The 72,089-nt window shown below is 38.3% G+C and overlaps 1 protein-coding gene and 3 long non-coding RNA genes across 5 annotated transcripts; 3 read left to right on the top strand and 1 right to left on the bottom strand.

Moving 5' to 3' along the window:
* Positions 1-36,652: 36,652 nt before the first annotated feature.
* Positions 36,653-38,197, top strand: LOC110935294. 2 transcript variants are annotated; one of them, XR_002589033.2, is made up of 6 exons: positions 36,653-36,769; positions 36,870-37,072; positions 37,230-37,395; positions 37,494-37,578; positions 37,758-37,811; positions 37,909-38,197. It is a non-coding gene; the product is annotated as an uncharacterized LOC110935294 (long non-coding RNA). The 2 variants fall into 2 exon arrangements; XR_004893115.1 differs by having other exon boundaries at positions 36,870-37,395.
* Positions 38,198-38,492: 295 nt separating this feature from the next.
* LOC110935308 lies at positions 38,493-40,926 on the top strand. Its single transcript, XR_002589039.2, has 4 exons — positions 38,493-39,473; positions 39,575-39,699; positions 39,972-40,330; positions 40,574-40,926. It is a non-coding gene; the product is annotated as an uncharacterized LOC110935308 (long non-coding RNA).
* Positions 40,927-49,116: 8,190 nt separating this feature from the next.
* On the top strand, positions 49,117-49,597 carry LOC110935318. Its single transcript, XR_002589045.1, has 2 exons — positions 49,117-49,214; positions 49,516-49,597. It is a non-coding gene; the product is annotated as an uncharacterized LOC110935318 (long non-coding RNA).
* A 17,240-nt stretch (positions 49,598-66,837) lies between these two features.
* Positions 66,838-67,623, bottom strand: LOC110933837. The gene has a single exon (XM_022177067.1). The coding sequence runs from the start codon at positions 67,621-67,623 to the stop codon at positions 66,838-66,840; it is 786 nt and encodes a 261-aa protein (XP_022032759.1).
* Positions 67,624-72,089: the final 4,466 nt, after the last annotated feature.

The raw sequence follows: 72,089 nt of genomic DNA, 5'->3' as shown, positions 1-72,089 counted from the left end.
AATCACAGACATGATCTGCACAAAGCTTTGATCGTCTGATTCCCAATGTCGGTTGTCGAAAATAAAATGAGAAACTAAAATCTTTTTGGATTTTTAACAGGATAAACTGAAAAACTGTACACACAATCTTTTTGTGAGCGTGTTAGGGGATCATATCAGCTGCCGACTAGACACAAGCACCGTTAAGCTATAATTTCATACGAAGCTTTTAAACAATTCGCGTAGATTGCCGATATACTGATCCTCTTAAATTCTTACAAAACTTTCAATCTGTTCGGGATACTGATTTAGTGTTTTAAGACTTAAACCTCTACATGTGTCCCAACTCAGTATATACTCCCGTATCCGGATCCCAGTATTCAGTCTTACAAGTGAGTATACCTAGATGATATCTGTAATGGGGTGAATTGCGAAGGCCGTGAGAGCTCAGGTCGATACTTCCGTATACGCAGAGAGATGACGGCTTCGACTTTACGGTGGGTCCCCTTTAGAGGATCTTTTGATTACAACAACACATGATTAACATTTTTCAATGTGTCATCATTTTTTACGCTGAGGGGAGGCTTTACAAGTAAAGCAATGCGTAAAGCATTATCCGGGGACTAGGTCAGTATTTCCATACAGCAAAAGTCCCGAGATAATATCCCAGATATCACTAAGTATAAAGACCTAGTATCTCAGAATACGGGACCTTTCAAACAGGATTTCGGGGGTTACCCATATATCCTGGAGGTGTTCCCCACGTAGACGCAAATAAATTTTATGTTTATATCCCAAACTGATCTACTGATTTTGTGAAAACCTACCGGCACATCTTTAGCGAGACTGCTTAATTGCATTTTAAACATTACAATTCTTTAGCGTACTGTGTCCGTCTAGCTGATGTACTACCATTTCCCCTATTCTACACAAGCTCTTTTTGAAATTTTTCTAATGTTTTTGGATTTTTGGATTTTATCATGTTTTTGTATTTTTCTGCGAATTTCTCCCCCTAAAAAGAAAAACATATTTTTGTGTTTTTGTTTTTATCGAAAAGCAGAAAATAAACTGTACAAACAAAATTGACAACACAACATGGTTCACGTCAGATCGCCGCCCAACTCAGCTTCACATTCAATTACCCTCCCAGATTGCAGATTTTTCATCCCGTTTAATTTCAAAAGATAATAAAATCTCTTTTTGTCAAATGGTTTAGTATAAAAATCCGCTTTCTGATCATCGGTGTGTGACACCTGTGTCACTTCAACCAACAAAAAAATGCCAAATCAATGAAATATTGTATCTCATACTTGGGATTTGTAAAAATATGTGCATCGTTCGCACATATCAATTCCTGTCCGATTTCAAGCCTTAAATCGCTTTCTGGAAGGTTATACGCAAACTGATGCGTAAATATAACCAGTTAAATGCAACAAACACTCCGGAACAGTGAAATAGGCTTAACATACCTTAAATAACCTTTACATAACTTAGAAACAAGTTTTGGAGGGTTTGGTGTGTTGAAATCAAGTTTGTTCGATCACAGGGACTAATTGTGTCAAACTGCGAAACTATACCGATTTGTATAGTAACGAACCTTCCGGAACTTGATCATAAGTTAAATATGCCCTAAATATCCCTTACATAGCTTAGAAATAGGCTTTGAGGTGTTTGGTGCGCAAAAATAAACTTTTGGTCATTCAGGGACTAAAAGCGTCAAAAAGTGCACAAGTTTGCATTTTCGCTTATATCTTACGTTCTGAATACATCCGGACATCCAAAAATTTATGTAATCTTTAAAATACTTTATTTTAGTGATTGGCATGATAAAATTCCATTCGTCGCTTAATTTGGATTGTTTTTGCGTTCGTTACGACTTCCGTCGTAATTTACCGAACAACGCAACCGTACGACCAAACGAGCCAACATCCGGGATATTTTTGAGCACATTTCAAGTTCCCTATACTTTAACTTCATTTTAGAGCCTTGAAATGAGGTTAACGGGGCTTAAACGTGTCAAAAATGAGCCGAAATGCAAGATTCTGAAGTTCAGGGACCAAAATTGACATTCTGCCATAGTTATCTTAGGAAGGGACCAAAATGAAAATTCTAAATTCCAGCTTTTTCCAGCTGTTCCCCTTCATTTGCACATGTGTACGGATGAGATCGAAGCTCGTTTTACGATGAACGATCCTAATGGTTCTAGATTTCCTATAAATACCCACCATGTTTTCATTCATTCCTCACATTTGAATCTGATTCAAGCTCTCAAAGTGGAAGTATATGCTTCCTACCTGAGAGAGAATCGGGTTCAAATCTTGCGGGGACCTTCTGTAAGTATTCTTTCGCGTTTTTCATTCGTTTTTATCGTTAAAGTCAAACTGCGTTTGACTTTCTGCATTGACCAGTTTATGGTCAATGCGAAGTTCGTTTGAACTTCATAACGTGAGCGTAATCACGATGGTTATAGTCCCTAGTGACTATACCTACTGATTACCACGTTATCTAGGCTCAGTGACGAGTCGTAGTTTCGGCCAAAATGCGTTTTCTCGCGTATTTTGTAACCAAACTACTCTAGGGTATTAAAACCGTTTGTTTTAATACCAAACCTCTTTTCTAACTTAACTAAACATGTTCTAGCATGTTTAGCTCGTCACTTTTTAGATTAGTGCTTATGTAGGGTCGTAAGGTAAGCGATCTAAACAATCGCTTATACTTTCGAACCCGACCCGTTTGGTCGATCATTAGGATCCGACCAAACATGTTTAGTGACCATAGTTGTATTGGGAATAACCTTCTGAGGTTATACCTTATGGTCACTTCGTTTAAGTAGTTGTATGATAAGTAGTTTATATGCCTTAGGTAAATTACCAAAATGCCCTTTTCATACATAATTGGTAATTAAGCATATGTAACCTAAATTTTTCTCACATAACTGATTATGTAACATATTTAAACATGTTTTGGCATATAATACTTGTCATAGGGCTAGTTAGACGTCTCGAACGCGTTTTACGCAAACGACGCGTTAAAGTAGCGCAAGCTACCTAAACGGGTCGTGATGGGTCGTAAGCACTTAGGATAGGTTTCATTTTAGTATGTAGGCCTTGTTAAACCATATCATATGAGTTCCCACACTCATTTGGTTTACGAGACCTCATACTATCCAATCTCCCGATTTAGGTCCGGTTTATTTACGTAGTTATCTATACTAGGTGTCGTTTGATTCCGGGACTCCTCTAGCTTGCTTGGTAGTTGCTCAAGCCTTCTAAGCACTCTCAAGTGAGTACATAGTTCCCTCTTTTACTGTTTTCAACTGTTTTGGGGTGAAGCATGTGTACCTATCTGTTATTTTCATGATTTCAAAGTATAATTGATTATACATGTTAGTACTTATCTTTTGATAAACTAAATAACTATCTATGGTTTAAACACTGATTTTTCAAAGATTATGAAATTAATTGTTGGAATAGTACTTATTTTTGTTCACCAGACCGGTTGGTAGTATGATATAGCGCTATAGGATTTGACACCCCATTCCTGTTGTCATGGAATGTCTGAAACCAATTTGTTGCTCCATCCAAATAGGGATTGCCTTTGTGGTATTTCTATAGTCTCAAAGGTGTATTTTGATACACTAGGTCTGAATGAATTCTTAAATCACATTATTTTTGTATATTAAGTTATACTCCCAAAAGTATAGTTTGATATGCTCTCATATGGGATATTGTACAAAAACCAACATATATTTTGTTAATCATTAAAACATAGTTTGATATGTTATCTTCATAATCCAAAACATAGTTTTAATATGTTATTTTCAAACCAAAACATAGTTTAATATGTTATTTATAAATCCAAAGTATACTTTTGATATACTACTGAAAACTTATTTATGTTACCAACTAAAGTATGGTTAATATACTATTTACTTAATGACTGGTTTTTGGTTAGTGTTTAGATAACGGGACGGGTGTAATATGATGAAAACATGGTAGATACGCCGCTGGTACTTCTTATATATAAGTGTTTTCATCGCATTACACACCGTGGCGTTATTTAGTACACTTGGGTTAATGGTTTTGGAACTAAAATATATTTTAATATATAACTTATTCAACTTTCTTAAAACCGAAGTATATTTTTATATATACTATGAAACTTTTTATCAAAATATTGTTTTTCAAAACATTATATTTTTATACAAACTTATTCTATTTACTCATTTAATTTCCTATGTATTATTATTCTATATCATCTGATTTCTTATAAATGATTTATAAAAGAAAACCTTTTTCAAGGATCATGACTATTTTTGTTAAAACCTTTTCTTTAAACTTATAAGTCATGAACCCTAAATCAATAAAACCTATGTATCTCACAGGCATTTTTATGCTGACGTACCTATTTTTACACATGTTTCAGGTGCTGCTTTGTGATGACTGATGATATATGCTACACTTAGGATGGACTCGTGCCTTAGCGACTTTAAACTTGAAAGATAATAGTTGTACTTATTTGATTGTATTTAAACAATGAGTTCATTTATTCAATAAAACAAAATTATTTATTCCATGGTTGTGAAACATTGATTCTGTTACAACACTCCCCGACGTTTCCGCCACGTTTTGTTGTTTTACGTGGTCGGGGTGTGACACAGTGTGCAAGTGTTCAATCCGAATTAACTTTTACTCGTGACAATCACGGATAAAGTGGTGACGGATTTCAATATGTTTCGTTTTTTAATGGTGAACCGGATTTTTAGTGATATTAATAGCTGCTTCATTGTCCACATAGATCGGAGTATCTAAGAACTGCAAACCGAAGTCGCGCATCTGCTGTTGGATCCAAAGGATCTGCGAGCAACAGCTGGAGGCTGAAACGTATTCAGCCTCGCATGTAGAGAGCGCTACTACGGTTTGTTTCTTGCACTGCCAGGTGACGAGTCGAGTTCCGAAGAACTGACACCTTGCAGTGGTGGACTTTGCGTTTTGCTTGCAGCTCCCAAAATCAGAATCAGCGAAACCAGATAAAGTAAAGTCACCCGATCGAGGATACCACAAGCCGATGCTTGGGCAGCCTTTCAAATACCGTAAGATACGTTTCACAATGGTCAGATGTGATTGCTTTGGATTCGACTGATACCTGGCACAGAGACACATCGGGTACATGATGTCTGGACGGGAAGCCGTGAGATACATCAGAGATCCAATGATTGATCGGTACAATGTCTCGTCCATTTTTACTCCATTCTCGTCTGGACAAATTCCATAATTCTGTGCAAGGGGGTGGATGCAAGACTGCAATCTGTCATGTCGAACTTATCAAGCACGTCCTTCACATACTTCGTTTGGTGAATGAAGATTCCATCGGGCATTTGCTCCACCTGCAGCCCTAGGAAGAACTTCATCTCCCCCATTGAACTTATCTCAAACTTTTTCTTCATCACTTTCTCAAATTCTTTACACAGGTCGTCGTTGGTGGAACCGAAGATGATATCGTCAACATAAATATGCACGATCAACAAGTGTCCTGCCTCTTCCTTCGTGAACAAAGTGCTGTCTACTGTCCCTCTTGTGAACCCGTTGGCCAACAAGTATTGGGAAAGCGTTTCGTACCAGGCTCTCGGGGCCTGGTGGAGTCCGTAAAGCGCTTTGTCCAGTAGATACACCTTGTTTTTGTGCAGTGGATCTGTGAACCCCGGCGGTTGTCCCACATACACTTCTTCTCTAATTTTTCCGTAAAGGAAGGCAGATTTGACGTCCAGCTGGTACACTTTAAAATCTTACCATGACGCGAAGGCTAGAAATATCCGAATTGCCTCGAGTCTGGCAACCGGCGCGTAGACTTCATCGTAGTCTATGCCTTCTTGTTGACTAAATCCTTGTACCACTAGTCACGCTTTGTTTCTCACCATGACACCTCTATCATCTCGTTTGCACTTAAAAACCCACTTTGTTTTGATTAACTTCTGATTCTGTGGCAGATCAACGAGTCTCCAGACACCTAGTTTTTCAAATTGTTGCAGCTCCTCCTGCATCGCATTTACCCAGCAATCCTCTGTCAATGCCTCTTTGTAGGTTCTGGGCTCGATCTGCGAAATAAAACACTTTAATGAGACTTATTTTTGCACATCAGCAATAGAAGAATAGAAACATGTAAGAGCTCGGTTTATTTGTTGTCGGGTTTTGACACCACTTTGCAGGTCACCAATAATCTGCTCTGACGGATGGTAAGACAACATCCGAGGCATAACATTGTCAGGCACATTCACTTCCGATTCCAAGCTCGATATGTCAAGATCAACGGTATGATCCTCAGCTTCCGTTGGATCCTCGTCAAAAGTCGGAGCGGGTTCCGCTTCTGAGTCATCAGATTCGTCAAAAGATGGAGCTGGTTCCTATGGTGGTTCGTGAGCTGTTCCACTCGGTCCTGCTTCATCATCGTGAGTACCCACGGTGGGTTGAGGAACTACTGGTGGTGTAGGCACTTGCTCCTGTGACATATTTTGTTGATACTGGTACAAAAGTGCTTGTTCCACGTCACTTGGCTGAACCGGCAGTTGAAACGACTCCCAGAGTTTATCGTAATCGAACAGGAATCTTTGTCCGGGAAGTTGTGGTGACGGAGTACGCTTCTGACAATCCACATGTTGGACTTGAATCACCTTCCCCAGGCATGGTACGAACACTCTCTACAGCGGGCTTGCGTAACCTACAAAGAAACCCTCATTAGATTTAGCGCCAAATTTACCATTTTCATCAATAAACGTGCAAGGAGACCCAAATGGCTCCAAAAATTCAAGATTCGGCTTATAACGGTGCAGCAGCTCAAAGCATGTCTTTTTGTATTTCTTGACAGTTAGAACTCGATTCAACGTGTAGCAGGCTGCAGATACTGCCTCGCTCCAGAAAAAGATTGGTAGCTTGGAATCGGCTAACATTGTACGGGCTGTCTCTATCAGGGTCCGATTCTTTCGTTCAGCAACGCCGTTCTGCTGTGGGGTGTACAGCGCACTGAATTCATGAAGAATTCCCTTCTCATTGCAGAACTCGTACATCTTGTTGTTTTTTAATTCCGTTCCGTTGTCACTACGAATCCTCCGGATCGGCAGCTTATACACCGTTTCCATTTTCTTGAATAGCACCATCAACGACTCAAAAGTTTGATCTTTTCTTTCTAAGCACACAACCCACGAGAATCGTGTAAAGTCATCAGTCACCACCAGGCAATATAAGTATCCGCTGATGCTCTTTACGTTGACAGGCCCGAAGAGATCCATGTGTAATCTCTCAAGAGGTAACCTGATTGTGTTGAGGATCTTCAGTGGGTGTGACTTCCAAGTCTGCTTCCCTTTCTTACATGCTACACAATCATCATTCAAGTGAAAATTCTTTAGATTTACACCATCAACCAAATCATTGTGTACTAAAAAGTTCATTTTATGCACATGAATGTGGCCCATCTTACGATGCGACATTATCGAATCTTTTTCTGTCGCTTTAGTCTGTGACACAAAACATTGTTTCTGATGAGTTGTTGGCGTTGCGACGCTCATATCCAGAATATAAAGATCATTCTCCCGCGGAGCTCGCAACAACACCATCTCATCAGGGATTTTAAACCCTGGTTTCAAAACCACACATTCTTTGTTTGTAAAATGTACACTAAAAGCTTTGTCACAGATTTGTGAAATACTGAGTAAATTGTTTTGTAACTCTACTATATAGTTCACTTTGTCGAACGACATCATGCCATTTGTCAACGTTCCTTGACCAACGATTCTCCCGCCTTGATTCCCCGCAAATCCCACATAGCTTCCATTGATGGATTTGACATCGTAGAGAAGAGCTAGCGTCCCAGTCATATGCCTTGAAGCACCTGTGACACCTGTGTCACCGCGACCATCAAACAAATACCAAGCCAATGAAATATTGTATTTCATACTTGGGATCTTGTACAAATATGTGTATCTTTTGCACATATCAATTCTTGTTCAATTTCAAACTTTATATCGCTTTCTGGAGAATTATACGCAAACTGGTGCGTAAATGTACTCGGTTTAATGCGACAAATACTCCGGAACATCAACATATACTCAACATACCTTAAATAACCTTTACATAACTTAGAAATAAGTTTTGAAGGCTTTGGTATAGCAAAAACAAGTTAATTCGCTTACAGGGACTAAACTTGACAAACTGCAAAAGTATGCCAATTTGACCTGTAACGAACATTCCGGAACATGTCCATAAGTTAAACATACCTTAAATATCCTTTACATAGCTTAAAAATAGGCTTTGAGGTGTTTGGCATGCTAAAACAAACTTTTGGATCATTCAGGGACTAAAAGTGTCAAAAAGTGCACAAGTTTGCACTTTCGCGCATAACTTACGTTCTGAATTCATCCGGACATCCAAAAATTTATGTAAGCATCCTTATATTATGCCTTAGTGTTTAGCATGAGAAAAATCCGTTCGTCACGTCATTTGGATCGTTTTTCGCGCTTATGCGCATTCCGTCGTAATTAAGCGAACATCGCGTTCGTACGACCAAACGAACCAACATCCGACATATTTTTGGGCATGTTTCATATCCACAATGTTTAGACATCATTTTAGGGCCTTAAAGTTGGCTTTACAGGCCTTGGAAGGCTTAAAATGGCATAAATACGCAACAGGGACCAAAAGTGTAAATTCTGCAAGTGGTGCAGATCAGAGGACTTCAGGCGGCCCGCGTAAAGATTTCCCAAATCCTTACGCGGGGCGCGTGAGACTGTCAGACAGAAAATATATTGCATTTAATGCAGTTTGGCCTTTCGTTCGATCAAGGGGCAATGCCCTTTCACCCAATCAGGAGCCAAGAGCCAATATCTGACTTACCACAATATTTTGACAAGTGTACGCTCGAGATCGCGGCACGATATTCGATAAACGATCCTAACGGTTCCACTTTTCCTATAAATACCCCCCCTTTGTTCCAAAAACCCACAAGAATCAGATCTAAAGCTCTAAGTTGGAACCATTGTTTCATACCTGAGCTATTTGATCTAGATTAGCACTCAGGGACCCTCCGTAAGTCTTCTTTCGCTCTTTTATTCGCTTTTCGAGTCCGAAAGTCAACGTTTTGTTGACTTTCTGCATTGACCAGCTTATGGTCGATGCGAAGTTCATGGAACTTCATAACGTGAGCGTGATCACGATGGTTATGGTCCGTAGTGACCATACCTACTGATTACCCCATTATCTAGGCTCAGTGACGAGTCGTAGTTTCGGCCAAAATGCGCATTCTTGCGTATTTTGTGACCAAACTACTCGTGAGCATCAAAGCTGTTTGTTTTGATGCCAAACCTGTTTTCTAAACTTAGTTAAGCATGTTCTAACATGCTTAGCTCGTCACGTTTAGTATAGTGCTTATATAGGGTCGTAAGGTAAGCGATCTAAACCATCGCTTATACTTTCGAACCCGACCCATTTGGTCGATCCTTAGGATCCGACCAAACATATTAGGTGACCATAGCTATAACCTTCCGAGGTTATACCTTGTGGTCGCAATGTTAGGCGTTCCATACGCGTTCTACGCGAATGACGCGTTAGGGTGGCATAAGCTACCTCAACGGGTCGTGATGGACCGTAAGCACTTAGGTTAAGTTTCATTTTAGTATGTAGGCTTTGTTAAACCATATTACACGAGTCTCCATACTCGTTTGGTTTTCGAACCCACGTACTGTCCGATCCTTCCGATTTGGTCCGGTATATTAACATAAGCTACCTATTAGGTGCCGTTGGTATTCCGTGATCTTTAGCATTATCTGGTTATTATACAAGGAACTCAAAGCAATCTCAGGTGAGTACATCGAACCCTTCTTTTACTGTTTTCCAAACTGTTTTGGGGTGAAACACATGTGCCTATCTGTTACTTTCATGCTTTCCTGTTTTCACATCATATACTTGCTATGCTCGATAGTACATATATAGTACATGATTTCATTGTGATTATGCTATGTATGCCCATTGTGTGCGTACTTAGTACATTGCTTTACATTTCATGCTACGTACGCCCATTGTGTGCATACGTAGTACATTGTTTCACATTGCATTACTGTTGCATATGCTCATCCAGCATATGAACACATTACACTACATTTTGAACCGTTGTACTCTACAATACATTTCATGCTACGTACGCCCATTGTGTGCATACGTAGTACATTGTTTCACATTGCATTACTGTTGCATATGCTCATCCAGCATATGAACACATTACACTACATTTTGAACCGTTGTACTCTACAATACATTTCATGCTACGTACGCCCATTGTGTGCATACGTAGTACATTGTTTCACATTGCATTTCTGTTGCATATGCTCATCCAGCATATGAACACATTATACTACATTTTGAACCGTTGTAACCATTTGACTATGTGAACCGTCTTAACCCTTTAATTATATGAACCGTTTGTATCCATTGAACCGTGTAAACCAGTTGTATCCGTTGACATGACTTACAATTGACAATAGACATTTGACTATACATAAACATTTCTACCGTTGTTAAACATTTCATCTTGATGGTTTGGTTGGAGTAAGTGATTAAGTAACGAGGCGTGTGTAATATGATACAAGCATGGTGGATACGCCGCTGGTACTTCCTATATATAAGTGTTTGTATGGTATTGCATATCGTAGCGTTATTTAAATCATTTCAGTTTGAGACATATGACATTTTATACAAATAACACACTTTTCACGAGACATTGTTTTACAAACGACTTATCTTATACAAACTCATTTTACATGGTTATCCGTTTAACCATACAGTGTTCTCTTATTTATACATATCATTTGATCTTACCGTTTTTCAAACGATTTACAAGACAAAGCAAATTACAAGGTTCATGACTGACTATTACTAAACATTTTCTCAAACATAAGTCATGAATTCCGTTTTCACAAAACCAATGTATCTCACAGGCATTTTTATGCTGACGTACCTATTTTCACATGTGTTTTCAGGAGATGATGCATAGGACTTATCAAGACATACTTAGGCGGACCTGTGCCTTAGTGACTTAAAACGAGACAAGAACTAGTTAATTTATGTTATGTACACTTTGATTCTTGTTTAGACAATGTAAACCTTCATGTTTGATTTATAAAACGAAACTTCATTTGCCATGGGTTTGAAGCAATTGATTCTGTTACAACACTCCCCGACGTTTCCGCCACGTTTGGTATGTTCTACGTGGTCGGGGTGTGACAGAAAAGATGGTATCAGAGCCAATGGTTATAGGGAATTAGGTTATTAGTAATGCTTTGACCTAGTCTATAACCTTCCTAGGACCCTAACGCGAGTTCACTTGCGTTTAGTCACAAAACAATACCGTCACCTATCCTTAGGCGACGACCACAACAAGAACATAAATTTCAAAACCGCTTCGAAAACTAATCATCTGTTCTAGGATGACTGATTACTAGGTTTTGAACCCTCTATTGTAAGGTTTTGAACCCTCTGTTATATGGTTTTGAACCCCTTTGAGTTTTCAAAACTCTCGTCAAATTTTGGGTCCTAAATAGTGTGAACACGTGCAAACTGGAAGAGTGGATGCCTGTACCCTGGGTTTTCTGTCTAAGGTTAGAGTGTTCGTACAAATCCACATAATCGGACCAGTCACTCTTACCTGGGAACTCTTGGGGTGAGTGTCCACTTATAGGTGAGCATGTCTTCGCGATACACTATGAGGATCTATTTGCTTTGATTCAGCCTTGGTGTTGTTTGTTTGCTTCATGATTCAAACAAATGACCATCAACCGTGATTATGGTCGGTGATTGTAACATCCTATTCTTACCCAATACCATTTTATTTGTTTCCTTTCATGTTTTCCTCTTTTAGAATGCCTCCTCGACGCGAACACCAGATAGCAACTGTCGAGCTGGCAGAAATTATTGCGCAGCAGATGGCTACTCAATTCCCAAATCTCTTTGCTCAATGGAACCAAGCCAACAACAACAACAATGGTACATGCAATTTCAAGAACTTTAACTCAGCTAAACCACTCAAGTTTAGTGGTTCTGAGGGAGCAACTGGGCTTCTCCAATGGTTCGAGAGCATCGAGAATACCTTTCGCCACGTGCAGTGTCCGGAAAATCGCAAGGTCGAGTTTTCTTCGAGTGTGTTTCAGAAGAGGGCTCTTACATGGTGGAATGGGGTAATGAGAGACCGTGGTGGAGATGTTGCTCTGGCACAAACATGGGCTAAACTGAGAGCTCTTATGATGAGAGAGTTTTGTCCTCGTCATGAACAACCAGCGTTGGAGAAGGAGTTTGATGATTTGAAACAAGATAGTGGCGAACACAGGGCATATACTGATAGGTTTGAGGAGTTGAGTCTACTTTGCCCGACTATGGTCGCCCCACTCGACAAGGCTATCGAAAGGTACATCGACGGCCTGCCTGACTCGGTACAAGACATTGTCACTGGTAGCAACCCTACCGCACTCCGTCAGGCCATTGAGCTATCTGCAACCTTGACTGAATCGCAGATCAGAAAGCATAAACTTTTTCGAAAGGGTGACAAGAAGCCAATCGAGGAATCAAAGACCATGGATGAACAGACTGAATCTCCTAAGAAGTCAAAGAAGCGAAAGGCTTCTCAGAACTTCGCCGTGGTCGCTCACAATGGTCAAGCCGTCCCCAACCAACCAGCTCAACCCCCTGCTAGAAAACCATACAATGGAACTGCACCTTTGTGCAACCAATGTAGCCTCCATCATCACGCCAATGTACAGTGCCGCAAATGCCAAACTTGTGGACTCATAGGCCACATAGCAAGAGTCTGCCCAGCTGCAGCTGCGCCAAACCAAGCTGGCAACAATCCTGCTCAAGGTCGTTTTCTACCAGGCTCTTGTTTCAACTGTGGCGAGATGGGTCATTTCCGAAGAAATTGCCCAAAGCTTGCTAATGCAAATCCAGCACAGGGATGAGCATCTGACTAACTAGAAGACAACATCGTTTAGAAATAATCATGTCTTATGTATTAGTTTCTTTTTTTTGTCAAGATCCAAGGAACAGTTGATATCGTTGTTTATAAATAAATCTTTCATTTACATTGCAATGTATTGTTGTGGTTACATGTATAAACGACATATCCCTTACAATACCGACAATCAAGGAACCGTATTCCTTGAAGAACAAACTACCCCCAAAATTCTCCCATCTTATGATCTCTTGCGTCTTCCACGAAATTCCTAAGTACCCGTTTATTCTAAGGAAACGAAGTACAAGGCGCAGGTTACAACACATGACGAAGGGTACCTAAGGATTTCCCGTAAGTCCTTAATTGTTGTATACCTTAATTCGAATGTGGTGATTCCTTGTAATCAAAAATCAAATTTTGGGAGATCTTCCTATCTTCTCAGATAGATTCCAGTGAACATTGAGACCCGTCGATTGGTTTCCATATCCGTATTCAATCAATAACAAGTTAAAAACAAATTATGATCAAGTTAAACAAGTATGTGACTTCGTGCTTATGTGTTCCCTTATGTGTTGTTGTGTGATCCAAATTATGCTATCCAAATCCTCGTAGAATCTTACATATCCTTGTACAAGAGATTCATCATAGGATACCCAGGGGTATTACTTAAAATCCTCAATGGACTTCTATGTTATAGTTAAGTCCCTCGGATTATAAAGTACTACTTCATAATTAGACCCTTGAGTGGTCTAGTTAAACAGATTCATCCAAAAATATGGATAAGGATATCATGTGATGATATAGCTGAAAGGACTCTTTGGTGGCCTAACTAAGAAGATCCCCTGTCGATCTAATTAAAAGGAACCGATGAAAGTCTAGTCACCCTCGTCACAAGTTTGAGATATCCTTCCCCAAAACATTACAAAACAAACTGTGCGGACTGTGCAAGGGATTACGTAATTATGGATGCATACATAATTATGGAATTTAGTGCACAGAAATCACAGCAAGTTCTGTCATGTGTCTAGAGTTAACCCTATTCATTTCCAACTCCGATGAAACAACCGTTGAAAATGATTCCGTTTAGTTCATTTTCGTTTCTGAAGATTTATCCGTTGAGGGAATGAATATCCGTTGTGTAATCCTTCATTTCCAACTCTGAGGAAGCAACCGTTGAAAATGACTCCGTTAGTTCATTTTCGTTTCTGAAGATTTATCCGTTTTGGAAATGAATATCCGTCGTGAAATCCTTCATTTCCAACTCTGAGGAAGCAACCGTTGAAAATGACTCCGTTAGTTCATTTTCGTTTCTGAAGATTTACCCGTTGAGGAAATGAATATCCGTTGTGTAAACCTTCATTTCCAACTCTGATGAAGCAACCGTTGAAAATGACTCCGTTAGTTCATTTTCGTTTCTGAAGATTTTTCCGTTGGGGAAATGAATATCCGTTGTGTAAACCTTCATTTCCAACTCTGATGAAGCAACCGTTGAAAATGACTCCGTTAGTTCATTTTCGTTTCTGAAGATTTATCCGTTGGGGAAATGAATATCCGTTGTGTAATCCTTCATTTCGAATTCTGATGAAGCAACCGTTGAAAATGACTCCATTAGTTCATTTTCGTTTCTAAAGATTTATCCGTTGGGGAAATGAATATCCGTTGTATAATCCTTCATTTCCACTTCTGATGAAGCAACCATTGAAAATGACCCCGTCTGTTCATTTCGTTTCTGAAGAATGACCGTTAAGGAAATAACAGGACATTACTTTGCATATCGCTGATGGTTATTTGGCAGAGTCACAAATAGACTCCTACGAATAAATTTCGGGACGAAATTTCCTAAAGTAGGGGAGACTGTGACACCTGTGTCACCGCGACCATCAAACAAATACCAAGCCAATGAAATATTGTATTTCATACTTGGGATCTTGTACAAATATGTGTATCTTTTGCACATATCAATTCTTGTTCAATTTCAAACTTTATATCGCTTTCTGGAGAATTATACGCAAACTGGTGCGTAAATGTACTCGGTTTAATGCGACAAATACTCCGGAACATCAACATATACTCAACATACCTTAAATAACCTTTACATAACTTAGAAATAAGTTTTGAAGGCTTTGGTATAGCAAAAACAAGTTAATTCGCTTACAGGGACTAAACTTGACAAACTGCAAAAGTATGCCAATTTGACCTGTAACGAACATTCCGGAACATGTCCATAAGTTAAACATACCTTAAATATCCTTTACATAGCTTAAAAATAGGCTTTGAGGTGTTTGGCATGCTAAAACAAACTTTTGGATCATTCAGGGACTAAAAGTGTCAAAAAGTGCACAAGTTTGCACTTTCGCGCATAACTTACGTTCTGAATTCATCCGGACATCCAAAAATTTATGTAAGCATCCTTATATTATGCCTTAGTGTTTGGCATGAGAAAAATCCGTTCGTCACGTCATTTGGATCGTTTTTCGCGCTTATGCGCATTCCGTCGTAATTAAGCGAACATCGCGTTCGTACGACCAAACGAACCAACATCCGACATATTTTTGGGCATGTTTCATATCCACAATGTTTAGACATCATTTTAGGGCCTTAAAGTTGGCTTTACAGGCCTTGGAAGGGCTTAAAATGGCATAAATACGCAACAGGGACCAAAAGTGTAAATTCTGCAAGTGGTGCAGATCAGAGGACTTCAGGCGGCCCGCGTAAAGATTTCCCAAATCCTTACGCGGGGCGCGTGAGACTGTCAGACAGAAAATATATTGCATTTAATGCAGTTTGGCCTTTCGTTCGATCAAGGGGCAATGCCCTTTCACCCAATCAGGAGCCAAGAGCCAATATCTGACTTACCACAATATTTTGACAAGTGTACGCTCGAGATCGCGGCACGATATTCGATAAACGATCCTAACGGTTCCACTTTTCCTATAAATACCCCCCCTTTGTTCCAAAAACCCACAAGAATCAGATCTAAAGCTCTAAGTTGGAACCATTGTTTCATACCTGAGCTATTTGATCTAGATTAGCACTCAGGGACCCTCCGTAAGTCTTCTTTCGCTCTTTTATTCGCTTTTCGAGTCCGAAAGTCAACGTTTTGTTGACTTTCTGCATTGACCAGCTTATGGTCGATGCGAAGTTCATGGAACTTCATAACGTGAGCGTGATCACGATGGTTATGGTCCGTAGTGACCATACCTACTGATTACCCCATTATCTAGGCTCAGTGACGAGTCGTAGTTTCGGCCAAAATGCGCATTCTTGCGTATTTTGTGACCAAACTACTCGTGAGCATCAAAGCTGTTTGTTTTGATGCCAAACCTGTTTTCTAAACTTAGTTAAGCATGTTCTAACATGCTTAGCTCGTCACGTTTAGTATAGTGCTTATATAGGGTCGTAAGGTAAGCGATCTAAACCATCGCTTATACTTTCGAACCCGACCCATTTGGTCGATCCTTAGGATCCGACCAAACATATTAGGTGACCATAGCTATAACCTTCCGAGGTTATACCTTGTGGTCGCAATGTTAGGCGTTCCATACGCGTTCTACGCGAATGACGCGTTAGGGTGGCATAAGCTACCTCAACGGGTCGTGATGGACCGTAAGCACTTAGGTTAAGTTTCATTTTAGTATGTAGGCTTTGTTAAACCATATTACACGAGTCTCCATACTCGTTTGGTTTTCGAACCCACGTACTGTCCGATCCTTCCGATTTGGTCCGGTATATTAACATAAGCTACCTATTAGGTGCCGTTGGTATTCCGTGATCTTTAGCATTATCTGGTTATTATACAAGGAACTCAAAGCAATCTCAGGTGAGTACATTGAACCCTTCTTTTACTGTTTTCCAAACTGTTTTGGGGTGAAACACATGTGCCTATCTGTTACTTTCATGCTTTCCTGTTTTCACATCATATACTTGCTATGCTCGATAGTACATATATAGTACATGATTTCATTGTGATTATGCTATGTATGCCCATTGTGTGCGTACTTAGTACATTGCTTTACATTTCATGCTACGTACGCCCATTGTGTGCATACGTAGTACATTGTTTCACATTGCATTACTGTTGCATATGCTCATCCAGCATATGAACACATTACACTACATTTTGAACCGTTGTACTCTACAATACATTTCATGCTACGTACGCCCATTGTGTGCATACGTAGTACATTGTTTCACATTGCATTACTGTTGCATATGCTCATCCAGCATATGAACACATTACACTACATTTTGAACCGTTGTACTCTACAATACATTTCATGCTACGTACGCCCATTGTGTGCATACGTAGTACATTGTTTCACATTGCATTTCTGTTGCATATGCTCATCCAGCATATGAACACATTATACTACATTTTGAACCGTTGTAACCATTTGACTATGTGAACCGTCTTAACCCTTCAATTATATGAACCGTTTGTATCCATTAAACCGTGTAAACCAGTTGTATCCGTTGACATGACTTACAATTGACAATAGACATTTGACTATACATAAACATTTCTACCGTTGTTAAACATTTCATCTTGATGGTTTGGTTGGAGTAAGTGATTAAGTAACAAGGCGTGTGTAATATGATACAAGCATGGTGGATACGCCGCTGGTACTTCCTATATATAAGTGTTTGTATGGTATTGCATATCGTAGCGTTATTTAAATCATTTCAGTTTGAGACATATGACATTTTATACAAATAACACACTTTTCACGAGACATTGTTTTACAAACGACTTATCTTATACAAACTCATTTTACATGGTTATCCGTTTAACCATACAGTGTTCTCTTATTTATACATATCATTTGATCTTACCGTTTTTCAAACGATTTACAAGACAAAGCAAATTACAAGGTTCATGACTGACTATTACTAAACATTTTCTCAAACATAAGTCATGAATTCCGTTTTCACAAAACCAATGTATCTCACAGGCATTTTTATGCTGACGTACCTATTTTCACATGTGTTTTCAGGAGATGATGCATAGGACTTATCAAGACATACTTAGGCGGACCTGTGCCTTAGTGACTTAAAACGAGACAAGAACTAGTTAATTTATGTTATGTACACTTTGATTCTTGTTTAGACAATGTAAACCTTCATGTTTGATTTATAAAACGAAACTTCATTTGCCATGGGTTTGAAACAATTGATTCTGTTACAACACTCCCCGACGTTTCCGCCACGTTTTGTATGTTCTACGTGGTCGGGGTGTGACAGCACCACTATCCATAATCCACTTTGACAGTATAGACTTGGGCAGCCCCTGCAAACATCAAATCAATTTATTCAAACAATGAAGCCCATGATTTCTTAACCTCAGACACATTGCCGAACACAACATCACACTTCTCATCTGTTTTTGGAAACTTAAATGTGACATTAGGAACCTCTTCTTTCACAATTGATTTAACTTTGTTAGTTATCGGGGGAAAATCAGAAAGAAACTTATCAACTTCATTTTCAAACTCAACAACATCATCTTTAAAAACATTTGATTCAATTTTCAAAGCATTCTCCATCTTTTTGACCTCAATAGATGGTTTCGACTTTGCGACCCAAGATTGGTTTTCAAAAATTTTTGTTTTAGGGTAAATTTTTGAAGTCTTCCGAGTCTTAGAAGATTCGCCAACCTCGAAAGTCGATTTCGGCTTATCTTCCGACTTCAAAGATTCACCTCTTTTCAAAATACGGATCGGAGAAACCATCGGCTTTTTGCCTTTTATGTCAATCGGTGATTTAGGTCGAGGTTTTTGAACGTTTGATTTTTGAACAGTTGGTTTTTTAACAGTTTGTTTTTGAACACTTGGTTTTTGAACAGGTTTTAAAACAACAGGTTTCTCAACCACTTTCTGACACTGTTTCGCCATGTGTCCGACTTCACTGCAGCGATAACACACCCTTTTGTCATATTCGACAAAAGTAGATTTGACAGACTCTTCTTTCAACTTTTTCGCTGCATTGAAATCGTCCACAACTTTTTGACTAAAAATATAATCTTTCTCATCGTCAAAGCTTGGACCAGCGACAAAAATATCAATCATCTTCTCTTTCGGCTTAAACACCTGCTTAGCCGTTTTCTTCTCAAAACCGATTCCTTTGTTTTTAAAGTTGTTTTTCTTGTGATTACCTTTACCATCCCCTTCTTTCTTTCCCGAACTTGTGGAATGTGATGTAACAAACGACCTTTTAAGTTTAGAGAAGAATTCATTGTTATTAACCTCATTAATGTTCATTTCAACCAATTTAAACACTTTTTCGACATTCTCAATCTTCACATTCTGAAGTGGATACTCAAAATCGGAATAAAGTTTGTCTGTTCCAATCATAGTGTATACCACCATAATCGGATCATCCTTCGCACTCTTTTCCGATTTCGGTATGAACTGATCTAAGAAATTCCCTTCATCTTCAGAATCACTAACAACCTTTTTCGATTGAGACTTTTCAGATTTCTCACTCTCCTCATCCAACACCTGATCGGCAACTGTTTTGATAACCTGTGATTCGTTGTCGGTATCGGATGCAGACAATGTGACATCTATGCTTTCAGGCAGATTATCCTTAACCGATCTCAATTTGAGATTCAAAGCAGCTTCCACCCCATCTGGATATTTTTGTGTATAATGATTCCACATTAGGGGTGGAACACTCTTAAAGACTGGTACAACATGTGGCTGCTGAGGAACAATCTGTCCAAGAACGTACGATGAAGCCACATAACTCATCAGCTTTTTATCAATCCAATCGTTTTCAATTTTAGCCAATTCAAATTCTTTCTTAAGCGATGCGATCATGTCTAAATGAAAATTGACCTCAATTTGTTTATCAAATAGTGTTGCTTTAGCCAATTTTGTTGCTTTATCGTTTTCAACACTTTCTTTTTGAATCATCTTGATTGACCTGGAAAGAGTATCATACGCCTCTTTAACTTGGCCAAGGTCAAATTTAATCATATCAGCATGGTGTTTCAATTCCTGATACTTAGTGTCTTTTTCAAGACACTCCATGCACGGTTCTAAACACTGTTGGCATGGTGTTTCAGGGATTGAAACAACTTTTTCAACATCCTGCTCTACACAATCAATTTTACCGACATTGTCTAACTCAGACTCAGACATTTTGACAGATTTGATCTCCTGAACTCCAGATTCCTCTCGTTTGACCGACACACTACTGACAGACTTTGACTCCTCGAGTTCTGAGTCTACCTCTTTGAGCTTTCCCATTAGTGCTTTATCAGCTATGTCCTTCAATGCCTCTCCAGTCATCTCTTTCGACACGTCGATCAATTCTTCAACACCTTCTTTCTTCTCTTCAAATCTTGGGCATGATCTGGTCTTTGGTTCTTCAAAATAACATGCAAAAGATTCAGAAATTTTAGGAGGCAATACAGATTTCATTAAACTTCCCAATACCTCCTGCTCTGACTGGTAGTAATACACTTCAGCAGCTATTTCTTCAATATCGACCACATTTTCACCAGAAACCTCCTTAGCAACCACAGAAACATCTTCAGTAACCATTTCTGGTTCAGATACCATCTCAGAAATTTCAACAACTTCTGCCATCATGGCCTCTCCATCGCTACCGGGGATATATTTATCCCAGCTGAAACCTGCAGCTACCTTTTCATCGTCTTGATTCACGATCAGCGCTTTTTCCGGCTTATTCTCAATCTGCGGCCTCTGAACAGCTGGCTGTTGGTTTGGTCGGTGATAGATCGCTTGCCTGTACTAGTCGTTTGTGAACGGGTTTTGATGATTGTTCACTTCACGGTTAGGACATTCTCTTTTGAAGCGACCGCGTTCTTTACACTTAAAACACGTAACTTTCGACTTGTTGAATCCTAACTTTTGATCGGGACCTGATAAACTGTTCCGGCCTGTAATTTCCATAAAACCTTGAGTCCTTCGAACCAAACTTGCCATACACCACTTGATATCAATTAATTCAAGCTCTTCGGGATCGATTTGGTCATAATCCTCTTTCGTCAGGTCAGGATTACCGATCCTCCCTGCCACTAAGCCCTCATAAGCCTCAAGAACGGAAGCAAGCAGTGCTATGTGCTGTTTTGCGGCTGTTTCAGTAATCTCGTTTCCATTCTTTATATTTACCGCAATATTGCACTGCACCCTAGAAACGTACGCCTGATGATTTGATCCTGTAGAACTTTGAGGTAAACGCTGTTCCTGAGCTTTAACATTCGGTTCAAAGTTCATGAATGGTGAAGAAACACTTGAGGTGTTATCAGCAATGAAACCCGTCTGTATTTTTGGGCTTTGATTGGTTGAAACTGGGGTGTTCCCTTTGTAATGCAACGATACATCTTGCTGCACACTTGCTGAGCTCATCTTCTTGATTTTCAGCAATTCCAGCTCGTGGGCTTCGATCTTCTCGATGAATGAGCTTAGGTTAAGATTCACAAAATCAGAATTATTCTTCAGCATCATAAGGTAAGTGCCCCACTGTAACATTTGTGCTTGTAATCATCATGAACAGTTCAATTATCAATAAAATAATGTTATTTGATCCCAATGTTTGTTTCATTGTGTTTTACATTTTTCGTGTTTTGACTTTTATTCAATTCCAAACTCTACATCGCTTTCTGGAGCATTATACGCAAACTGGTGCGTAAACGTACTCAGTTTAATGCGACAAATACTCCGGAACATCAACATATACTCAACATACCTTAAATAACCTTTACATAACTTAGAAATAAGTTTTGAAGGCTTTGGTATAGCAAAAACAAGTTAATTCGCTTACAGGGACTAAACTTGACAAACTGCGAAAGTATGCCAATTTGAACTGTAACGAACATTCTGGAACATGTCCATAAGTTAAACATACCATAAATATCCTTTACATAGCTTAGAAATAGGCTTTGAGGGGTTTGGTATGCTAAAACAAACTTTTGGATCATTCAGGGACTAAAAGTGTCAAAAAGTGCACAAGTTTGCACTTTCGCGCATAACTTACGTTCTAAATACATCCGGACATCCAAAAATTTATGTAAGCATCCTTATATTATGCCTTACTGTTTGGCATGAGAAAAATCCATTCGTCGCGTCATTTGGATCGTCTTTCACGCTTATGCGCATTCCGTCGTAATTAAGCGAACATCGCGATCGTACGGCCAAACGAACCGACATCCGACATATTTTTGGGCATGTTTCATGTCCACAATGTTTAGGCATCATTTTTGGGCCTTAAAGGTGACTTTACAGGTCTTAAAGGGGCTGGAAATAGCTTAAAAACGCAACAGGGGCTGAATACGTAAATTCTGCAAGTGGTGCAGATCAGACGGGGCTAGGCGACCCGCGTAAGACCTGCACCCACTTTCACGCGGGCCGCGTGAACATGTCTGACAGCAGATTCTGCATTTAATGCAGAATCTGGCCTTTCGTTCGATCAAAGGGCGATGCCTTTTCACCCAAATGAAGGGCCAAGGGTCAAGTACACTGAATCTAACCCCTGGACACGTGTACGCACGAGATCAAAGCACGTTATTCGATAAAACGATCCTAACGGTTCCACCTTTCCTATAAATACCCCCCCTTTTTGTGTAAAAACCCACAAATCAGATCTAAATGCTCTAAGTTGATGCTTTTGCTTCATACCTGAGCTATTGGATCTTGATTAGCACTCGGGGACCCTCCGTAAGTCTTCTTTCGCTCTTTTATTCGCTTTTCGAGTCCGAAAGTCAACGTTTTGTTGACTTTCTGCATTGACCAGCCTATGGTCGATGCGAAGTTCATGGAACTTCATAACGTGAGCGTGATCACGATGGTTATGGTCCATAGTGACCATACCTACTGATCACCACGTTATCTAGGCTCAGTGACGAGTCGTAGTTTCGGCCAAAATGTGCATTCTTGCATATTTTGTAACCAAACTACTCGTGGGCATCAAAGCCGTTTGTTTTGATGTCAAACCTATTTCTAAACTTAGTTAAGCATGTTCTAACATGCTTAGCTCGTCACTTTTAGTTTAGTGCTTATATAGGGTCGTAAGGTAAGCGATCTAAACCATCGCTTATGCTTTCGAACCCGACCCATTTGGTCGGTCATTAGGACCTGACCAAACACATTAGGTGACCATAGCTATGACCTTCCGGGGTTATACCTTGTGGTCACGATGTTAGGCGTTCCGAACGCGTTCTACGCGAACGACGCGTAAGGTGGCATAAGCTACCTAAACGGGTCGTGATGGACCGTAAGCACTTAGGTTAAGTTTCATTTTAGTATGTAGGTTTTATTAAACTATATTACACGAGTCTCCATACTCGTTTGGTTTACGAACCCGCGTACTATCCGATCATCCGATTTGGTCCGGTATATTAACATAGCTACCTATTAGGTGCCGTTGATATTCCGTGACCTCTCGCATTTACCCGGTTATTTCACAAGAACAACAAAGCAACCTCAGGTGAGTACATAGAACCCCTCTTTTACTGTTTTTTCCAAACTGTTTTGGGGTGAAACACATGTGCCTATCTATTACTTTCATGCTTTCCATGTTTTCACATCGTATATCTGCTATGCTCATTAGTACATTGTAGTACACGATTTCATTACATTTTATGCTATGTATGCCCATTGTGTGCATACTTAGTACATTGATTTACATAACATTTTGCTGCATATGTTTACTCAGCATATGGGCACATCGATTTACATGAACATTTCTGTTGCATATGTTTACTCAGCATATGGACACATTGATTTACATAAACATTTCTGTTGCATATGTTTACTCAGCATATGGACACATTGATTTACATAAACATTTCTGTTGCATATGTTTACTCAGCATATGGACACATTGATTTACATGAACATTTCTGCTTCGTATGTTTACTTAGCATACTTAGTACAATTGTTTACATCACATGCCTTCATTTTGTTATGACATTTGGTTTGTTTAACATGGGACAATACATTCATTAACATTAGCTACGCCGTTCGTTAGTAGGTAGTGGTACCATAGGAATTGACAACTCCCATTCCTGAAGTCCTGGGTTTGATAGGACTGGAAGGAATGACCGAATTCGATATACATAACTTAGATAAACCATTAATTTGTTTAAGGGTTTATCGCCGCAGTCTCAAGGCTTGGATGTATGCATAGTTTACAATACCGCATAAATGCTAATATCAATAGAGCATGCATTTTCCGCAGAACATAACGTTGATTTAAACCACGTTTTACTTCAACGACTTGTTTTGTGCATATGGTTTAAGCTGATACATTTCGCTTACCATACATGATACATTTTGGGATGCACAATACATGATTTACATTGAACATAAACACGTCGACATTGACATACACATTTGGTGGTTTACATTTGAACATAAACATTTGACATGATTTACAATAACACTTGACATTTGGTTTACACATCAACAATTTACATGGTGGATTGGTTTGGGTAAATGATTTAAGTAACGTGGCGTATGTGATATGATACAAACATGGTGGATACGCCGCTGGTACTTCCTATATATAAATGTTTGTATAATATTACATATCGTGGCGTTATCTAAGTCATTTCAGTTTAGACACATCACACTTTACATAAGTAACATATTCTTCACAAGACATTATTTTCACAAACAACTTATCTTATTCAACTCATTTTACTTGGTTATTCGTTTAACCTTGCACTTATCTATACATATCGTTTGATGTTATCGTTTTTCAAATGATTTACAAAGCAAAACAACTAACAAGGTTCATGACTGACTGTTATTAAACATTCTTTAAAACTCAAGTCATGAACCCCATTTTCACAAAAACTATGTATCTCACAGGCATTTTTATGCTGACGTACCTACTTTCACATGTGTTTTCAGGAGCTGTTCCATAGGACGATGGTCATGATTCTAGGGCGGACCTGTGCCTTAGAGCCTAAAAATGAAGTTTGAACTAGCTTAATTATGTTTTGATTTCCGTACACTCTTTCCAAGACAATGTAACACCTTTGTTTATAAATAAAATACAACTTGTATGCCATGGTTATGAAACAATTTAATTCTGTCCACGACACTCCCCGGCGTTTCCGCCGCGGTTGCATGTTATACGCGGCCGGGGTGTGACAGAAGAGTTGGTATCAGAGCCAATGGTTATAGGGAACTAGGTTATTAGTAATGCTTTGACCTAGACTATAACTTTCTAGGACCCTAACACAAGTTATCTTGTGTTTAGAGTTTAAAACATGCACATCACCTATCCTTAGGTGATAACCACAACGGGAACTTCGGTTCCGAATCCGCTTTGAAAATTAATCATCTGTTCTAGGATGATTGATTACTAGGTTTTGAACCCTCTATTATAAGGTTTTGAACCCCTTTGGATTTTCAAAAATCCCGTCAAAGTGTTGGGTTAATAGTGTGAACACGTGCGAACTGGAAGGGTGAATGCCTGTACCCTGAGTTTTCTGTCTAAGGCTAGAGTGTTCGTACAAATCCACATAATCGGACCAGTCACTCTTACCTGGGAACTCTTGGGGTGAGTGTTCACTTATAGGCGAGCATGTCTTCGCGATACACTAATCCTGACCCATTTACTTTGACTAGACATTTCATGTCGCTTAATTGCTTTGCGATGCATAACCGCCATCTTTGCTTTTGATTGCTTTTGCTTCATCTCATTCTCTTCATCCAATCATCTCACTCGTTTCATTTCATGTTTTTCTCTTCTAGAATGCCTCCTCGACGCGACAACCAGATAGCTACTGCCGAGCTGGCGGAGATTATTGCACAGCAGATGGCTGCTCAATTTCCGAATCTCTTTGCTCAATGGAACCAGGCCAACAACAACAATGGTACATGCAAATACAAGGATTTTAACCAGGCTAAGCCACTCAAGTTTAGTGGTTCTGAAGGAGCAACTGGGCTTCTTCAGTGGTTCGAGAGCATCGAGAACACTTTTCGCCATGTGCAGTGTCCGGATAATCGCAAAGTCGAGTTTTCTTCAAGCGTGTTTCAGAAGAGGGCTCTAACATGGTGGAATGGGGTTATGAGAGATCAAGGTGCAGAAGTTGCTCTAGCTCAGACATGGGCTCAACTGAGAGCTCTTATGATGAGGGAGTTTTGTCCTCGTCATGAACAACGAGCATTGGAGAAGGAATTTGATGTGTTGAAGCAAGATAGTGGCGAGCACAGGGCTTATACAGATAGGTTTGAGGAGCTGAGTCTTCTTTGCCCGAATATGGTTACCCCACTCGATAAGGCCATCGAAAGATACATCGACGGCCTACCTGACTCAGTACAAGACATCCTTACTGGTAGCAACCCTACCACACTTCGTCAGGCGATCGAGTTATCAGCGACGTTGACTGAGTCGCAGATTCGAAAGAATAAACTACACAGGAAGGGTGACAAGGGCAAGAAGCAGTCGGCAGACCAAGAGGATAGCAAGAAAGGTCAAAACAAGAAAGGAAAGGACTCTGGTTCCTCAAGGGGCTCAAGGAAGCGTAAGGCTTCCCAAAATTTTGCTGTCACTGCCCAAGCAAACCAGGCAGCTCCCAACCATCCTCCAGCGAAGAAACCCTATTCAGGAAGTGCACCTTTGTGCAATCGATGCAACAGTCACCACCAGCCACAATATCAGTGCCGTTTCTGTACTAACTGTGGGAAATCGGGTCATCTTGCCGATGTTTGTCGGTTTGCTCAGAATCACGCAGTCCAGAACCCTGCTCAACAGGTTGCTCAACAACAGGGTCAGGCTGCACGACCAAACTACCCACCAGGTGCATGTTATAATTGTGGGGATCTGACCCACTACAGAAATCGGTGTCCAAGACTAGTCAACCAGAACCAGAATGCAAACCAAAATCAGCCACAGGCTCGAGGTCGAGTCTTTAACATGAATGCACAAGAAGCACAAGCAGACAACGAAGTGGTGAACGGTACGTTCTTTATTAATAATCAGCCAGCATCTGTTCTTTTTGATTCGGGTGCCGACAAGAGTTTCGTGTCATTGTCTTTCGAGACAATGCTTCGCGTGTCTAGAACGAAACTAGGTAAACCTTTGACAGTAGAGGTTGCCAGTGGTGAACCCATTGTTCTTAATTCTGTTCTACGCAACTGCCAGTTGAACCATAACGACCATATTTTTCCTATTGACCTCACGCCAATGCAACTTGGAAGCTTCGACGTTATTGTGGGAATGGATTGGTTATCCAAGCATCGCGCAGAGATAGTTTGTTCTGAGAAGATTGTTCGTGTACCGCTATCGACAGGTGAGATCCTACAGGTTCATGGTGAGAAGCCTGCCGGTGGTCTCAAACTCATGTCTTGTTTTAAAGCACGGAAGTATCTGCGAAAGCGCTATGTGGCTTTCTTAGCACATGTTACAGCAGATAAAGGCAAGGGTGAGTCTATTTCAGATATTCCTGTCGTTCGGGATTATTCCGAAGTATTCCCTGAAGATTTACCTGGTCTACCTCCAGCACGCCAAGTCGAGTTCCGTATTGATCTCGTACCTGGTGCAAATCCCATTGCCAGAGCTCCATATCGTCTTGCACCGTCTGAGATGCAAGAGTTATCTAAGCAGCTTCAGGAGCTCTCCGACAAAGGTTTCATCCGTCCTAGCTTTTCACCCTGGGGTGCTCCCGTTCTTTTTGTAAAGAAGAAGGATGGATCTTTCAGGATGTGTATCGATTATCGTGAGCTTAACAAACTCACCATCAAGAATCGATATCCCCTACCTCGCATTGATGATCTCTTTGATCAATTGCAAGGCGCTTCTTATTTTTCAAAGATTGATCTACGATCTGGATATCATCAACTTCGTGTGCATGAAGAAGACATTCCCAAGACAGCGTTCCGTACTCGTTATGGACATTATGAGTTCACAGTCATGCCATTCGGTTTGACTAATGCTCCTGCTGTTTTCATGGACTTAATGAATAGGGTCTGCAAGCCTTATTTAGATAAGTTCATCATTGTTTTCATTGACGACATTTTGATATATTCTAAGACGCGAGCTGATCATGAGCAACATCTCCGTCTTACTTTGGAACTCCTAAAGAAAGAACAACTTTTCGCCAAATTCTCCAAGTGTGAATTCTGGCTTAAAGAGGTTCAATTCTTAGGACATATTGTCAACGAACAAGGTATTCATGTAGATCCCTCCAAGATCAGTGCGATTAAGGATTGGGATACACCTACTACCCCTACTGAAGTTCGTTCTTTTCTTGGTCTGGCGGGTTATTACCGCCGCTTCATTGAAAACTTCTCAAAGATTGCAGTTCCTCTAACTGCTCTAACCCAGAAGAACAAGCCATTTGAATGGGGAGTCAAACAAGAGGAAGCGTTTCAGACTTTGAAACGAAAGCTTTGCGACGCGCCTGTCCTAACATTGCCTGAGGGCAACGATGATTTCGTCGTTTATTGCGACGCATCTAAATTAGGACTTGGCTGCGTCCTGATGCAAAGAAACAAAGTCATAGCATACGCATCAAGGCAGTTGAAGATACATGAGAAGAACTACACCACTCATGATCTTGAGTTGGGTGCAGTTGTCTTCGCTCTCAAAATCTGGAGACACTATTTGTACGGCACAAAATGTGTGGTTTTCACAGACCACAAAAGTCTTCAACATATCTTCAATCAAAAAGAGCTCAACATGAGACAACGACGTTGGGTTGAACTTCTAAACGACTACGACTGCGAGATTCGCTACCATCCTGGTAAGGCGAATGTCGTAGCAGATGCATTGAGTCGCAAGGAACGTACTAAGCTTCATTGTGTACGTATCCAATCTGTTATTCAAACCGATATCCAAGCCCGTATTTCTCAGGCTCAACAAGCTTGTGTTTCACAAGGTTTAATGGATAAGGAATTTCCTTATCACATAACTCCTGCTCTAGAGCTGAAGGACAATGGATCATATTACTTCGTGGACCGTTTGTGGGTCCCAAGCCAAGATAATCTTCGTACCTTGCTTATGGATGAAGCCCATAAGTCTCGTTATTCTATTCATCCTGGCTCAGATAAGATGTATAAGGATCTTCGTATCCAGTATTGGTGGCCTGGTATGAAGAAAGACATTGCCTTATACGTATCAAAATGCCTTACTTGTCTTAAGGTTAAGGCTGAACACCAGCGTCCTGCTGGCTTATTGGAACAACCAGAGATCCCAGTTTGGAAATGGGAAAACATTACTATGGATCTCATTACCAAACTCCCGCGCACAAAGAAAGGTCACGATGCCATCTGGGTAATCGTTGATCGTCTTACCTAATCAGCGCATTTCTTGCCAATCCGTGAGGATTTTTCGGCTGACAAACTTGCTCAAATCTACGTGGATGAAATTGTAGCTAGACATGGTGTTCCTTTGAGCATCATTTCTGACAGAGATGCTCGTTTCACTTCTCACTTTTGGAGAACCATGCAATCTGCTATGGGGTCTCAGCTTAATCTGAGCACAGCTTATCATCCGCAAACGGATGGTCAATCTGAAAGAACAATCCAGACACTGGAGGATATGCTTAGAGCTTGTGTGATAGACTTTGGTGGTAGTTGGGATTCACATCTTCCATTGATTGAATTCTCCTACAACAACAGTTATCACTCCAGCATCAACATGGCTCCTTTCGAGGCTCTCTATGGTCGAAAATGTCGTTCACCAGTCTGCTGGAATGAGATTGGCGAGGCTCAACTTACTGGACCTGCCCTCATTTTAGAGACAACAGAAAAGGTAAAGAAAGTTCGTGATAACCTTCAGACAGCTAGAAGCCGTCAAAAGAGTTACGCGGACCTAAAACGCAAACCCTTGGATTTTCAAGTCGGTGATCGAGTATTACTTAAGGTCTCACCTTGGAAAGGTGTGATCAGATTCGGAAAGAAAGGAAAACTTGCACCTAGATATGTTGGACCATTCAAGATCGTCGAAAGAATCGGTAAGGTAGCCTACAGACTTGAGTTACCTCCTGAACTTGGAAATGTTCATCCAACCTTTCACGTGTCCAATCTCAAGAGGTGTTTAGCTGATGAAAACCTCCACATACCGCTTGACGAAATTCGTGTTGATGAAACACTGAAATTTGTTGAGAAACCGGTAGAAATCATGGAACGTGAAGTCAAGTGGCTCAAACGCAAGCGCATTCCTTTGGTCAAAGTTCGTTGGGAATCTAAGCGTGGACCCGAGTTTACTTGGGAACGTGAAGATCAAATGAAGGCAAAATATCCGCATCTTTTTCAATCAGTTTCCTCTAAATAAATTTCGGGACGAAATTTCCACAAGTAGGGGAGACTGTAACATTTGTGCTTGTAATCATCATGAACAGTTCAATTATCAATAAAATAATGTTATTTGATCCCAATGTTTGTTTCATTGTGTTTTACATTTTTCGTGTTTTGACTTTTATTCAATTCCAAACTCTACATCGCTTTCTGGAGCATTATACGCAAACTGGTGCGTAAACGTACTCAGTTTAATGCGACAAATACTCCGGAACATCAACATATACTCAACATACCTTAAATAACCTTTACATAACTTAGAAATAAGTTTTGAAGGCTTTGGTATAGCAAAAACAAGTTAATTCGCTTACAGGGACTAAACTTGACAAACTGCGAAAGTATGCCAATTTGAACTGTAACGAACATTCCGGAACATGTCCATAAGTTAAACATACCATAAATATCCTTTACATAGCTTAGAAATAGGCTTTGAGGGGTTTGGTATGCTAAAACAAACTTTTGGATCATTCAGGGACTAAAAGTGTCAAAAAGTGCACAAGTTTGCACTTTCGCGCATAACTTACGTTCTAAATACATCCGGACATCCAAAAATTTATGTAAGCATCCTTATATTATGCCTTACTGTTTGGCATGAGAAAAATCCATTCGTCGCGTCATTTGGATCGTCTTTCACGCTTATGCGCATTCCGTCGTAATTAAGCGAACATCGCGATCGTACGGCCAAACGAACCGACATCCGACATATTTTTGGGCATGTTTCATGTCCACAATGTTTAGGCATCATTTTTGGGCCTTAAAGGTGACTTTACAGGTCTTAAAGGGGCTGGAAATAGCTTAAAAACGCAACAGGGGCTGAATACGTAAATTCTGCAAGTGGTGCAGATCAGACGGGGCTAGGCGACCCGCGTAAGACCTGCACCCACTTTCACGCGGGCCGCGTGAACATGTCTGACAGCAGATTCTGCATTTAATGCAGAATCTGGCCTTTCGTTCGATCAAAGGGCGATGCCTTTTCACCCAAATGAAGGGCCAAGGGTCAAGTACACTGAATCTAACCCCTGGACACGTGTACGCACGAGATCAAAGCACGTTATTCGATAAAACGATCCTAACGGTTCCACCTTTCCTATAAATACCCCCCCTTTTTGTGTAAAAACCCACAAATCAGATCTAAATGCTCTAAGTTGATGCTTTTGCTTCATACCTGAGCTATTGGATCTTGATTAGCACTCGGGGACCCTCCGTAAGTCTTCTTTCGCTCTTTTATTCGCTTTTCGAGTCCGAAAGTCAACGTTTTGTTGACTTTCTGCATTGACCAGCCTATGGTCGATGCGAAGTTCATGGAACTTCATAACGTGAGCGTGATCACGATGGTTATGGTCCATAGTGACCATACCTACTGATCACCACGTTATCTAGGCTCAGTGACGAGTCGTAGTTTCGGCCAAAATGTGCATTCTTGCATATTTTGTAACCAAACTACTCGTGGGCATCAAAGCCGTTTGTTTTGATGTCAAACCTATTTCTAAACTTAGTTAAGCATGTTCTAACATGCTTAGCTCGTCACTTTTAGTTTAGTGCTTATATAGGGTCGTAAGGTAAGCGATCTAAACCATCGCTTATGCTTTCGAACCCGACCCATTTGGTCGGTCATTAGGACCTGACCAAACACATTAGGTGACCATAGCTATGACCTTCCGGGGTTATACCTTGTGGTCACGATGTTAGGCGTTCCGAACGCGTTCTACGCGAACGACGCGTAAGGTGGCATAAGCTACCTAAACGGGTCGTGATGGACCGTAAGCACTTAGGTTAAGTTTCATTTTAGTATGTAGGTTTTATTAAACCATATTACACGAGTCTCCATACTCGTTTGGTTTACGAACCCGCGTACTATCCGATCATCCGATTTGGTCCGGTATATTAACATAGCTACCTATTAGGTGCCGTTGATATTCCGTGACCTCTCGCATTTACCCGGTTATTTCACAAGAACAACAAAGCAACCTCAGGTGAGTACATAGAACCCCTCTTTTACTGTTTTTTCCAAACTGTTTTGGGGTGAAACACATGTGCCTATCTGTTACTTTCATGCTTTCCATGTTTTCACATCGTATATCTGCTATGCTCATTAGTACATTGTAGTACACGATTTCATTACATTTTATGCTATGTATGCCCATTGTGTGCATACTTAGTACATTGATTTACATAACATTTTGCTGCATATGTTTACTCAGCATATGGGCACATCGATTTACATGAACATTTCTGTTGCATATGTTTACTCAGCATATGGACACATTGATTTACATAAACATTTCTGTTGCATATGTTTACTCAGCATATGGACACATTGATTTACATAAACATTTCTGTTGCATATGTTTACTCAGCATATGGACACATTGATTTACATGAACATTTCTGCTTCGTATGTTTACTTAGCATACTTAGTACAATTGTTTACATCACATGCCTTCATTTTGTTATGACATTTGGTTTGTTTAACATGGGACAATACATTCATTAACATTAGCTACGCCGTTCGTTAGTAGGTAGTGGTACCATAGGAATTGACAACTCCCATTCCTGAAGTCCTGGGTTTGATAGGACTGGAAGGAATGACCGAATTCGATATACATAACTTAGATAAACCATTAATTTGTTTAAGGGTTTATCGCCGCAGTCTCAAGGCTTGGATGTATGCATAGTTTACAATACCGCATAAATGCTAATATCAATAGAGCATGCATTTTCCGCAGAACATAACGTTGATTTAAACCACGTTTTACTTCAACGACTTGTTTTGTGCATATGGTTTAAGCTGATACATTTCGCTTACCATACATGATACATTTTGGGATGCACAATACATGATTTACATTGAACATAAACACGTCGACATTGACATACACATTTGGTGGTTTACATTTGAACATAAACATTTGACATGATTTACAATAACACTTGACATTTGGTTTACACATCAACAATTTACATGGTGGATTGGTTTGGGTAAATGATTTAAGTAACGTGGCGTATGTGATATGATACAAACATGGTGGATACGCCGCTGGTACTTCCTATATATAAATGTTTGTATAATATTACATATCGTGGCGTTATCTAAGTCATTTCAGTTTAGACACATCACACTTTACATAAGTAACATATTCTTCACAAGACATTATTTTCACAAACAACTTATCTTATTCAACTCATTTTACTTGGTTATTCGTTTAACCTTGCACTTATCTATACATATCGTTTGATGTTATCGTTTTTCAAATGATTTACAAAGCAAAACAACTAACAAGGTTCATGACTGACTGTTATTAAACATTCTTTAAAACTCAAGTCATGAACCCCATTTTCACAAAAACTATGTATCTCACAGGCATTTTTATGCTGACGTACCTACTTTCACATGTGTTTTCAGGAGCTGTTCCATAGGACGATGGTCATGATTCTAGGGCGGACCTGTGCCTTAGAGCCTAAAAATGAAGTTTGAACTAGCTTAATTATGTTTTGATTTCCGTACACTCTTTCCAAGACAATGTAACACCTTTGTTTATAAATAAAATACAACTTGTATGCCATGGTTATGAAACAATTTAATTCTGTCCACGACACTCCCCGGCGTTTCCGCCGCGGTTGCATGTTATACGCGGCCGGGGTGTGACACCCACTCATCATACGGTAGTGCATCACACAACTTATCAATCCATTCCTCATTCGTCTTTGTAATTTCCAACCGCTTCATTTCCACTACAAGATGACAGTATCGTTCGATTAACTGCTTTGTTGTTTCGCCTTTAATCCCAGTAGAAATGTCAAATTCTTTCTTGATTAGTGCCTTCTTGCTCTTAATCATCGATACACTGCCTTGAAACTTCAGTTTTAACGCTTGCCACATCGACTGAGAATTATCTTCATGTTGCAGTAAAACGAGAATGTCTTCTTTGATGGCCTGTTGCAGAATGCTAACCATCTTCTTTTCAGCCTTGAACTCAATCTGTTCAGTTTCGGTTAAACTCCCGATGCCCTTTTCCAAGCCTAGTCCATCAACCGGTGGTACATACTTCGCCTCTATTTTCATCCAGCATTCGAAGTGGTTTGCTTGGACCCAGTTTTTGAAACGGCCTGACCATCCCGCATATTCGTCCAAACTCATAAGTTTCGGTGGCTTTTGCATCGTCCTTAATTCATTCTCCATGTTAACGTTCTGAACTATACTCGCTGGACTTTGCGTAGCCGTCATGCCGCTCCCCGCAAACAAGTTGTAAAAATCTTGATGTTCCATTTTTAGTGACAAATTCAAAAAATGTTTAACTTTTTCACAAACAGGTTATTTTTATCGAAAAACTTTTAACACAGACTGAGTTTCCAACACTCGATCACGTACGAAACGGACTAAACGCTCAAACCATGATTTTTACACAAACACAGACCTTACAAGCGAAATCAGATTTTAAGTGTTGTTATGAGCGAAATCAACTTTTGCTCACAAGAGCGAAATCAGGAAATGACCAAATGAGCGAAATCAGGGTGTAATGATGAGCGAAATCAGCACTTTGAAACCACAAGAGCGAAATCAGTGATTGCACTAGGAGCGAAACCTCAACCACATGAGCAAAACCTCTGATTTCGCTTCTACCGTATGAGCGAAATTAGAATCTAATGTGACAAACACTTGATTTCGCTTCAACCTACGAGCGAAATCACTCAAGTACCTTCGAGCGAAATCAATTCACGAGCCATTTTCGATCAGTTTTAAGCTGTTTTTAGGTCTGAAAATCTCAAGGGTTTGTTATTAGACAATTTTTACACTATGTGTACAAATTTTAGTCCATTTTGTCCGTTGGAAAGTCCGGAAACTCAAGATGTGCAAGAAAAAGGCTTTTATTCGGGTAAACTAGCTCACAACTGGCTCTGATACCAATTGTAGGACCGTTATTGACAGTCGTGTGAGTCAATCAGAGCTAGATACTACTGATAATGCAGCGGAAATACAAAATCAGCATGAATCAAAGTAGAAATTGAGTAGAAACAGAAGCAGATCACTTTAAACTGGTTTTCTCATTTATTCCTCAAGAAATAGTCGAGCAGCAGTTCGGCTACACAGTAAACATGCGCGTACCAAATGAGAAAATACTACAGCTATATATAGGGGATGAGATTTCGCTCATATGACCATGTGTCACTTGGAGCGAAATCAGAAGCTAGTGATTTCGCTCCAAACACATATGTCACTATGAGCGAAATCAGTACATGACAAACCCAATTTTACACATTCAACCCCTATACATTACATAATTAACATATCTAGACCCTATACATGAACAACTAAGACTAAGACGCAGGCTTTAGACATTCGTGCACCAACAGAATATCGCATGTGAAAAATGGCACGGGGTGATGTGAAAAATGGCATGGGGTGTGTAGAATCGCATGTGGAAGATTGAACATCGCATGTGAAAAAATGGCTAGCATGGGGTAAGGTGAAAAATAGCATGGGGTTTGTAGAATCGCATGTGGAAAATTGAATATCGCATGTGAAAAAATGGCATGGGGTAATGTGAAAAATGGCATGGGGTGTGTAGAATCGCATGTGGAAAATTGAATATCGCATGTGAAAAAATGGCATGGGGTAATGTGAAAAATAGCATGGGGTGTGTAGAATCGCATGTGGAAAATTGAATATCGCATGTGAAAAAATGGCTAGCATGGGGTAATGTGAAAAATGGCATGGGGTGTGTAGAATCGCATGTGGAAAATTGAATTTCGCATGTGAAAAATCTATGTGTGTGTTACTGTTCATCTTCTTCGATTGTTGGTCGATCATTGTCAGTCTTCTTCCGTTTGACCCTTACAACTCCCAAATTAGTAGTTCTTATTATCGATATCGCACTAAAAGGAACGAAGGGAGGTTGGGGAAGAAGATTTTCAGGTTTTTGAATTTGATTTAGGGTTTGATTTTGAACTATCATTGGTCAATTACAGAGATTTATGACCTCGCAATGACGTTTAACCTTCCTGGTATGATTTAGATATATTAAAATGATTAATTTAATCATTTAAATTAGTTTCGCTCGCATTTGATCGATTGAAGATCGTACGGCTGAGGGCATCGCGTACATAATGTAGGATAAGAGGTATTGTACGTTAACCGGCCTATATATCTATACTACTTTAATAAGCATATAGGAAGGACAAGAATGGTCATTTGCCACTTTACAAGTCTTTAAAGCATATTGTACAACCAACTAAAGCATAAATTGTTTGAATCTGATAAAGCAACAAAATTTTGGGCGGCCAAACAAAACACGCGTACTGGGCGGGCCAAATTTTGGCAGTTCAAAAATTTCATTCAAAATTCAAACTGCGTTCACTTAAATCACGTGTATCTCTTTCTCTCTCCTTCATTCTCTCAAAACCCTAATATCCATAGCCCGCTCCCCTCCCCTCCCCTTTGCACACACAAGCCAGTACAAACACACACGTTTTTGTGGAAATCAGAAGCATGAAGCTTTGGTGTGGTTGCAATCGATGGGAAAAAGATCGAGGTAGGTTTATTTTTTTTCCTGCTGAATGTTTTCTATTGTTTGATGGAAAGGAATCCAACAAGGCATACTTAATCAAGGCTTATGCTTTTGCATTTCCTAGGTGTAACAGCAACTGGATGCTTAAGTTTAGGAAAACAAGGGTTTGGTAAGTAGAGATTCCGGTGATATATTGCATAAACAAGCTTTCTATAACAACAAGGTAAGAACCAACACCAGTAAAATCATTTATTTTATTCGATTTCATGTATAATAGGGTTTTGGTTGCTGTTTTTCAGAAGTAGAAGGCGGAGGTGGCCCCAACTGGTTAATATTTGATTAGTTTTTTTATGGGTGTCAAAAGCTTAATTGCTGACCATTTAAGTTTATATATATATATATATATTCGGTTTTGATTTCTAAAGGAATGTTTGGTTGGGACGGGGTCATGGGTTTCGAAGTGATCTATTTAAGATGGTTGCAGATATGAAGCCTGCATTTATCAGATTTCCAGGTTTATCTATACTATATAAGAAGATGAAGAGAAGAGAGAGGTTGAGATGGTTTCTGTGCTCTGGAACTTCAAAGAAGAAGAAGATGAAGATATGGGGATGGTTTCCATGCTCTGCAACCTCAAAGAAGATGAAGAGGTTTGCTGTGTAATTTGTTCTGAAAGCCTACTCGATTTTTAGTTTTTTGTTCTTTAAGTTACTCTTTACCATATAGTTTTTGTTCTTCATAATATTAGCTATCACCTATGAGCTTCAGAAGATATGGGGGATGGAAAAAAGAAAAAGTGTTTCATAGAGAGTTGACTACTTGACTTGGTCAAGGTACGATATGTTTCATGAATTGTTCAAATGCTTTTATACATTATTTTAAATTTGAATCTAGACAAGGCATTTGTTGTTTTAATTTAATTTGATTCTTGATACAACTTACAGTTATCTGTTACCATTTTGGCTCCGTTATGTTGGGTTCTTAAGATTGCTTCTTAACATTGCTTCTTCAGTTGATATGATATGGTCAATAAAATTCCATTCATGCTGAAAATTCTTTCTAAAGAGTAAGCATTTTATAAATGACTTGATTATATTATCTTTAACAAGTTAATTTATTAACCAAACAATGTTCCTTTTTGTGTTTGTCTTTTGAAATTATAGATTAGGACCACAATTGGTTGAAGAATGCTATGATTTTTTATACTTGGCGTCAACAACTCACAATATTTGGGTTCAAATCTTTTACAAGTCTGGTGGCATGACTGTTTTAGGACCTCGGATTCCAATCTTAACGGATGGTATATTTCATATAAATTATAACCGAAGTGTATTATTTTAGTTTCAAGGTTTGAGTATCATATCTGGATATGGATTTAATATTCCTGAAATGTATTTATGTATGAAACATTCCCTCGACACAGTTATAAAAGAGAACTATTCAGAATTGTCATTAGTGGTACGCTCATAAGTTATTGTAACGTCATAGTTTGTGTATGTATTGTAATGCTATAAACTAAGATGTTATTAATTGTTCATGGCTTTTTGTTGCTGGTTACAGTAGAGGTGTACAAATCATTTTCTTTTATTTTTAAACAGGTCCGGTTTTTAACCAAACCAGTTATTTTTGTGTGGGGGAAAACCGGTTTTTTTAAAAAACTGGTTCGGGTTTTTAACCGGTTTTTCACGACAGGAACCCAAAGTGGTATAATAACCGGTTCGGTTTAAAACTGGTTTGTGCCAAAAAAACCGGTTTTAACTGGGACCAGTATACTAACTATACTAACTGGCGGTTTAGTTTGGCTGGAACCGGTTTTAAGAAACCTCCCGGTTCCGGTTTTTTGTTTTCCGGTTTCGGTTTTAAAACCGGTTTTTTTTACACCTCTAGGTTACAGTACTAGCAAAGCTATCAGTGCTTTTAAAATTGAGGGACTTCATCTTCTATCAATGATCCTACACTTGGTATATGCTATATGTATATTTTATATTAAAATTATTCAAAATATTGTTTTTATTTCATTATTCAGATCATCACTTGCAGAAGATGTAACCTAAAAGGAACTTTGTTTTGCTTGCTTGGTACTATTAGACACCTGTGCCTGAAATAGTTTACGCAATGAGCGACAAAAGTTGGATGACCTTTCTATGTGTAGGTGGTATTGCCTTTTTGCAAAACCGTGTTGGTAAGTTTTGAAAATACAAGAAAACTTTGCTGCAGTTTTTTTAATAAATTACATGTTATATGTTGGAAAATTTCTACAAATTATTATATATAATAGAGAACTTGACCAAGAACTTCATAGCTGGGAGTGCGCTAAGTGTATATGGGCAAGTCGAGCTGGTACATAGCTTAACCTAGAGGTGTACAAAAAACCGGTTTTAGAATCGAAACCGGGAAAAAAACCGAAACTGGTTTTTTTTAACCGGTTTTATAACCGAACCGCCAGTTATAGACCGGATAGGATTCTTGGTATTAAAAAATCGGTTAATAACCGAAACCGGTTTTAAAAAAACCGGTTAAACCGGTTAAAAACTGGGTTTTTTTTTTTGGCAAAAAACGGTTAAACCCGATCCCAACCGGTTACACCGGTTATTGTTTTCGACTTGAAAAACCGGTTACATTTATGCCCTTCTAAACGGTGGTAGAGGTCACACTTCAAGAACGGTAATCAATAGTGCAGATCAAAGCTTGTCATCAGTTGGTCCAAATGTGCCGAGAATCTGCCATGGTATAATTAACTCAAACTTTAGCTCTCATAGATTAATATCTTTTAACTAATAAAATCTTGGTTTAAATTTAAAAATGTGGTTCCTTGGTTGCATTTTGTAGACTCAACGTTGCTCTTGTAGACGATTTGTAGCAGCTCCTACAACAACGGTGGTGGTTGGTGTTCTGGTGACTTCGGTTTAGGGTTCTGACAGTCTCATTTTCACTGTTTAGCTCCATACACAGAGGTAAGGTTTGATTGCCTAGATTTTGTTTAGAGGTAAGGTTTCTAAACTGGCCACTTGTTTTGGTGTGGGTGGCTTCACAGGTTCTGTGATTCATGAACACTTATAAGTATATAAATAAGTTGTGCCTTGCGTATAAAAAGCGGCACACTTATGAGCCTGTTGTCTGGGTGCGCTTCACTCTGTTTAAAAAGCCAAATGTTGCGTGCATATTTTATTTCATTTCAGTTTGGTTAATTTTTTGTGATCTTTTTTGGTTTCTTTGTGGTGTGCAGGGACCCATTGATGGGTATTTAATATTGAATCGTACATACAGAGGTGCAGCAACAAAAAGGCCACTCCTTTTTATTGGAACCAGTGAACATATGGATGAATTTGAACTAATTGAGATTATGTGCAGCGATTTAATTTGGGATTTTGTTTTTTGGGTAGATATTTAGGTCTACATAGTTAAAGACCCTAAAGGAGGTAATTCTAATTTGCGCAATTTAAGTGTTTATTAATTAAAGTTCCCTATACATTCTTCTTCTATTTTGTGTTGTTCATGATGGGTGTTTTAACGGAGCCATGTGCCTGATTTGATTAATCGTGGGGGGAACTTCATCGTGGTCCGAGTCTAAGCCGACTTACAAAGGTATCTTTCCTGATGAATACAGCTTTATAATTGCGTCATTTGTGTTTAGCTGTGAACTTTTAAAGTGTTTTTTTCTTGTGTTTAACAATGTCAAGTTTACTGCTTAAAAGGTTTACACAACCAATTAGTGTGTTTTTTAAAAAGACCCTAAAGGAGGTGTTTTTTTAGCACATGGACCTGCAATTAATGTGAGGCGTGAAACTTTTTTATTGCAGCCAAATAAGGTTTGATGTTTTGTTGCAGGTACATTATTTGGTGTATTTGACCCTCTTGACCGTTAGCTTTTTGCACCCGCTGAAGAAGAATCTTGGGAATGGCAGCGGTGATATAAAACCTGTTTGACACATTTCCCATTTAGCTATAAAGAATCTTGGTTTAACACGAACAGAGAAGCTTTTGGATTTGTTTCATGGAAAATTGGGAATAAATGTTGACCCTATATTCGATAAACTAGGCTCCTAAGATTTCATGCTTTTGTCTATGTTTCTGTATATGATTTTTTTTTTCAAAGGGCGACCATATTTATGTTCATGATCACTTAATTAATGTGGAACAAAACTTATTCTTTCTTTATTTTTATGAAATCACCCTTATACATTCCCATTTAGAATAATCTTATAAATAAAATTGTAATATATTTTCTATAACACGGTAATGTGTTTAGATTATGGATACATAATTGGTTTATTAGACAAGTTAATTTATAAAAGAAATCGGAGAGGTCAAACTGTGAATCCAAATTCGTTAGTAGCGGTTTGGTTCAGTTTTAATTTTCAACGGTTTGGCTTTGAATTTTGACTATCAAAATCAAAAACCGTTATTAACGGTTTGGCTCATGGTTTAACCCAAAAACTGCCCAAATAGGACCAAGAACACCCCTAACCATCATGGTTCCCTAAAGCTATAGGGTGTGGTCATGACTCTCAAGACCACCATTACCCTCTATGTTAGCGCTATGTCACCCCATTCTCATCTACCATTCAAATCAACAATCTTATATGGTGTGGTCATGACTGAAACAACCATCCCTATTTTTTTTTTAATTTTATTTTGTGTAAAATATATTTAACTAATTAAGTAAAGGATGTGCATGGTTGCCATGGTTTAATCCATGGAAACCATAGTGGTTCCCTAAGGGGGTGGTGTAGCACATCATCCATCAATATAGGTGACAATCCAAGACCCATCCCATGCCCCCATACCCCTTAGCCTGGGGGGGGGGTGTTGCATATAGTGGTAATCCAAGACCATCCCATGTCCCCATACAAAAAGAAAAATTCAGTATCGCCCGAATGTCTGCCGTAACACATGTCCCCATACAAAAAGAAAAATTCAGTATCGCCCGAATGTCTGCCGTAACACGTGGGTATCATGATGATAACTAAACCAACTACTTGCCTGTTTTATACTCTTGTTTTTAATTACATCTACTTCTTTGTTTTGCACTCACGTTGTAGATAGATCACGTCGAAGCTACAACTAAAAAAATTTACCCAAGTATATCACCAAAGAATTGATAAACTAACAGAAAAACCAGTACCAACATATCACGAATAAGAAAAGTAACTTAAGTACTATACAATATATCACGAGACGACAGATAAACTAACAGTTAACGAGTATCCTATTGTAAATCGTCACTCCCGCCGCATCGCGCGGGTAAATGACTAGTATATATATATATATATATATATATATATATATATATATATATATATATAGGTAAAGAGTAAAATACAAATGCACTTATCGTACGATACATACGCGATCATCCCAGCCGTTCGATCAGGTGCAGATCTGGTGCGAATTCAATACATACCGCTTGTGAAAAAATGGTTAGCATGGGGAAGTGTGAAAAATGGCATGGGGTGTGTAGATGGACAAAATCGCATGTGGAAGATTTGAATATCGCATGTGAAAAAATGGCATGGGGTGATGTGAAAAATGGCATGGGGTGTGTAGAATCGCATGTGGAAGATTGAATATCGCATGTGAAAAAATGTCTAGCATGGGGTAATGTGAAAAATAGCATGGGGTGTGTAGAATCGCATGTGGAAAGTTGAATATCGCATGTGAAAAAATGGCATGGGGTAATGTGAAAAATGGCATGGTGTGTGTAGAATCGCATGTGGAAAATTGAATATCGCATGTGAAAAAATGGCATGGGGTAATGTGAAAAATGGCATGGGGTGTGTATAATCGCATGTGGAAAATTAAATATCGCATGTGAAAAAATGGCTAGCATGGGGTAATGTGAAAAATGGCATGGGGTGTGTAGAATCGCATGTGGAAAATTGAATATCGCATGTGAAAAATCTGTGTGTGTGTTACTGTTCATCTTCTTCGATTGTTGGTCGATCATTGTCAGTCTTCTTCCGTTTGACCCTTACAACTCCCAAATTATTAGTTCTTATTATCGATATTGCACTAAAAGGAACGAAGGGAGGTTGGGGAAGAAGATTTTCAGGTTTTTGAATTTGATTTAGGGTTTGATTTTGAACTATCATTGGTCAATTACAGAGATTTATGACCTCACAATGACGTTTAACCTTCCTGGTATGATTTAGATATATTAAAATGATTAATTTAATCATTTAAATTAGTTTCGCTCGCGTTTAATCGATTAAAGATCGTACGGCTGAGGGCATCGCGTACATAATGTAGGATAAGAGGTATTGTACGTTACCGGCCTCTATGTATATATATATATATAGAACTTTAAATAACTACAGAACTTTCAGAACTCCTAATAAATATATAAAGAGTTAGCAAGAAGCTAGAAACAACAAACAAACACGAGAAACAACTAAGGAACATAAAAAAAGAATTACATAAGATCAACAATATCAAAGACCTTCCAATTCTCCCAATTTGGCGTCTTGAGCTTTGACCTGTTACAAATCCAAAGGAACACGTCTTCCTTAATATGCTCCACCGTCTTACTAAACGGAATGAAAATATCATTGAAAACCTTTTCATTCCGAGCACTCCACAATCTCCAAACAGTGGAAAAGACGGTCGTATAAACTATCTTTTTCCAAACCTTGTCTCCCGGGTTTTGCTTAATTTGAGATCTTTAAGATTATTACAACTGATGAAGGATATCCGGAGCCAGGATAAAATATTCCACCAAACACATTTGGCCCATAAGCAATTGACAAAGATATGGTCCGGGTCTTCATCATGTAACCCGCAACGAGGGCACACGCTATTGACAAGAGAAATACTCCTCTGGACCAGCCCTACTTTAGACGCTATCCTGCCCATAATCGCCCTCCACATCATATAATTCGCTTTAGGAGGGGCCCAATTATTCCACCCGAACACAAAGCTTCCATTATCTTCCTCTGCCGAGACCTATCGATGTCCAACTGGACCTGTTTGACCGAAAACGACCCGCCCGGATCACTTCACCACTTCCACACATTGCCTTCCTTCACTAGATTATCTTTAATAGTTATACCAGTTTTTGACATCGCAGCATCAACCGAACCAATATCCTTCCACACATCTGTGATAGTTTTTTTAAAGGAATTGTTTGGTCAGAATTGGTATTATAGTTATCTCCATGTATCGCCGCCACCACTTCAGCCCAAAGATGGTTCGGGTTGGCTTTTATTCTCCACCACCACTTAATTAACATTGCATAATTATAACTTTGGATGCCCCCTAAACCCATACCTCCGACTTTCCTAGTTTTCAATAAAAAATCCCATCGAATCCCCCTCAACTTATGCCCGGTATTCGCCTTTCCCCAGATGAAATCCCTCCTAATCTTCTCTAATTTTTTAACAATGCATTTGGAGCAGCAAACAACAAGAGAAAATAAGACGGCAAGCTACTAAGAACCGATTTTGCTAATGTCATACGACCCGCGAAAGAGAGATATCTAGCCTTCTTTGTAGAAAGACGAGAAGCGAATTTATCTAAGACCGGTTTCCAAAACTTGGCTCTCTTCATATTCACTCCAATCGGGATTCCCAGATACATGAAAGGGAAATAACCGGCATCACACTTGACAATTATTCGCAAGACGACCCACTTCATTCTCATCCACTCCTATACCGAACAATTTGGTTTTTTGACGATTAACCTTAAGCCCAGTCACAAGATTCAACTACCTTAGTAATCGGTTTAAGGAAATCACGTTCTTTTCCAACCAAAGCCCTATAAAAACCACATTGTCCGCGTAGCAAAGATGGGTAATATTCAGCCCACCATTAGGAAGTTGGCAACCATAGAAAAGGCCCAACTCACAAGCACCATTAATGAAAAGACTAGTGACTTCCATCGCTATAATGAACAAAAACCGGGATAAAGGATCACCTTGTCTTAATCCCCTCTTGAACTTGAATTCTTTCGTTCGCGACCCGTTCACAAGCACCGACCCCCTACCTGAGACCAAACAGCCCTTTATCCAAGAGATCCATTTCATAGGGAAATCCATTTTTTCCATCATCCGTAAAAGAAATTTCCAATTTATAGAATTGTATGCTTTTTCGAAATCAACTTTAAAAATTAGGAGCTTAGACTTAGATTTTTTTGCCCATGCCACCGTTTCGCTCATTATAAGCGGATTATCCAGAATATTAGCAGATTGAATCGAAGAAGAAATCTCACTAATTACCATCTTGAGTCTGTTTGCTAGAACCTTAGCTGTAATTTTATAAATCGACCCCATCAACAAAAATTGGACGAAAATTGGATATAACTTAAGGGTCTTTCGTTTTCGGGATGAGAGCAACAAAAGAAGAATTACACCCGTCACTAATCTTACCACTTGAATGAAAATCCTTGAAAACCTCCAAAATAATAACTTTAAATCTTTCCCAAAAGACTTTGAAAATTTCAACGAGAAACCATCTGGGCCCGAAGCTTTACTACCATCGCAGCCTTTTAAGGAAGACATAACTTCCTTTTCCGAGAATTGCTCACATAAAATATTACTACTGTGCACCGATAACCTAGCAAGCCATCATTATTAAACTCCGGCCTTCGTCTAATCGGTTCTGCAAATTGTTTTTTAAACCAAATCCTAATCTCCTCTTTTAACTCCTTTGGATCCGACACCATTCTATTATGGAACATCAAACCATGTATCATGTTTTGGGCCGAATTCACCGAAATGATCTTATGGAAGAACGAACAATTTTCGTCGCCAAATTTTAACAAATTAGGACGTGCCTTTTGCTGCAAATCTTTGGCTTTAAGCGACTCCATATTGTTAATCTTAACTCGGAGGTCGATTCTAGATTTCTTCTCTTCATCAGACAAAGGCCAACTAATGGCTTTAATTTCTATTTTTTCAATTATTTCCTCTATCTCTTTTAGCTCCTTCTTTTCATTCATCCTCACCTCAGATCTCCAATTTTTTATTTCCTGCTTGATTAGCTTAAGGATACCCTCAAGAATCAAATCCTGGTTACCCGCAATCTGTCACACCCTGACTTTTACGGAAGCGTATGATGTGTGACTTGCTTAATATCATTGCATTCAATTATAACAAACAACTATATGATTAAACCATGATGTTCATCCATTGACTACGATCCAAAATATTACAAACCACATTGTTTTAGTACCAACCAAGACTTCAAGTTTAACATACAACCAACCAAATGTTTTAAGTTCCATAAAGGACTTTAACAAAATACATAGATAAAACAAGGCTTTGATTCATGCATCTTATCAAGAGTAGGAGTTGGGTGGAAAGTCTATTTTTCCTAGAAAGTCTAGGAAGCAATGAGAATTGGACATGTGGCATTGAGTTATTTTAACTAAAAGGGCAACTATGTAATTTCACATTTTAATTTTATTTTTGGAATTTATTTTTCATTAACTAACATTCCATGATTTTCGGAATTTTTGTTGTTTTCGAATTCAAATCTAGAGGTCAATGTGTTTATCTGGAAAACTATCAGCAGGTCTTGGTGATGTGTTTTACCAGTCAGAGAGGTTGAAGTCACTGTGTTTTAACACTCTGAAGTCAATATATAATCAGGTTGTGTTTTAACAGTTCTTTTGCATTTTTAACACTCTGAATGTGTTTTATGTTGTTGACTATGTCACATTACATCACATTGTGTTTTTTGATGATTAAATTACATCCTAATGTGTTTTACATCAGGTTGTTTTATACTGAAGTTTAACAAATCTGATTGTGTTTTAAGTCAGTAGATTTCCTGGAGGATTCTTGATATTGTGTTTTAAAAGCAAGCAGATTTCTTGACATTGTGTTTTAACAGTAAGCAGATTTCTTGACGTTGTGTTTTAACAGCAAGCAGATTGCTGGCCATTGTGTTTTAACAGCAAGCAGATTTCTTGACGCTGTGTTTTAATAGCAAGCAGATTTCTTGACGCTGTGTTTTAACAGCAAGCAGATTGCTGGAGGATTCTTGACATTGTGTTTTAACAGCAAGCAGATTTCTTGACATTGTGTTTTAACAGCAAGTAGATTTCCTTGACGCTGTGTTTTAACAACAAGCAGATTGCTGGATATTGTGTTTTAACAGCAAGCAGATTTCTTGACGCTGTGTTTTAACAGCAAGCAGATTTCTTGACGCCGTGTTTTACCATCCATGCTGGTAATCCTTCCATTTATCAAGAACGACTCGGAAACCACGGTACAAGCCTATCTACAATCATCAATTAAAACAACAAAAACGCAGCCAAGTTACAAGCAGATTACGACCGAAAACATATATGCACTTTAAGAACTTTAATCACAACACAAGATATGAATACCTAGTGAAGAAAAGGGGTATGAACAAGCTTTGGAACCAACATCTGAATGCTTTTTGGGGTCCTGTTTTGCGTCGCCAGCAGCAAGGGGAAAGAGATCGGTTTATAGAGGGGGAGAGGGGGAGAGAGAGAGAGAGAGAGAGAGAGAGAAGGGGAAATCGCATGATTTTAGGGATCTGGTTATTGATATGGCAGTTTCTTGACTTATTTAAAACACTTCTAATTACCAAAATACCCTCACTATATTAAAAGTCTATAATTATATAACTCAGATATTACGAAAATGCCATCCATTTGATCTAAGCCATTAAACACACTAATCGGATGGCCCAGATCGCTTCCTAGACTTTCTAGGAAAAACACCCTTTCCGCAGGAACCCTACTCTCTTATCAAAGATAAGATACACAATTCAAACCTTCAAAACGGGATGACATCACTACTTGTAGACACATTGTTGGTGCATATGTCTGTTGACTTCGTCTTAGGTCATGCCGGTAGCTTGTATAGGGGTCTAAATCTAAATTTATGTTATTTTGATGTAATTCCGCTTGAAATGACACATGGTCATTTCAAGGGAAATTAGAAATGTTAATTCCGCTTTAAATGACACATGGTCATTCAAGGGAAATCAGATTCCGCTTGAAATGACACATGGTCATTTCAAGGGAAATCATATTCCGCTTGAAATGACACATGGTCATTTCAAGGGAAATCACATGCATATATATAGGTAGTGTGTGTTTCTCATTTGGCACGGAATCACAAGTTGTATACCGAACTGCTGCCAGATTTTCAAGTGAAATATTAATGAGAAACATGTATTAAAGTGATATTCTATGTTTTTCTACTCCATTCTCTCTGATTCAACACTGTTTGTTTGTTTCCGACGCTCAAACAGTGGTGTATTGACTTTAATTGACTCACTTGATCGTTAAATCGATCCTACAATTGGTATCAGAGCCAGTTATGAGCCAATACACCTGATTCAGAGCATTTTTCTACATTTTTGGGATTTTTGGACATTTTAACGGACAAAATGGACTGAGTTTTTGATATTGTGTGTCAAATACTGTTTTAACTAACCCTTGAGAGAATCAGATCAAAATTCAGACAAAATCTTCTAAAAATGGACTAAAAACCTGTTTCCGCTTGAACATGCCATCTGATTCTGCTTGAAAAGTTATAGTAATTTCAAGCGAAATAAGTAATTCCGCTTGAAATTGATATTTTCGTGTGAAACATTTTACGAGGTTATCAGGTCATTGTAAGTTGGGTAAAGAGATCATGTGACTTGTGTCAGGTTGCATCAGTTTGATCGGTGATTTAGTCAGCTTTATCAGAACTGTTAAGTGATTCATTAAGTGCAATCGGTGTTCTTTAAAACAATAATCATATATTGCATGTGATATATTTGCGGCCCATTCATTCAGTGATTTCAACCGAACAACATTGGAACGAGTCTGCAAATCTTTGAGACGAGTCTAAGATTGATTTCACAAACACACACTTTTACGTATTTAGTTCGTTTTGAACTGATCGTTTATTTGTTTGTTTGCAGGTGATCCGAGGTATTTGTCAAGCATCGAATACTAGGGGTGTTCAGAATTCGTTTCGAATTTGAAAAATTCGAAATTCGAATCAATTCGATTCGATTATCAAGAATTCGTTTCGAGTCGCAAGAATTCGAATTCGAATTCGATTCAATTCGAGTCAAGTTAATCGAATACGAATCGAATACGAATTTACAATTTTAAATTCGATTCGATTCGAAATTCGAATAAGAATTATACATGTATTTTAATTTTTATATATATAATATATATAATTTAAAATTTAATACATATATAAATTAATTGGGCTATATAAAATTACCCATTATCAAAGTTATTACTAAGCCCATTGATATGGCCCATGACATGATGAACTAATCAGATCTATTACAATCTATTAAAAGATTTCTAACTTATAACCTAAATCCCTAATAAAGTAATAAAACTGAAACCCTAATACATCACATATTTCAAACGGCGCCCCCTCTTTCTTTCCTCATGTTACTGGCGATCGAGTTTTAAGCCAAGATTACCGGCGATTACCAGCGATTACCGGTGATTTTCTCTCAAGGTTTTCAGCCACCATCACAAGGTAATTCCTTCTCTTGCATCCTTTAACAAGTTTGTTTAAAGTTGGCTCATATGTGTTAGAAATCTCCGATTTTCTGTAACAGTTTTCAGCCACCATCACACGGTTTTCTGTCACGATTGAGATCTTTGATGTAGAAATTATAGTCACTTTTGATGTGTACTGATGTTGGAACCTATGGTCATATGTGTTTATATTGATGTGTTTGGATGTTCATGTGGAGATCTGTGATGTAGAAATTATAGTCACTTTTGAATCTGATTACTTGTACCCCAACTAAAATGCTATGTTTTGCGAAATGCAGGATCTTATTGAAATGGAAAAGTCTAGTTCGAATCCTAGTAATTCTACATCAGCTTCATCTAATGCTAAGAAAGGGAAAAAAAGGGAATATTCTAAAAGGGCACCAGTGTGGAATCACTTCACTGAGTTTTACGATTCTAGTGGAAAAAGAATGGCAAAATGCAATTACTGTGCCAGGGTTTTTAATGTTTCATCAAATAAATGTGGTACATCTCCTTTGAATAATCATTTGCCTGCTTGTCCATCAAATCCGAATAAGGAAAGTTCTAATCAAACTAATTTGGTCTTTGGTAATGAGTCTAAGGTTGATAATGAGTCTAAGGTTAATTTGCTTGCTTGGAAATTTGATCAACAAGCTTGTAGGAGAGCTATTGTTCAGATGATAATAATAGATGAGCTCCCTTTTAAGTTTGTTGAGAATAGGGGTTTTCGAAGTTGCATGAAAATTGTTCAACCCTTGCTTGTGGTTCCATCTAGGTCTACAATTACTAGAGATTGTTATGAGATGTATCTTTATGAAAAGAACAAATTGAAAGCTGAAATTAATAGGGAAGCAGTTAGAATTTGTTTGACGACAGATACATGGACATCGATTCAAAAAATTAATTACATGTGTTTAACAGCTCATTACATTGATAGTAACTGGAACCTACAAAAGAAAGTCATTAATTTTTGTCCAGTTTCAAGTCATAAAGGTGTTGAAATTGGGAGGGCTGTAGAGTTATGCTTACTTGATTGGGGGTTTCAAAATGTTTTTACTGTAACGGTTGACAACGCTAGTAGTAATGATACAGCTATGGAGTACTTAAAAGGCAAGTTTGCAAAATGGGGTAATCTTTGTGTATTAAATGCTAAATGGTCTCATGTTAGATGTATGGCACACGTTTTAAATTTGGTTGTTCAAGATGGTATTAAAGAGCTTGGTGGATCTGTAGATAGTGTTCGGGCGGCGGTGAGGTATGTTAGGCAATCGCCTCAAAGGTTGAAAACGTTTAAAGGATATGCAAAGTTAGAAAATATTGCATCAAAAAAGTCATTGTCCTTAGATGTTGTAACTCGTTGGAATTCAACTTATTTGATGTTGAGTGCTGCCTTAGTATATGAAAGAGCATTTGATAGGTTGGCAATAGAGGATTACGTTTACACGAGTGACCTAATGTTGAATAATGGGCCGGGGGTACCATGTTCTTCGGATTGGGAGAAGATTAAGCGGTTAGTGGGTTTTCTTCGTCATTTTTATGAACTTACTTTAAGAGTTTCGGGCACAAAGTACATTACTTCTAATGATTATGTTGATAATATAAGTTGTATTCATGGTGTCTTGAAAGAGTGTACTTTGAGTAATGATGATGGACTTAAAGAGATGGGTTCTAGCATGAAAACGAAGTTTGATAAGTATTGGGGTAATATTGAAAAGTTCAATATGTTATTGTTCGTTGCTTCTGCATTTGATCCTCGAGCAAAGTTTGATTATCTTGAAGTACTTTTATGTAATATGTATGGTGAGGTTGTTGGGGGAAAAGTTTTCGAATCATGTAAGAAGTTGATGGTTGAGTTGTTTGAAGATTATAAACGGATGCATACTGATCAATCTTCAAAGGTTGATGATTCAACATCTACTATGTCGCAACCTACAAGTTCGGTTGACTCGAGTTTTTTTAGTGGTGAGGGTGATGCCTTAAAAGCTCATAGAGAAAAAAACATGGCTGAAGTAAAGAGGAGGAAAGCAGAATCTGGGATTGGGAGCATGAAAAAATCAGAGTTGGATAGATATCTTGAAGAAGAAATTGAAGAAGATACCGATTATTTTGCTAGTAAAGATTTTACTATTTTAGGGTGGTGGAAGAAAAGAAGTCCAACTTTTCCGATTTTATCTCGTGTTGCTCGTGATATCCTTGCAATTCCAATATCTACGGTGGCTTCCGAATCAAGTTTTAGTACCGGAGGTAGAGTACTTGACTCATTTAGGAGTTCTTTAACTCCTAGAATGGTACAAGCTCTCATATGTTGTCAAGATTGGATTCGATCATCTGATGTTCCGGTTAACGTTGAAGAGCACCTTGAAGAACTTGAGAAGTTTGAAGATGGTAAAACTTGTTATTATATTTGCTTAAATATTGAGTTTAATTATTATATATTTTGATAATATTAACACTTTTCTTTCTTTGTTGTAGATATAATACAATCAATGGGCGAATCAACTGTCGTGGACGTTTAGAAACGTAGGTAACTTTTTAATACAGCTTGTATTCCTTTTTAAAAAAACAACACCATGAGTTGCAAAAAGATAAACTAGCAGGTTCTTGTTATTTGGTTTTGAGTGGGCTTGTATTCCTTTGGATCAGGAAATTAGTGGGCTTGTTGTTCACTAAATAAACTAGCAGGTTCTTGTTATTGTTATCATAATAATATTTTCATTTGTAGTCACATGTTTGCATTCATTTTTGCAGGTTCTTGTTATTTGGTATGGCTGTGGCATTTGGAAATTGGAATGAAGTGAATGTTCCAGATTTATGTTATCGTTTTGCATGCTTTATTTTTCTAGTTAAGTTATTTTGTAATACAGACTTATGTTATCGTTTTGCAGACTTATGTTATCGTTTTGCATGTCATTCCCGACTTATTTTGAATGTGTTTTTGGATGTTATTTGAAACTTTATAATGTCGTATCGTGGTTTATGGTAGCGTTAAAATTTATGTTTCATTTTAATAGTTTTTTAAATGTTTATGGTAGCGAAGTTATTCGAGTTCGATTCGAATTCAATTCGAATTCGAATTTTTAATCGAATACGAATCGAATACGAATTGAAGTTTTTATTCGAATTCGAATTCGAATCGAATAGTATGTGTCTTATTCGAATTCGAATCGAATTCGAATTCAAGAGAAAAAAAAAATTATTCGATTAATTCGATTCGAATAATTCGAAAATTCGATATTCGATTCGATGAACACCCCTATCGAATACTCACCCGAGCGAATCCACACTTGATCCGTTGTCGTCTGATTTTTGTCACTCAATCGGATATTCATCTGATTCAGTGGTTTGATAAAGTGATTGAATTGATTTTAGATTGTGTGAATTTTCATATCGTTTGAAAATCTGTCTTTGTAAATCTTTTAATACCAAAACATGGGTTCTGAATTTTATGTTGCACAGAACAAGTTTGATAGTTTTAAGGGTATCAAGGGAGAGTCTACAAAAGAATTGATCGAGAGGTATGTCAAGTTACATATAGAGATGAGAAATTTGAACATTAACAAAATGGATGAGATGTGGGTTGACAAGTTGGCAAATGCTTTATCAATTGATGTGTGGGGAACGTATTTGTTAGCTTGGAAGAAGAGCGGTGAATATTATAGTTTCAATTTGAGCTCGTTCGTCGAGAAGATTCAAGCTCAAGAACTTGAATTCCAAAAGATTAGAAAATTGAAGTCTGTTTCAGGAGAAAAGAATCATAAAGCAGCAACTATTGACGTAAAATACAAATCTGAGGAAAATGTTCAAGTGGTAGAGAAGCAAGTTGAAAAAAATTTCAGTTATCAAGATCGAGAAGAAAGCTGAAGCTGAAACGATGACCGAGAAGTGCTTAAACTGTGATAAATCTAAAGCAGACAATGTCAAACTCTTAAAAGAGATGGAGAGTTTGACATTGGAAATCAAAATTTTGAAAGAAAATGAAAAAGTTTTTGAAGATAAGATAAAATCTTCAGAAAACAAAGATCTTTGGATAAAATTGGAAAACAAAAATCTGAAACACAATGAAGCAAAATTTCAAGAACATATAAAAGTTTTAGGAAATGAAAAATCTGTTCTTGAAAAGAATATAGTGGAAAATGAAAATGCAATTACTTCTCAGCTTGAAAAAATCTCTCAGCTTGAAAATGAAGCTAAGAGTACAAGAAATCAAATTAATGAGCTTGAGAAGAAATTGAAAGGTTTTGTGACCACTGCAGCAATGATTGATCAATTATGTCCAAAACCGATCAATTCAGATTGTGATGAGAAAACTGATGATGAAAATGAAAAAAAATGAGAAAAAGAAAATCTTTTTAAAATTAAAAGAAAAATTTCAAGAAACTGTTCTGCAATCGACTGAAAATGGTGAATGCTCTATGCAAAAACCTTTGAAGAAGAAAGTGGAACAGAAACAAAAAGTTAAAAATTCAGAAAATGTTCAAAACAAATATAAAAGCTCATCAGCTCAATCATCCAATCGTGATAAAAAACCACAAAAATTGAAAATTCAAAACTCACAGAAAATTGGTAATGAGTGGTGCAGGTTTGACCACAGTGCTTCAAAGCCAAATCCAGCTTTCAGGAGGAGTGCGTATTACCACAAAGCTAGACAATGTTATGATCTGAGTGTTTGGTGTGAAAGTGGTGAATGGTACGATAACAGAGTGTGTTACACTTGTGGTGTTCAAGGACACATTGCTGTTAACTGCCAGAATCAGTGGTTTGAGATGAGGAGATGCTATAACTGCCAAATCAAAGGACATATTGACAGAGATTGCCTAATGAGATCAAATGAAAGATCGAGGGCTGCATCTCAGAAAAGGGTGATGGAATCAGTCAAAGTCAAAGAAAAGCCCAAGGAACTGAAAGTTTCAGAACAGAAAGTGAAAGAACAGAAAGTGAAGCTTTCACAAGGGCAAAAAGACAGACTGAGAAAGAAAAGGAAGAAAGCACGAGAGTATCTTGAAAAATCCAAAAAGATTTTCGACAACTGATGTTGAAAAGCTGATATTCAAAGTTCAAGTGCTAAACAGGAAGAACATAGGATTGGGAAAGTTTGTTGGAAATGTAAATTGTTTTTTGAAATGACTAAATGGCTCATTAATTTGAAACCAATTTAATCATTTTGAATTCAAGTGGTGAGCATAAAGTCAAATCTTACTGTTGGTTAGAGTATATGCAGGTATGAAGCTAGTGAATTCCAGACTGCGATCCCAGTTTGTCGAAAGAGGGAGTCTGTAGACGAAAAAGCCAGGTTCCTGATCTTGTTGCTACGGAGAGCCAGGAGATGGTCCTGAATCTGTGAAAGCTGCTAATTCTGAAAAAATAAAGAGTGCTATATCAGATTACGATCTCGGAACAACTTAAGGGGGAGTCTGTTAGCAAAGGGGAGTCTGAATAGTGAAAGAGCTAGACTTAGAGTCTGAAGAATAGCTGTTAATGTTGATTGAAGAGAAAGAGAGAGTAGACTGATCAAGACTGAAGTTTTGACGTACTAAAGTCTTGTACTGAAGATTCCGTCAACAACCAAGGGGGAGACTGTTGGTGCATATGTCTGTTGACTTCGTCTTAGGTTATGTCGGTAGCTTGTATATGGTTCTAAATGTAAATTTATGTTATTTTGATGTAATTCCGCTTGAAATGACACATGGTTATTTCAAAGGAAATCAGATTCCGCTTGAAATGACACATGGTCATTTCAAGGGAAATCAGATTCCGCTTGAAATGACACATGGTCATTTCAAGCGAAATCACATGCATATATATAGGTAGTGTGTGTTTCTCATTTGGCACGGAATCACAAGTTGTATACCGAACTGCTGCCGGATTTTCAAGTGAAATATTAATTAGAAACGTGTATTAAAGTGATATTCTCTTTTTTTCTACTCCATTCTCTCTGATTCAACACTGTTTGTTTGTTTCCGCCACTCAAACAGTGGTGTATTGACTTTAATTGACTCACTTGATCGTCAAATTGATCCTACACACATCTTGAAAACTTTGAATGCCTGCCAGATCCATATCAATTTCCTGAAATACATGTAGTTTGAAAACATCAACAAAAGTTGAGTGAGTTCATGTGTTTCTGTATGTGTGCACGAATAACCTTGTAAAAATTTGTAAGTATGAATTTGTAAACCAGTTAATTAATGATTTGCAAAGTCATTAATGTGTGCGTAATGGTGCAGGAAGGCTCAACCCTTTGCGTATTTTGTACCGGGCCACTCGGCTGGAACGACATAGTCACCACATGCGGCCAACTCGCGGACCCATGGGTGGGGGTCGCAACACCCAAATAGATCTATCACTCATTCCCCTCGGTCCTTATACAAGTATTAATGGTCTTAAGTTAACGCCTACCCATTCACATGATCTAACAGTTCATTCCTTAGCTAACCATACCATTTGTAATCATTGAAACATTTGTAACATGTATTTCACCCCCGAAGTTATAAAACTGAAAACAGTTAAAAGAAAAGGGGTACAAGAACTCACAATCTTGCGTCCTACTGTCTGGTGTAACTCAAAGGTCCTGTCCTGAAGTCGTGCAACTACCTACACACGTGCTATGGTTTATTAGACAGCTAGGTCGTGTAACGATTCTTAGTCTTCGTTGTTATGACTTAACATTCTTTGAGTTATGTCTTGATGTACATTATATTATTCCAATGTATATAGTTATTGGTTAAAATAATAATATTTTAACTTTAATTATATTTTTCAAAAATTTGGAATATTTGTTAAAACAATATATTTTAACTTGGTATATTGTGTATTTATACATATGCATTCTCCCAAGGATGGGTATAATTATACTTGTATATTTTTAGTCTTGTGTATTTTACCAAGTATTGGTGGCGTATTCCGGTGTATTTGTACGTACGAGAATACGTATTTTTATTATATTTATTAAGTATTTTATACTTAATTTTGTATTCAACTTTCTGGAATATTGTTTTAATCAACTAAAAATCACCCATTTATATTCCTAAAATATATGTATTTTAAGAAAACTTTTATAAAAATATATCGATAAATCTTTGTTGGCAAAAATACTTATACTTTGATATAAATCTCAAAAATAATATATTTTCAAGATTAACTTAAAAAATATTTTATAAATCCATTTTTTACGCAAAAATTATACATTCTTAATTTGTTAGAAAATATAAATTTTCTTCAAAAATAGTATATCTTCTAATTGTTCAAGAAAATATATATATTTTTCCACTCAAAATAATATATTTTCTACTTGATATGATATATTTTGTAATAATTGTAAAAATCATATTTTCCGTTCTTTTGGTTTCCAAAATACTGTTTAACTCATTTGTCAAAATGTATGAATTTAATCCCGGAATATGTATAAGTGTAGTCCATACGTCCGTTTGTTCGATTGTCCAATATTCGGGTATAAATTATATATTTATTTTCTTGGAATTTTGGTATTATTTTGTATTACAATTTTTGTATTTTGGTAAGTTATATTATTTTCAAGTCCTAAAATAATATAACTAATACACATAATATACAAGTAGCACACAAGTGTGACATCTAAATATATTTTCCTAAATATATACTTAGTCACTTTTATTTATCAAAAATCAACCTCCAATATTTGTAATTATTGTACCAAAAATTATGGCAAGTTTTTAGTTGAAAATCATGATCAAAATTTACTTATAAACACTTGTTTAAAAATATTTTCTTAGTGTTTAAATTCTACAAAATGTTTGCCATAGTTTCCTAAATAGAGGTTTCCATGCTTTAAAAGCATATCATTTTCTTTTAAAATCAGCATCAATCATCAACAAATCATGCAAGACTTACCATGAGCCAAAATCATGCAATTTACACTACATCATGAACTTGAAATTTGTAAAAACTTGTAGTAACTTAGTATGTTATTTAGTAGGTTTACTTATCCTTAAACATATGGTTATTTGTTTATAAATCTCTTTCTTGTAAAATTTAGCCTTTTACAACTTGTAGGATGATTTTTCTAAAAATAATTCTTTTGTATTTTTCTTGTTACAAACATGTTTCTAGTCTTGATTTAACACTAAAGACATGAATAGTTTCTTTAAAATAATGATTATGTAAATCTTGTAAATAACCTTGGTTTCTTGAGAAAATTAGTTTTGTAATCATCCATTTATAAGACTTGTAACATGTATCAAACTTCATCATACACAAAATCAACTTCATTTTCAAGTTCATGTGGAACATAAAGGATGATCATTTTGTTTTTCACAAGATTCATCCTCTCACTTGCTAGATCATGTGTTTAATCACAATCTAGCAAGCTACTTATGTGATCAACATCATAATCACAAGAAATCAATCATCAAGTAACATACATACACTAAATCAACATAGATTCTTATGTTTTTAAGCTTTATGTGAAAGATTATCTTCTTGTTTCTTTATGATCTTCATGATTAACCACTTACATAATATTTTAACCAACAACAAGAGAAATAAAATCAAGTTACAAAGGCTTACTACTAGCAAAAGGGCTAGGGAAGAAATCAAGAGGAAGAAGATGATGAACAAGGTGGATAAAAGCCCTAGGAAGTGGTCCTTCAAGCTCCAATGCTAACAAGCTTCTTAATCAAGTTCCTTGCTGTCACACCCCCGAATTACCACCTAGGGCGTGTCCCTAATGGAGGTGTAACGATTCAACAAAGAGCCACCAATCATATCAAACACAAGTTACAATATAATAAAATACCCAATTGAAATTAATGTAACGTCTGAAAAGTTAAATCAAAACCAAGTACTGAGCGGAAGCATAAAAGTATCAATGTGTAATGTATCAAAAGCAAATTAAGATAACGGTTTATCATGACCACAACCACTCCAGCAGCATCAGACAGCAAGCTCCCAAGTTCCTTCAGTAATCACCTACAAGCATGTAAACAAGTGTGTCAGACTACGCTGGTGAGTTCAAGGTTTGCGTTTGTTTACCAAGTTGTGTTACCAGTCATGTGAGTAAAACAGTTTACAAAACGATATGTTGTTTGTTGTTAAGATGTTTGATGTTCGATGTTTTGATGTTGTTATTACTCGAGTACCGAATGGCCAGATGATATGTGATTGCCAACCCCAATGCCTCTATCAAAGCATTGGTCATGTTTTAAGGTAATTAGTTCACGCCCGTTCCCCTTGAACGTCGTGAGGGTGCCAAACCTAATAGCGCTATCAACTAATAACCCCCGTTGCCCTACAAGCAACGTGCCGGTAGATGTAGTGGTCTTACAATGATAGAAAAACTGAGTACAATAACCAACATCCCGTTACCCATGCATTCCTCATCGGAACGTTACCCGTTATCCCTTCACTGGGATCCATGCTTGAGAAAAAGCAATGAACTCACCTTAGATTTGCTCGGAATTTAAGTCACGTATTCCCAGTTGGTCAACCCAATCCTAATGTGGTTACCAATGACAATTAGTTCTTATACGCACGAAAATCACATACTACACAGGTAGAGTATAAGTAGCACACTTATTGCAAGATTCGTAACAGTTAACATGACACACTTCATTCACGTAAACAACGTTCGTTGTGCCACATACGAGTTTGCTTCACATGTCCTAGTCCAATTTACACTTACAATTTATCTATCGTAGGCATCATAAAGGTGTGCGACCCATTGTAACTATTCCAATATAAGTGTGTGTGACCCTAGTATATTCTGTGTATTTATCTAAGGTCTGGTGCGGCCCATCAGGATAGGGCGGCCCATAACAAGTGCGCCGTTATAAGCTTGCCGGCCCAATAATAATATTAGGGCCAACCACCATATGTAAGCCCAAATCGTGTATGACAACCCAAGGGATAATGTCAATTATTCGTGGCCCTACTTCATGGAAACTGAACTATATGTCCCTATTACATATACATCCATGTTAACAGACAATTTAAACATTATAAATAACAATCACAATAGCTAACAAAACAGCCATTCTCTGATCGGTTTGTCAAACCCCCTTATTGGACCTTTTGATCGGCCCACCAAGTGATCAACACATGTCCACTCAACTCAACTCATCAAGCATATTCAGCAACATCTCAATATATATATAATGAAATAACAGTGGCGGCAACTTATCAACATATATAATAAACAACAGTGGGCCGATATCAATATATAATTCACTTTAATACTACTGGGCCGCCATATTTGGTCGTTGTTCCACCTGACTTAACCCAGCCGCCCAACACAACAGGTAAAGAAAATAAAGTGCATTACACCCTTTGTTCTAATTGGACCAAATCATTGCGTTAATACTTATCAATAAAAAAAAGATTCTTATTCGATATTCAAACAGTTGACATAATCATCAATCCATTATTTAATTTTCATGTGTTCCAGATTAATTGATAGCCGCCCACATGTGCTAATCATTCATCAACATTTATCTCGACCCCCTTCCCTATACATATTCATGCATATGATTCACAAACCCACCAACAATATTTAATGCAATTCTCATTAAATAACCCATACAATCTTTATATATTACAGTGTAAACACAACCTTGATCAATTAACATTACGTAATAACAAACTGAGAGCAATAGCACTAACCGAAGATTCTAACGAACAGACAAACGATTCGAAAGGGGGGAAAGTCTCCTGCTACCGAACGTATGGGAGAAGTAGAGAGGAATATGGAGTTTGTTGTAGTTTTTAAACTAGATCAAATCCTATTTGGGATATAATACGTATGGGGGTATGGGGCCGGTTAACTTAATCAATAAAGGTGTTGGGTTTGCTAACAAATTAACAAGGATGTTGGGCCGGTTGTGGGTTATTTAGTCGGCCATGGCTTAAGTCCAAGTAGACAATATGATTAAACAGTGTATACATGTGCCTTATGTGATAATATGCCTTAGTTAATATACAAGTTGGGCCGGTTACATACACATGATCCTATAAGGACAAATTGGGCCGGTTTTCATTGCCAATCACTATTAGGAAATTGGGCCAAGGTTAATGCGCGATCCATTACGTCATACCTTAGTTATTAAATTAGTGTACTGTTTTAACGTGTTAAGGAAGATAACGAAGAGTAAGGGTCAAAAGATGGAGCGTTACTTGCCTTGAAAGTTCGGGTTGTCACATCATCCCCAACTTGAAGGAAATTTCGTCCCGAAATTGGCAAGCGTCAAGTGTGAGAGGAACGAGGTGCGAAATCAGGATTGTTGCGGGTTTTGCTCAGCTGTTTGCTCAGCTGTGACATCATCCCCAACTTGAAAGAATTTTCGTCCCGAAAATTGATCTAAAACAATGGCTTGAAGTAAGTTCCGACGAACTCGATCTATAGATACTTTGCAACGCCTGGGGGGGGCAAATCTTGTGATCGATGGAAATCATGGTATGGTTGCTAGCGTTTTGTTATATCAGTTGCCGATCAAAGAAATAGGGAATTAATGAGGTTCGTACAGAGAATCGAGCGAAACAGGGTCCATTAAATATCCGAAGGATTTGACCAGCAAATTTGTTGTCTAGAAATAATTTCCAGAAGTGGTGCATGGCGGCAGGACACAACAGGGAGGTTCGTTACATTGCGGTTGCACGAGTGTATCATTTGTCCAAAACAGAGGTTGGTGGGTAAAGGTTAGTGTGGCAAAACAACATATGCGTGTCACTGTGACTGCTTCACTTCTAGCAGCGATGACAAGTGAAAGTGATAAGGTTCGTCTACAGGGATGCGTGGGTATAGTTCTCCTAATCCCGTGTTCGTTCGGAAGTTCCATCTAGCGATCATCGGTACCCTCGGATAGAAGCGATGCTCCGCGTGTTGTAGGGTTGGGTTCCAAAAGCTGCAAGGACGATGACAATGCCAACAACGGCACCACCACGATGATCTTAAACTGATAAGGATTCCCTACTGGGGAGAGGGAACGCACGATTTTCTTTTTGCAGAGAATTCTCTGCTTGATACATAGATAACCAGGATCATGTCAAAACTTACAAGAGTATTGGGAAGTAGGTCAATGTCGAACACTCGACCCACGAGATCAAGTTTACAACCAAAAAGAACATGAGAAGCTTCTATTGATTTACTACCAGTCAGTTCTACTACATGCTTATTTACAAGGAGGGTGGAAGTCAGTCCTAACTAACGACTGAATTCCTAAGGCACAAAACTCCAATTGAAACAAGAGTCGAATAAAACCGAAGTTGAAAAGGTTATTTAAAGAAGACGTACCGACCTCTACATTGCCATCATTGCGAGTCTTCCCCAGCGCCAATAGTAAATACCCTTCCACGTGCTCCGTTCCCACCATTGTTCCCATTGTTGCCGCTTCCAGTATTGTTGTTGTTGCCAGCATTCTGATTGAGCTGAGGGCAATCCCTCTTAAAATGACCCTCATCACCACACTGAAAGCACCCTTTTTGATTTCCCTGGTTTTGCTGCCCTTGCTGTCTCTGATTCGACTGAGTCTGCTGCTGCTGCTTTGGCTGAGGAGCCCTACAATCCTTGGCCTCATGGCCTATCTTGTCGCACCTGCGACAAACCCGATCACACTGCCCATAATGATGAAACCCACATTTGCTACACTGAGGCTTCTTTCCGGCATAAGACCTCTGATTTTGATTCGCTGAGGATGATTGGCTAAAGCTGCGAGTACTGCCAGTGTCTGCCTTCTTCTGGGGCTGAACCGAGTTGGACGCTTTGTCCATATCACCCCACTTGCGTTTACTATCAGTGACAGGAGTAGTGGCGGTGGTGGCGGCAGTAGTAGCTTTAGAAATACGTGGTGGCAGTGAGTCGCTTTCCACCTCCTGGTCAACGATCTTATGTGCCAATCTAACAATCTGGGTTAGGTTATTGAGGTTCGCTGCTGTAACTAAACCCTTCACCCGTGGAGGTAACCCCTTAATAAACAACTCGATTCTTCGGGACATGGGTCGGGACAAGTTCGGACACAAATCAGCTAATTCATACGACCGCTTCACATACGCCTCGATTTCAGACCCCACCATTGTCAGATGATAGTACTCATTCTCTAACTTCTCTATTTCATCTCGAGGACAGTACTCCTCCCTCATCAGTTCTTTAAAATCGTCCCACGTAGTGGCGTTCGCCGCCTCAATACCTAGCAGTTGGACCTGGGCATTCCACCAGGTCAAGGCACCATCCTCCAGCGTGCCTGTTGCATACTTCACGCGATCCCCCACAGGACAGTTGCACATAGCAAACACTGACTCAGCTTTCTCGAACCACCTTATAAGTCCCACAGCCCCTTCCGTCCCGCTGAAGGTCTGTGGCTTGCAATCCATAAACGTTTTGAACGTACAGGCAGGTTGGTTGTTTGGGTGCGCTGAGTGAAAGAAGATACAACACAAGAGTAAGAGTTGGATTCACGAGATAGGATTAAAAGTATTTGGTACAGTTCATACCGGCTTGGTAGGCTGCCAGAGCCTCAGCCACACGTGTGTTTATCAGATTTGTTAACTCAGCCTGAGTCATGTTGATGCTACCACGACCGTGTCCTCGTCCACTCATGTTTCTATAATAGGAGAAGGGAACGAATTTAGAAGTCGAGAACGAGAAAAGTATTCAGGGTTATCACGTTAAGGGCGATTAACTACTATGTTCGTACACAAACAGGGAAGAACCCCTCTTACACTCGTTAAGCCTCATTGGGATTTGCATGCACCACGCGTTATTATTATGTGTGCACCCATGATAATAAGGCGGTTTGCGTGCTTCTCTCAATGCTTCTTAACTTATGTTCGAAGTTTCTCCCACTCCAATCAACACAAATTAAGCACTACCAACAAGATGAGAATTTACTAGATGTAAGTGTTATGTTACACTATCAATGTGTCATGATGTCTACCCTGTCGTATTGTGCATGCTATATATATAGTTACGTTTACTAGACATATAAGCATAAGCTAAGGAGGAACGAACCTTGCAGTCTGAAGCTGAGTGTCATGGTCATCGTTATCGTTTGGATCAATTCGGTTATAGTCTGGTTTTATGAAAACATTTTTAAAACCGAGTTCTCTATAACCAGTGGCTCTGATACCAAACTGTCACACCCCCGAATTACCACCTAGGGCGTGTCCCTAATGGAGGTGTAACGATTCAACAAAGAGCCACCAATCATATCAAACACAAGTTACAATATAATAAAATACCCAATTGAAATTAATGTAACGTCTGAAAAGTTAAATCAAAACCAAGTACTGAGCGGAAGCATAAAAGTATCAATGTGTAATGTATCAAAAGCAAATTAAGATAACGGTTTATCATGACCACAACCACTCCAGCAGCATCAGACAGCAAGCTCCCAAGTTCCTTCAGTAATCACCTACAAGCATGTAAACAAGTGTGTCAGACTACGCTGGTGAGTTCAAGGTTTGCGTTTGTTTACCAAGTTGTGTTACCAGTCATGTGAGTAAAACAGTTTACAAAACGATATGTTGTTTGTTGTTAAGATGTTTGATGTTCGATGTTTTGATGTTGTTATTACTCGAGTACCGAATGGCCAGATGATATGTGATTGCCAACCCCAATGCCTCTATCAAAGCATTGGTCATGTTTTAAGGTAATTAGTTCACGCCCGTTCCCCTTGAACGTCGTGAGGGTGCCAAACCTAATAGCGCTATCAACTAATAACCCCCGTTGCCCTACAAGCAACGTGCCGGTAGATGTAGTGGTCTTACAATGATAGAAAAACTGAGTACAATAACCAACATCCCGTTACCCATGCATTCCTCATCGGAACGTTACCCGTTATCCCTTCACTGGGATCCATGCTTGAGAAAAAGCAATGAACTCACCTTAGATTTGCTCGGAATTTAAGTCACGTATTCCCAGTTGGTCAACCCAATCCTAATGTGGTTACCAATGACAATTAGTTCTTATACGCACGAAAATCACATACTACACAGGTAGAGTATAAGTAGCACACTTATTGCAAGATTCGTAACAGTTAACATGACACACTTCATTCACGTAAACAACGTTCGTTGTGCCACATACGAGTTTGCTTCACATGTCCTAGTCCAATTTACACTTACAATTTATCTATCGTAGGCATCATAAAGGTGTGCGACCCATTGTAACTATTCCAATATAAGTGTGTGTGACCCTAGTATATTCTGTGTATTTATCTAAGGTCTGGTGCGGCCCATCAGGATAGGGCGGCCCATAACAAGTGCGCCGTTATAAGCTTGCCGGCCCAATAATAATATTAGGGCCAACCACCATATGTAAGCCCAAATCGTGTATGACAACCCAAGGGATAATGTCAATTATTCGTGGCCCTACTTCATGGAAACTGAACTATATGTCCCTATTACATATACATCCATGTTAACAGACAATTTAAACATTATAAATAACAATCACAATAGCTAACAAAACAGCCATTCTCTGATCGGTTTGTCAAACCCCCTTATTGGACCTTTTGATCGGCCCACCAAGTGATCAACACATGTCCACTCAACTCAACTCATCAAGCATATTCAGCAACATCTCAATATATATATAATGAAATAACAGTGGCGGCAACTTATCAACATATATAATAAACAACAGTGGGCCGATATCAATATATAATTCACTTTAATACTACTGGGCCGCCATATTTGGTCGTTGTTCCACCTGACTTAACCCAGCCGCCCAACACAACAGGTAAAGAAAATAAAGTGCATTACACCCTTTGTTCTAATTGGACCAAATCATTGCGTTAATACTTATCAATAAAAAAAAGATTCTTATTCGATATTCAAACAGTTGACATAATCATCAATCCATTATTTAATTTTCATGTGTTCCAGATTAATTGATAGCCGCCCACATGTGCTAATCATTCATCAACATTTATCTCGACCCCCTTCCCTATACATATTCATGCATATGATTCACAAACCCACCAACAATATTTAATGCAATTCTCATTAAATAACCCATACAATCTTTATATATTACAGTGTAAACACAACCTTGATCAATTAACATTACGTAATAACAAACTGAGAGCAATAGCACTAACCGAAGATTCTAACGAACAGACAAACGATTCGAAAGGGGGGAAAGTCTCCTGCTACCGAACGTATGGGAGAAGTAGAGAGGAATATGGAGTTTGTTGTAGTTTTTAAACTAGATCAAATCCTATTTGGGATATAATACGTATGGGGGTATGGGGCCGGTTAACTTAATCAATAAAGGTGTTGGGTTTGCTAACAAATTAACAAGGATGTTGGGCCGGTTGTGGGTTATTTAGTCGGCCATGGCTTAAGTCCAAGTAGACAATATGATTAAACAGTGTATACATGTGCCTTATGTGATAATATGCCTTAGTTAATATACAAGTTGGGCCGGTTACATACACATGATCCTATAAGGACAAATTGGGCCGGTTTTCATTGCCAATCACTATTAGGAAATTGGGCCAAGGTTAATGCGCGATCCATTACGTCATACCTTAGTTATTAAATTAGTGTACTGTTTTAACGTGTTAAGGAAGATAACGAAGAGTAAGGGTCAAAAGATGGAGCGTTACTTGCCTTGAAAGTTCGGGTTGTCACACTTGCACCCTTGAATCACCTTGGAATGGTTGATAATGGTGGAGATGTGGTGGTGGTGTGGTGGTCGTAGACAAGGAAGAAGGAGAGGGAAAGATGAGTTTGTTGATGTTGTGAAATGTGAGAAGTGTTGTTACTTGTGGTTATTTAAAGAAACTCCCAACATCTTATGAACTAATGGTTCATATGCTCCAAAAGTTACCAACAAATCAAATAAACAATTGAAACAAAATCAAGGGTGGGTCCACCCTTGGTGACCGTAGAATGGGGGGGGGGGTATGTGGTTGAATTTTAAATATTTAGTTAGTTAAGTTAGTTGGTTTCTAAGTGTAAGAATTAGTGTTTATATGTATTAGGTGATTATAAGATGTATTCTGATGTTCGGTGACCATAACTAGCTCGGAAATGATAAAACAGTGCTTCTAGTGAAAATTTGGTGTTTCACGTAGTGTCCGGTTGTTCGGTTGGTTACTGGTTCGTTAATGTGCTAAATTATGCAATTTAGTGTGCTTTATGTTCCCTTTTGTGACAGTTTTGATTCCCGACACTTAGGAAGGTAATCTGGACCATTAAACCATAATTCTGCATTATATTGTGTTGTTAAAATGCTGATTTTTTGCTGAAAAATGCAGAATTCTGCAGTTTGCGTGAGTTTTAGGCACTTTCCGGCACTTAAACTATCACCAGGAAGGCAGTTTTATGATCCTCACTTTCCTACACACTATACTAGTGTAATTCTTGGTTTCGGGCTCATTCTGTGTCTTAACATCATGTCTGATTGAGTACTGAACTCCCATCAGTACTTCTAGTTCGTCTGATAACTGTGCTAACTTTGTTTCGTGCACTAATTTAATCATAATGTGTTGCATGCAATAATGATATGAAATCATACAACATGTAATGCACTTGTATGTATATGACAATAATCAGAAATCATTCATGTCATTAATTCAATTCAAGCACAGTTATAAAAGCATAAATTACTGTTTAACATGTACGGAAATACATGGAAAAATTGACAGTTGTCACACAACCCCACTATTATTTAACCCTCTGTCAACAATCTCGACTAACTTCAGCTCCCCAATCCATGAATTAAAAAAATTGAAAGGGATAGGGCCGAAATCCGCCGCCAAACACGATAAGGAGATCGGGCAATGATCGGAAAAACCCCTTTTATGCACGGACATCCTTGCATTTGGCCATTGGCTTAAAAAAGCATCATTAGCTAAAAATCTTTCAAGTTTACTCATCTTGACCTCGCTATGACCCGAAATAAAAGTGAACTTACCTCTGGACATAGAGTATTCAAGGAGACCGGCGTTGGAAATAAAACCGTTAAAAGCATCGCTCGATCCACGGTCGAACCGAGAATTGACCCGTTCAACTTCAGAACGCACCTCATTAAAATCTCCCAACAAGAGCCAAAGACCACTGTATTGAGATATCAGCACCACTAAATCATCCCAAAGCGTTCTTCTCCGCCCAGCCTCATTAGGAGCATGAATATTTAGAATATTAATACGGTTGACAACTCCCGAGATGTACCCTGAAGTCAACAAATATCTTGGATTCTTAGCAACCATATCAACGGAGAAGACATCCGGGTTCCAAATGGAAAGCAACCCTCCAGATCTACCAACCGAATCGACCGAATCCGCTTTTAAGTTGGAATTATCCCAGAATCTTCGGGCCGCATAATCATCTATCCCCGCTTGATGAGACTTCTGAATACCAATGAAATCTGCCTTCACACTACCTTTCAGGCTTTTAATCCAAAAACTTTTTCGAGAATCGGAAACCCCATTCATATTAATTGAGATATAATTCATCGATCACCGTTTTTCTCCATCTCCCCACTAACAAGTTTTCTCACTTGGTTTTCGAATCCCCTAACTCCAATGCCCAGACAAGCACCAAACTCTAAAGTCTGAGCTTTATGTGTGTCAAGTCAATTAATGAATGTATTATTTTGTAAGCCAAAATAAAGCTCAAAGGAAGCTGTTAATTAAAGAGAACGTTGTGAATTTATGGTTGTGAATCAAATGAGTTGTTAAGTCAACAATTAAAGAAAAAAAAAACAGAGGTAGGTAATGTGTAACCATAAGTTGGAATTTAATAAAGAGTAAATTGCTAAAATTATCCTTGACGTTTATTCACATTTGCTAGATCCATCCAAAAAAAAGGTTTTTTCTAGTAGGAACCACTGAGGTTTTAAAAAAGTTGTTAAATCCATCCAAAATGACTAACACTCTAACAAAACTAACTTGATAGAGGAGTAATTTAGTCATTATCTTCATTTATTTAATTTACCCTTTTTTTCTCACGATTGTCCTCTATGTGTGTTTTGAAATTTTCGAATATACTTAATTACATGTTCATCAGTAACATTGTCAAGTCAATCTTTATACACGGCACAAACTATACAAGCTTACAAAAAATCAAGTCTGTGATTTATGAAGTACTTTTACAAGTTTTCTATAGCTCGAATCAACGATAAATTAAATAGTTAATCAAATAAATATTACGATTAAACATTAAGAAACACAAAATAAATAAGAAAAATTGAATTCTCAACTAAATAGGCAATTGAGTTTTATGCACTAAAACTATTGATAAAAATCTAGAAATTGTGAATTCAAAACATTCAAGTCGGAAATTGTTAGGCTAGTGGCTTTATAGCCTAGTGGTAAACCAATGGCCCATGGCTTTATAGCCTAATGGTATTTTTGGGGTGGGATAAGATTTTAGGACCAGCAGGTTCTGGGTTCGATTCCCACGAGGGGGTTTTCCCATATTTATTGGGTTTCCTCCTGAATTGGTGTATAGGCATTATGCCTAGTGGAGATGGATATGATCGGGTGGTTTCGCTGGTGACACGATGATACTCTAGTGGTCCGTCAGTGATCCAAATTTGCCGTTCAAAAAAAAAAAAAAAAAAAAAATTAAACCAATGTAGGCACTAGGACTTTACAATCTAAATTTTGAATGTTTTCAGTGGAATTCTTGTTGGCTTACGGGGGGCACGTGCCCACCCTCACAATCAAGTGTATACGCCAATGACAGCCTCGGCTTCGAGACGTAAATGTCTTGGAGCGCCTCACATTTTTTTTCAAACCAAGAGTTAGACTTGTTCTTATATGATTGTGGATTGTATTATGGTAACTAAGGAATGGGAATCGGAATCAGAATACATATGGCAATTGCTGATTTCTAGAAGGCATACACTAGAATGCTAGTAGGTGTTATGTGATATGAAAATTTCTACAAAATGCTGATACTAATATTATATTATCATATTGGAAACTGTTATGGACGCTCAGCAAAACATCTATAGACAATTTTGACTCATTGTGCTTGTATTAATATTAGCAGCTATGTTATGGTATGTCGACATATTCTTTTCAGAATACTTTTATGAAAAAAATAAATGAGTAAACTGCCATTTTGGTCTCTAAGGTTTGGTCACTTTTGACACTTTAGTCCAAAACTCAAACTTTTTGCATCTGGGTCCCTGTGGTTTCAGTTTTATTGCCATTTTGGTCCAAAAATGAAATCAGATCATATTTTTCTTATAAAATCCTGTAATTTTGTCATTTTCCTTAGGGGCAAATCAGGTCATATTTGTCTTATAAAATATGTAATTTATTTATAAAAAAGAAATGATCATTTTGCCCCTGCGGAAAAGGACAAAATAACAGGATTTTATAAGACAAATATGACATGATTTCATTTTTGGACCAAAATGGCAATAAAACTGAAACCACAGGGACCCAGATGCAAAAAGTTTGAATTTTGGACTAAAGTGGCAAAAGTGAACAAACCACAGGGACCAAAATGGTAGTTTACTCAATTTACTCAAAATAAATAGAATGTGATTTGTGTCTCCTTTCTTTCTTCCTTCCTTCCTTCTTGCATATTGTGGCTTTGGTACATTTCCATGTGGTTTCTCTTCAAATTTCCTTGAGGACTTGGAAATGTATTGTGTTCTCTCTACATTTTAGAGTCTTCACATTCAATTATCTATCTCTATGATTTCACTAAAACTCACATTTATCTCTAAATTTTATTCATCTTTCAAAAACCCTTTAGGGCATTCACTGATTCACATGAGGTTCTCTTATAGTTTGTGCCGTGTATAAAGATTGACTTGACAATGATACTAATGAACATGTAATTAAGTATATCCGAAAATTTCAAAACACACATAGAGGACAATCCTCATAAAAAAGGGTAAATTAAATAAATTAAGACAATGACTAAATTACCCCTCTATCAAGTTAGGTTTGCTAGAGTGTTAGTCATTTTGGATGGATTTAGCAACTTTTTTGAAACCTCAGTGCTTCCTATGAGAAAAAAAAAACCTTTTTTAGATGGATCTAGCAAATGTGAACAAAGCAAGGGCGGACCTAAGCCCAACCCAAGGTGGGCGGGCGCACCCCAGGGGAAAAAAACTTTAGTGCTAAATTCCGTCGAAAATCCCGTCCGCACCCCTTGGAATTTTTCGTCCGCACCCCTTGGAATTTTTCGACCGCACCCTTGAAATTTTTCGTCCGGACCCTTTAGGTAAAAATTGTTATCAATTTATATTTAAATTTTTTTTTAGTAAACTCTTATTTTTAAAAGCAATACTACCTAAATTATATAACTTTTAATACCTAACTAACTAAACCCAAATACCCATACCTTTACCTACTTATAATTCCTAACTAGCTAGCCCACTAAGTCTTAGCTCATTAATCAAACCCAACAATATTTCAAACTATAATAAAATAATTAAATCCCAAAACCTTTAGAAATTCTCTCCCGCTCTCTCTCTTGCGTCCCTGCACTGCCAACGAACGACATCAGCCAGCGACAACAGTCCAGCAGCCGGCAACCACCGTAATCAGCCACCATACCATCGTCGTTTGACACCAAATCTAACCGGAATCCAAACACGGGTAAGTTTCTTTGTTATTTTGATGATTTTGGTTGATATTATAGGAGAAAAGGGTAATAAAGTTGTTAAATAGGTTTGAAATTTTATGTGTTTTGACTTTGTTTATGGTTGTTTAGATGATTTTTAGGGTGATTATGTTGTTTATATATTTTTAGGGTGATTACAACTTACGTTATGATTTCTAGGGCTTGAATAGTTGAAAATTAAAATTGAAACATTATGTTATGGAGCGATAAACTTATGTTATATAGAGAAAGAATTGCTTAAGAAATTAGTTTTAGATGATATTTTGGATAGATTTCAAAAAATGAAAATCTGTAGGGTGTCGACGTTTTAATTTTGTTTGTAACAAGGTTTGACATGTTTTTGATGATTATATAAATTTAGTTTGATGTTCGTTTATTTTGCATGACCTGACCCGACCCGATACGAACCGATTTTTTTAGTTATATACCTAGGGGCCTAAAATTTTTAAAAATGTTCTGCACCCCATGGAAAAATTCCTGTGTCCGCCACAGAACAAACATTAGGGACGATTTTAGCAAGTTACTCTTTAAAAACGACTGAATTTCCTAACCCTTGACGATTCTTCCTCATTACTATCATGCCATCGCTGCATTTTATTTGTTCTTTGATCCATTAAGTGCATCATGATATCAGCCCAACTCAACTTAAAAATCCACACAAAGCCCAGTATGGTGAATTATGGTATTTGAGTCAAATTTGTTACACCTAATAATAAATTATTCGTATAAATATATTGGATACAGAGCTCAACGAGGGGGAATGCACGTTGCGATACATACTATTACGAATTAAAACACTATACTACTCCTCTCTCTCCTCCCTATCGTCGGCGGCTTGACGAAGGCAGTTGTTAGGGTTAGTGTGCGAGGTCGATTGAATCCGGCTGACCTTTCTCCCTAATTCTCCGTGCTGTTATTCCATTCGCTTCTGGGATTGGGCTTTTTTTCTCGTTTCTCTTCTCGTTTCTCTTCAAGTTTGCTGGTTCTTGTTCCTCCTGCCGCCCGGAAAACGCTTTGGGTTGCTCGACGACGATTGCCTTGTCTTTTTAGTGTGGGGGGTTTAATCGATCGGATTCTTATTAATCTGATTTTGATATAACCGTTCTCTCTAACGAGGCCTGTCATTGTCCATTCGCCTCTTAGGTTTTCTGTGGGTCTACTAAAATGGCATCGAAGGATGTTGGTGTGGGTGAACAGGATGAGGGTGGACCTTGGTCCGATGTGCAATATCGGAAAAATAATAGAAGCAGAGGAGATGGGGTTGAATGGATTTTTCTAGTTCAAAACATTTCGAATCGAGTGTCAAGGA

Source organism: Helianthus annuus, chromosome 1, assembly GCF_002127325.2.
Source record: "Helianthus annuus cultivar XRQ/B chromosome 1, HanXRQr2.0-SUNRISE, whole genome shotgun sequence".
Classification (NCBI taxonomy): Eukaryota; Viridiplantae; Streptophyta; class Magnoliopsida; order Asterales; family Asteraceae; genus Helianthus; species Helianthus annuus.
The sequence above is the reverse complement of the archived record's forward strand: the minus strand, read 5'-3'. Positions and strand labels throughout refer to the sequence as shown.

Excerpts from the sequence above, each read along its gene's own strand:
- LOC110933837 (XM_022177067.1), bottom strand. The coding sequence starts at position 67,623 with ATGAATGGGGTTTCCGATTCTCGAAAAAGTTTTTGGATTAAAAGCCTG.